Below are 72089 nucleotides of genomic sequence, written 5' to 3' on the forward strand. Positions count from 1 at the left end.
CACTCTTCTTTTGTTTATAGCGCAAAAAATAAAAAACGCAGAGATGATCAAATACCACCAAAGTGATTTTTTTTTTGGGGTACAGTGTTGCATGACTGCGCAATTGTCATTCAAAATGTGACAGCGCTGAAAACTGAAAAATGGCTTGGTCAGGAAGGGGGTGAAAGTGCCTGGTATTAAAGTGGTTAAAGTGTATTTCCTTTTTTATAGTCAAATTTCAGAAAACCTCACTATAGGTTTATTATGTGTTCCTACTCACACAGCATACTTTCGATGCTTATGCAGTGGTTGGTAAGGATGTGGCTGTGTTGCCATGTATAGATGTAGAGGCAATGATGTAATCTCTCCAATGCTCACCTATTTCCTTATGTAGCCCGGACTATAGCCCAAACTTCTTCCATAACTTCTTCCGTAACAACCATTGTAAGCAGGAAGTCTGTCCGATTGCACACCGATTGCCCTAAATGTTTGGTGAACGTACATTCAGACTTAACATTGACCTCATCCCTTCTTACTACCTTATAAACTGTTCTGCCAGGTTGACTTTTCCAATATCCCTGTTCATTTAAGAATGAATACAGATAGATGTTAAAAATGTGAACATTATTCATTTGAAAGTGGGAAGCAACTAATGTAATTTTGAATTAAAATCCCAAATCATCAGCAAAAATGTTCAGAATCACCATTCTGGATCCCCAGGGGTGGGCAAGGTATGGCATTACTACCCTGGGCCAAGTTATGCCCCAGGGTACCTTGCTAACCTTTGCAGACCTGAAGGCTACATATGACCTACATCACTGGATGCAATTATGGTACATGCAATTGCGCCATGCCATCAGAGCTCAATTCCTGAGTTTGCCTCTCCTCCAGGCTAATCCCATTGAAGAGCTAATCCAGGCTAATCCCATTGAAGAGCTCCTAGCGCCCGGTGAACTGCTAAAACCTCTCTCAACACTTTACGGCGCAATCCTGGGCACTGACTCCCCCAAACTAGATAAGCTATGGGACGCATGGCACAGGGACATACCTTCACTGGATAGGGAGGGATGGGATGACTATCTTGACCATGGCCCCAAACTGGTCATCTCCTCCCTCCTCCAAAGACAAACTCATTCAGGTTAAGTTTCTGCACAGGGTATACTTTACGCCCCAGAGGCTGCACCAAATGCACCAAATTTTCCCTGATAGGAACCCTGGGTGTCCCAGATGTACGGTACAAGTTGGCACGTTCCTGCATATGTTCTGGGAGTGTCCGGTGATTTCGGCCTTTTGGGCGAAAGTGTTCACAGTCCTTGGGGCAGATTCAGAAACAATTGTGTATCTTTCTGCGGGCGTAACGTATCTCAGATACGTTACGCCGCCATAAATTTGGGCGCAAGTTCCGTATTCAGAAAGAACTTGCGCCCTAAATTACGGCGGCGTAACCCCGCCTAAGTCAAATGGGGATGTTGTGGGCGTGTTTTTTTTAATTTCAGTTGACCCAGCGTATTTTACATTTTTTGTGAACGGCGCATGCTTGAAATTACGCCGCAAGTCGTCATTGCTTTAGACGTGAAAGTAACTTACGTACAGCCCTATTCGCGAATGACTTACGCAAACGACGTAAAATTTTCAAAACTCGGCACGGGAACGACGTCCATACTTAACATTAGCTACGCCTCATATAGTAGGGGTAACTTTACGCCGGAAAAAGCCTAACGTAAACAACGTAAAAAAATGCGCCGGCCGGACGTACGTTTCTGAATCGGCGTAAATACCTAATTAGCATATTCCTTGCGTAACTATACGGAAGAGCCACCTATCGGCCAGCGTAAATATGCAGCCTAAGATACGACGGTGTAAGACACTTAGGCCCCGTACACACGACCAGTTTCCTCGGCAGAATTCAGCTTCCGACCGAGTTTCTGGCTGAATTCTGCCGAGAAACCCGGCCGTGTGTACACTTTCGGCCGAGGAAGCCGACGAGGAGCTCGGCGAGGAAATAGAGAACATGTTCTCTATTTCCTCGTTGTTCTATGGGAGCTCTCGCCCCGCCGAGCTCCTCGGCGGCTTCAGTGCTGAACTGGCCGAGGAACTCGATGTGTTTGGCACGTCGAGTTCCTCGGCCGTGTGTACGAGGCCTCACACCGGTCGGATCTTAGGGAAATCTATGCGTAACTGATTCTCTGAATCAGGCGCATAGATACGACGGCCCGCACTCAGAGATACGACGGCGTATCCGGAGATACACCGTCGTATCTCGTATCTAAATCCGGGCCATTAACTCCAAATTACAACTATCTCTTTCAATGAAACCTGAATTGGCCCTGTTGGGGATGCATGAGAACAAGCAGCGTTCCCATCACTCCAAATTGTTGATCTCTTACCTGTTATTCTATGCAAAAAAAGAGATACTTCTTAAATGGATTTGAATATCCAAACTATCACGTGGATTTGCCAAAAGCGATTTCTGACCTTCCATGCATATGAAGCCTTTTTCAATAAAGAGTTGAGTAAATCTCACATGGATACAGGTGGATGTATAACCCCTGGACAGTCCACGCCCAGGAGTGTACATGCATACACATGCTTGTGCTCAGAGCTGCGTATACCCACTTACAGCTCTATTCTGTTATTCATTTGTACAGGCATCTATATGCAATAGCTGTGGCTCCTGGCCATCTATCTATGCCTGCATTTTACATGCTAGAAAAATTGAAAAATGATGGCAGAAAAAAGACCAAGTGGTCCATGAAGTCTGCCCCTTTTTTTATTTTATTTTTTTATACATTTTGCATTTTTTTTGCGCTTTTTTTTTTGTCCCATGTTGTTGTGCTATGTTTGTCCAATGCATGTTTGAAACCACTTACTGATGACTAACTCACTACCGCTGCTAGAAGTCTGATCCAAGCATCCACTACACTTTCAATAAATGAATACTTTCTAAAATTAGTTTTGAACCTTTCTCTTGCTAGTTTTAGCTCCTGTATTTTAGTTCATAACTTCATATTAAAAATACTGCACTCTGTACCATCCAAAACACCCATGTGCATGAGCCCCTAGAGTTATTTCTACAGTTTTTTTGTTAATACGGATATGTGACCCTGTAAAGACAGGATAATAGGGAAGTGGAACACCCTAGGATGAAAACTGGGGGTTAAATTGTTGAAGGTATGCAGCATATAAAATGTATAAAAATCCAATCAAGTGCCAGCAAAAATCAAAATTTTCCTTGCACATCACTGGGTCTTCTTTGCAAAGTAAAAATTCTATTTTCGTAAATCAGGGTCTTTGTCTTCCAAAAGTCACTGGGAATGAGAGCAGTTTTATACACATGTACAGTATATACTGTCATTATTTTTCTCCTTTGAATCTTTTTATTGTTGCCTGGAAATGATTATCACCACTTCAGCACCAAATTATTTCAACTTTATTGTTTAGAGATTTTTTCTTTTTTTTTTACCCGAGGCAATGGAGGAACCCTGCTGTATCATGCACAGATTTGAAAAACCGAACTATGTCTGTGGAAGAATGGCCTGCATTTAAATTTGTTGAAAACCCTTATGAAAATAACAAAGGCGCCAAGAGATAGCTTCCTGAAAATCGTTAACCTTGGATGTTGGCTCTGTGTGAATCTCATCCTCTGCGTAAGTACAACTACTTGACTTGATACCTTTTCTCTTAAGGCAACCAACAGACATCAACATGCTTAGACTGAATGAAAATATGCAGGGAGGTAAGTGAAGTGAGCATTTCTGTACAGGAACTAAGCAAAAATAAAAAAATTGGGTGAAAGGAAACCCTCAAAGGGTTGTCTGGTATTACATCCTAAATATATGTGCCTCAAAAACCTATTACCTACTAGAATCAGGACTTTAACGGTACCATAAAACAAGAGAAAATATACCAAATGTTGATTTTTTTTTATATATAATATTTAAATACTTAAAAGGGTTGTAAAGGTTTGTTTTTTACTTTAAGCTAGCTCATTGTTGGTTTACTTACCTTTTCCTTCGATTTCCCTTCTAAATGTTTTTTTTCTTTGTCTGAATTTCTCACTTCCTGTTCCTCCTCAATAAGCTTGCCCCCATCATCCGAGCTGTTCTGGCTGGGGGTTGGTCAGCCAGAACAGCTTACTGAGGAGGAACAGGAAGTGAAAAATTCAGACAAAGAAAACAAAGGAAACAAAATTAGGAGGGAAATCGAAGGAAAAGGTAAGTGAACCAACAATGCACTAGCTTAAAGGAACCTATTTAGAAAATAAAAAAATAACCTTTACAACCCCTTTAATATATAAAATCATTCATGCATGTAATACATATGATAATCAATTACAACAGTCATTATCATCTCCTACAATAGTTATGCCATTTTATCCCCATCAGTCATTATAAGAGTGTGGTGATGGGTTGCTTGTTTTGCTTGTTAATACTTCGACTCGGTTCATGGATCTTTAGGCCTCTTTATCAGGAAGCCAAACTATATCAATCATTTTCTGAAATTATACCAGATTTGTATCAAAAATATGTGCAAAAACAAAAAAAAAAGAGGAAGCCGCTTAAGGAATTTATATTAGCATTGATATACATGTATCTTGCCTATTGTAGATGAATAGATTGTTTTACAAAAACAGAATAATCACAGCATCCTGGGAAGAAAGGAGCCAAGAAGGTTGGAATATATCTCATCGGATCGCTAAAAGAAATTAGCCTCAGATTTGAGAAGGTATTGCTGCACAGTATACTGCAAAGTAAAGGAGGATTTGATAAGTATTGTGGCATAATATAATATTATAACTACAAAGAGGGGCTTGGTATCACCAATAAAATTATATATATGTTATTTTATGATAGATCATTGTAGACAGTAATGTTTTTCTGTTAGGCAACGCTGCTTAACGTTAACTCTGTGAGACCAGGACAAGAAATGAGTGGAGCAGGGATCACCTGGAAAAAAAGACACATACAGCAATGAAAACCAGACTAGGGCTATTATGTCTAGGGTGCCTTCCCCAATTGCTTCAGAGGATGTGGCAAGAGTGGTCAGATTATCTTATTTGGTGGACATGCCTGATGGTTATAAGGTGTTAGGATTAAGTTCACCTGCTGGTGGCACTATCCTGCTCTGGGCTGTTTGCTGCAGTTCCAGGGTCCACCAGCAGGTGTCTCCCGGAAGCCAAGCCGGTTCTGATCAGCCACACCTGGCTCCAGCTGCCAGGTGGATATTTAAGGCTGCTCCTCCCTTCCCCCAGCACGTCACTATCATGTCTGCTTGCCTCCTTGCTACCAGCTTGTGCCTGATAACTTTCCTGAACCTTCCAGTGTCCTGATCTGTTCTGCACCCCACTGCCTTGTTCCATGCTCTTGTTCCCAGTTGTGTTCCTCTTCCTTGCATCCCTGTTACTTTTGTCCCTTATCTTGTAGATATTGTATATAGATAGCAGTTAGGTTCATTAGTTATCTTGTTCTTGTTTGCTGGAGTGGTTTATGCTTTCACTGGTTGTTGCGTATGTTTATTGGTGTGTGTTCACTGTAAATAAATATAACTTTAATGATAAATACTTTGTTAGGTCTCAGTTCCCTTGTGTAGCTACATGTCTGGTGGTCTTAGCTGCTGATCCTGACATAAGGTTTTGGATCTGGGTATATAGCCTTATATATTCTTTATCCCAGATCAACCTTAAAAAATAACCATGGCAGGCTTTATTGAATCAACTTATGGAGGAAGCACCAAAACACACAAAAAATGTATACTGTTTCTTTTTTTAGCAGCCAAGGTAGCAATAGCAAGAACTTGGAAATCTTTGACCATCTTGTTCCCTTTATTAAAGTGGTTCTAAATTCAGAGCATGATGGGACTGTGACGTCATAAGAGGCCTATATAAATCGGTGCGAGCCGCGCACACGGCATTACAGCGGGAGGAAGCGATGTGTCAACATAGAAGAATAGAAGAGAAGAAGAAGGCGACAGAAGCCCGGGCACCCCCCTCATAAAAGAGCTAAAGAAAAGAGCTAGGCCCCCGGCGGAAGTGAACCAGACGGTGGTGAAGACCGGGACACCCCCCCCCGCGCAGAAGACGTCGAAGAAGCCCCGGGAGGGGGTCGCTGTAAAAGAGCTAAAGAAGAAAGCGCCCCCCCCCGGTGGAAGAGAATCAGACGGCGGTGAAGGCCGGGACCCCCGGCAGAAGACATCGAAGAAGCAGGGCCCCCCCTCGTCTGCAAGTTGTTCAAAATACAGCCGCTCGACTTGTGACTGGTAAAAAAACATGGGAATCAATCTCACCTTCACTGAGATCCCTTCATTGGTTGCCAGTAAAAGACAGAATCACTTTCAAGGCATTCTGCCTAATACATAAGTGTATTCAATGAAACGCCCCCCAATATCTATGCGAAAAAATAAAAGCCCATAACCCCAATCGCATTCTGCGATCCACCAAGAAAAAACCTACTCCAAATACCCAAAGCCAGATACAAGTCCAAAGGAGATCGAAGATTTGCAGTCCAGGGACCTCGGCTGTGGAATGCACTATCAACCACCATCCGACTGGAGTCGGACCACTTGGCCTTCAGGAGAAAGATTAAAACCCATCTCTTCTGAGGTCAAGGGGTTCCTTACCCATGAAATGGATACAGCGCCCAGAGGCGATTCAGTTCGCATGTGCTGCGCTCTACAAGTTTCTCACTCACTCACTCAAAGAAGAGAGGGGGGGGGGCCCCGGAGCTGACTAATAAATTACTTTACTAACCCTGTGTAGTGTGTTTTTTAACATTTTTTTTCTGCCAGGTGAATGGGTAGGGGTACGATGTACCCCATACTCATTCACCTAGGGTGGGGGAAAGGCATCAGGGGGCCCCCTTATTAAAGGAGGCTCCGGATTCCAATAAGCTCCCCTCCCGCAGACCCCGACAACCAATGGCCAGGGTTGTCGGGAAGAGGCCCTGTCCTCATTAACATGGGGACAGGTGCTTTGGGGTGGGGGGCCATAGGGCGCTCACTCGTCCCCACCCCCTTTCCTGACCGGCCGGGCTGCTGCTTGGATAGGGGTCTGGTATGGATTTTGGGGGGAAACCCACACTGAATTTTTGGCATATGGGGGTTCCCCTTAAAATACATAGCAGACCCAAAGGTCCTGGTATGCCTCTGTAGGGGGAACCAATGCCGGTTTTTTATTTGATATTTGGCGTGGAGTTCCCCCTCAAGATTCATACCAAACACAGTGCTTGGTATTGGCAGGGATCCAAGTCAGATCCCAGTTCAATATCGTGCCGCTGCTAAAAGCAACCGCAGCTAAAAGCACTGTACAAATGCAGCTGATCGCTGTGCCTGGAGTCTTGAATTCCAGCAAAACATAAACATGCTTTTATCTGCGGCAAAACAGCCGCCCGTGTGAAAGGCGCCTAAAGAAACATATGTCATTATAATAATAATACATATAGCAAAAATAAAGAAAAATAGAAGCCCAGTAACGGGCAAAATAGATCACGTACCACAAAGTATCAGTAACCCATATAAAAATATAGGATCTATAGGAGTCCCATGTAACAGAGAGAAGCTGGACGAATAATGACTAATCACAGGGGTGTCCTCAAAGCAAACATGAATGTCTCAGCGAAGGTCCAATAAGGTCCCCAGCAAAAAGAAATCAGATCAGAGTGATCTGAAATAAAAACAAAGTATAACACTAAGCTGTTGTGTGTAGAGATACTACAAAAGATACTAAAGTCTATAACAAGGCAACGCCAGCATACATACCTACGTGGGACGCATAGGAAGAAAAGATCATCCAGGACAGTAAAAAATCTGATTTAGAGCAAATCACAAAAAAGACTGCAGGGTTCCTATGACTCACTCCCCAATCCAGGGAGTATACCTGTAGAAATGCATATAGATGACAGTGTAAGGGGCAAGCTCACGATCATAGCAACTTGAAAAGTACTAGAAAGTATGTACTGTACTTTTGGTATTAAGGCTTACCTTCACTAATCCATATGCTAAGCATGCCAATGATCAAAACCGTTGCAGCTGTGTTTGCAAGCCGCAAACGGCTCTGATAAAGACCTAGATGATGCCTGCGCATGCACAATGGTAGTGCGGCATCATGACCAACACCTAGTGACGAGGAAAGGTCACCACGCATGTGCAGCCAGGGGGAGACCCAGACCAACTGTTCATCGAGCAAAGGATGCCACCCCAAGTGGACATTATGGCGCCCTGTGTTCGGCGAACACTGATGCACAGTCACAGCCAAGAGATTATCAGTGGCACTTAAGAAAAAACCATGATGAGGAGGAGGCCCTGATACAATCTTAGGATTACCCATTCTGCCGTTTGATTCAAATTAATAAGGTGAAATATGTGGACCAGACAAAGATTCACATCTCACCTCTTCCAGCTTCTCAGCCAACAGGAAGTGACTGGGCTTGCCCAGTTCTTTTTATTGGTAAAATGACATCACAAACATATGCATGCTGATTGGTTCACATTATACATTCACACCCACTGACCCATTTTACCCTCCCACCTGTGACGTCTGTACTATAGCACATGGCACATTCCAAAGTCCAGGAGCCATCTTTAGTTCAGACCGTGATATGAGCTAGGGGAGGAGCTTGTCTAGGAGCAAGGGGACAAGGAATGAAAGTCCTTATTTGGAAGAAATCCATGTTTGGGCATGCTGCCCACATCATCCACGTGTAAGTCTTTTGTGCACTGTTCAGATAGAGGCATAAAAAGTTCATTCAGCTCTGCTGGTTTCCTTCCAAGAGTCTCACAAGCTTTCTCGGAAATCCGAGTGAGAAGGAGGGGGAGGGGCGGCTTTCCTGTTACAACTGAGGAATTTAAGAGGGAGGGGTGGTTTGGGAGTGAGAGCGAAGAGTGGGGGGGATGACATCTGCTCTTAAAAATAGTCCTTTGTATCTCCATTTCAAATCGTAACTTTTACAACATAATATCTGTTTCTTCATATTTTCAATGCTGGGTTCATAACTTTCTTTAAAACATAATATCTGCATTGCAACACATACCCATACATACATATGCATAATGCGTATAAAAACAAATAAACAGTATAAGGAATATAGGAAAGAGAAAACATTTCAGTGATTCTAATAATAAAAAGAATTAGCTTAACTCATAAAAATAGGAATTTTACATTGATCTATCACAACCACATCATGTTTTTTCATATAACTCAAGGATGTGGTGACCTAAAACTTTTTTCTGTAGACCTTGGGGTTCTTTTTCAATGATATCAATCAAAGTCAGTGAGCCAATGAGGAGAGAGAGGGGGCGTGGCCAATCCACGGCTCCGTGTCTGAATGGACACACAAAGCAGTGGCTCATTTTCGGGTGCCCCCATAGCAAGCTGCTTGCTGTTGGGCACTTGGCAGGAGGGAGGGGCAAGGATCCACAGTACATAGCTGGAGTCAATGAGTTCTGTATGTAATAACGAATGATGAAATGTTGCTCTTTAGCCACTTGAGTCCCCAAACACTTTTTTTTGGTGATGTATCAGTTTCGCACATTATACCTTTTAGCCTTTGTAGTCTAACCTACTGTTTTATACATCTTTTCTTTGGGACAGATGGGGCTTTATTTTATTAGCACATTTGGATACATATAGCTTTTCTTGGCTTTTATTGAGATTATAGTGAACATTAAAAAAAAAAAAAAAAGCATTTCCTTGTAATTTTTCTCAAAGCAACATTTATGTAGATTGAACACCCCCATATGTTAACCAAAGAATATAATTAACAAAGTCTGGAGATTAGAATATTATTCTATTAGTGTGACTTTTATGTAAGATAGCAGAATGGTAAAGCTTAAAGTGATTGTATGTGAGTTGAGTTGACTGTAACACAAATTGTCATGACGGTGACTTTTTCTCAGGTTTGTGCTCACTAACAGAGTCAGGCCACGTACACACGACCGAGTTTCTCGGCAAAAACCAGCAAGAAGCTTGCTGGGAGATATTTTTTTGCAGAGGAAACCGGTCGTGTGTACAATTTCGTTGAGGAAACTGTCGAGAACCTCGACGAGCCAAAAAGAGAGCAAGTTCTCTATTTTCTCGACGGGAGTCTGATTTGGCTCGTCGAGACCCTCGACGGGCTGGTTTTCAATGAGAAACTCGGACGTCTGTATGCTAAGAAACCCGCGCTTGCTCAGATTAAAGTATGAGACGGGAGTAAAAGAAGCATTTGTAATGGAGATAACACATTTTTAAAGCTGTAACAGACTGAAAAGTGCAAATGTCTCTTACCAAACTTTTATTTAACACGCAAACACATGAAATTAGCAAAAGCAGCCCCAAGAGTTTAGCCAGTGGAATCGAACATCCCCTGCCGTTGTATGTGTTGTATGTCACTGCGTTTGAGAACGAGGAGATTTTGGCTTGACTGTGTGTACGCAAAGCAAGCTTGTCGAGTTCCTCGACAAGCCTAACAAGGAACTCGACGAGGCCTGAATCGGCTTCATCATTATGAGAGAGGGAATACATGCATTTTTTTTTTTTTTTTGTATATATCAATCTTTAGGTCACTGTAAGTGGAAAAACGGGGGTCCCTCTGTTGTGTTCAACTATGTGTAAAGGAGAAAAGAAGATTTTTTTGTTCCTTAAATGAACACATCATAATAGTATACCTTAACCACTTAAGCCCCGGACCATTTTGCAGCTAAATGCCCAGGCCAGGTTTTGCAATTCGGCACTGCGTCGCTTTAACAGACAATTGCGCGGTCGTGAGACATGGCTCCCAAACAAAATTGGCGTCCTTTTTTCCCCATAAATAGAGCTTTCTTTTGGTGGTATTTGATCACCTCTGCGGTTTTTATTTTTTGCGATATAAACAAAAATAGAGCGACAATTTTGAAAAAAATGCAATATTTTTTACTTTAATAAATATCCCCCAAAAACATATATACAATTTTTTTTCCCTCAGTTTAGGCCGATACGTATTCTTCTACCTATTTTTGGTAAAAAAAAAAATCACAATAAGTGTTTATCGGTTGGTTTGCGCAAAATTTATAGCGTTTACAAAATAGGGGATAGTTTTATTGCATTTTTATTATTTTTTTTTTTACTACTAATGGCGGCGATCAGTGATTTTTTTCGTGACTGCGACATTATGGCGGACACTTCGGACAATTTTGACACATTTTTGGGACATTGTCATTTTCACAGCAAAAAATGCATTTAAATTGCATTGTTTATTGTGAAAATGACAGTTGCCGTTTTGGGAGTTAACCACAGGGGGCGCTGTAGGAGTTAGGGTTCACCTAGTGTGTGTTTACAACTGTAGGGGGGTGTGGCTGTAGGTCTGACATCATCGATCGAGTCTCCCTATAAAAGGGATCACCCGATCGATGCAGCCGCCACAGTGAAGCACGGGGAAGCCGTGTTTACATACGGCTCTCCCCATTCTTCAGCTCCGGGGAGCGATCGCGAGGGGGCGGCTAGAAACGAATAGCCACGCCCTCGTCCCGGATCGCTCCCCGCGGGTTACCGACCGCCGCATGTACCGGGGGGGTCCCGATCGGACCCCCGACCCGCGGAAAGGCGGGGACGTACATGTACGCCCATATGCCTGTACGTGCCATTTTGTGGACGTATATTTACATGCGGCGGGCGTTAACCGGTTAAAGTGGTTCTAAAACCAAAAGGTTTTTTTTTTTTTAACTTAAAGCATTTCCTTCATTCAGGTAAAAAAACTTTTCACTAGTTGTTCCCTTCACCTCCTCCCAAAATACTTAACTGAGTCCTGTATCAATCCAATGCTGTGACTGTCTGCAGTAGGGCTGATTCTCTCTCACCCCTCTCACAGACTCAGAGACAGCAACTGGAGCCATTGGCTCCTTAAAATGAATATATAGGCATGTGCACTGCCAATTTTTTTTTTTTTTTTCGTTTCATTTGTTTTTTTCGGGTCATTCGTTATGTTCGAAATCCACTATTTTTGATAAATTTGTAACTTCGGAAAAATTCAATGTAGTATTTGTAAATACAAAAATTCTGAAATTCTGAAATATGAAAATTCAAAAATACAAAAATGAGAAAATACAAAAATTCAAAACTCTGAAAATAACTAACTATTCAATTATAGGTATTGGAATTTCCTTTCAAATTTGGCTGTGTATAAACGTAACAAATGCAATTTTATCTTATCTTATTTAACCAATGCCGCATCTAAATTAAACAAATTAATAATAATAAATAATAATAATTGTAATAAAAAGTTTTTATTATCTTTGGAATCTGTTTATACATTCAGATGAGGCACAATCCCTCTATGGGACCTGAGACATTCCATATGAACAAATATCTGGAAGCTCGGCAGGCATGCCTTGGGTCATGCCTATATTTACTGCCCCCCCTCCCCCCTTTTGTTTTTCTTCTATTCTAGTTCTTCCCCATCTGTATATTTTTTCATTAGTTTCAATTATTATGTTAAGGTTGTAAGGAATGAAGATGGTTCTTCTGACACTCAAATGGTTACAGTGTGAGAATCATACACCGTTATAAATCGATAGTATGGAGATGATGGGAAAGGTCGCTTGGGATATTCACTGGCTCATTTCCTGATTGCTGTACTGTACATTATTAGTGTTGCTCACGAATATTCGTATTGCGAATATTCGGCTCGAATATGGCATATTCGAGTATTCGCGATATATTTCGAATTTCGCGGTGAATATTCGCAATTCCGAATATTCGCATTTTTTCAATTTTATTTTTAAAACAGATCACATCCTATCGACGTCTAAAAGCATTGCTGGTATGATTAGAGACCCTGGGCCGAGTAGCTAAGCTGAGGCGATCCTTTTATGTTGCCGAATATAAAAAAAAAAAAAAAAATTGCGAATTTTCGCTAATGCGAATGCGAAAATGATTGCGAATTTTCGATAACTGTGGTAGGAGAACTCTGATTGTCTCTGATGCAAAAATGAATATTTGTATGTTTGATATTATTTTTTTTTGTAAGAAGGAAAAAATTGCGCATACCTTAAAAAAAGGGGAGAATACAGCAGCAACTCAAAAATGTTATACAACATAAATTAATACAAGACAGAAAATGGAGTGGCTTTACAAGAATAAAAAATATGTCTAGTGACAAGACATGTGGGCAAATTATAAAATAAGCAAGCGCAAATAACTTGTGAAATACACAGTGAAACAAATATATAAAGAAATATAGTCCCAATAATAGAAAAATAATCTTTCATAAAAATGTCTTTGATATGTGAAGTGAAAAAAAGTCCAAAGCATGCAGCATGAACGTGTTCAATCTTCAAGGTGTTTGATTGACAAACGGCTGTGACAGATGGATAGAGTAAAGAATCACCACCAATGCAAAACACTTTTTATTTTCTATTGTAAAATATCAAGAATATTCTGAGCCAATCAGAGTGCTCCTTCCGCATTTGCCGAATATTCGCAATTATTTTGTATTGTAAAATATCAAGAATATTCTGAGCCAATCAGAGTGCTCCTTCCGCATTTGCCGAATATTCGCAATTATTTTGTATTGTAAAATATCAAGAATATTCTGAGCCAATCAGAGTGCTCCTTCCGCATTTGCCGAATATTCGCAATTATTTTGTATTGTAAAATATCAAGAATATTCTGAGCCAATCAGAGTGCTCCTTCCGCATTTGCCGAATATTCGCAATTATTTTGTATTGTAAAATATCAAGAATATTCTGAGCCAATCAGAGTGCTCCTTTCGCATTTGCCGAATATTCGCAATTATTTTGTATTGTAAAATATCACGAATATTCTGAGCCAATCAGAGTGCTCCTAGCGCTGTTGTCGAAATTTCGCCATCAATATCGCATTCGCATTTTGCGAAATTTCGATAAAATATCACGAATATTCTGAGCCAGAGTGCTCCTACCGCAGTTATCGAAAATTCGCAATTATTTTCGCATTCGCAATAGCGAAAATTCGCAATCATTTCATTTCGATAAAATATCACGAATATTCGAATTTAGCGAATATATCTCGAATATTCGACTATATATTCGAGATATATCGCAAAATCGAATATGGCGTATTCTGCTCAACACTATACGTTACTACTTACTGTATCTTACTTTTGGGAGGCTGCGTGCTCCTCTATTGAAAGCTATTGTTTCCATTACTGGTCCTTGTTCGTTCCTGAAAAATTCAATAAAAATGTATACGGTATTTGAAAAAAATATATATTTATTATTATTATTTATTATTATTAATTAGTTACATTCCATTCATTTAGATACAGAATTCTGATCATTCGGAACTTCGGATCAATTCATATTCGTTCACTAACAGCCAAATTTGAAAGGAAATTCCAATACCTATAATTTAATAGTTAGTACAGTAATAGTTATTATTATTAGTTACTTAGTTATTATTTTGGATTTCCGTTCTTATTTTCGGATATTCGTTCTTTCGAATTTTCGTATTTTTATTCTTTTTCAAATTTTCGTATTTTCAAATTTTCGTATTTCCAGATTTCCGAATATTTGAATTTACGAATTTTCGAATTTATGAATTTTCAGAAAAATTTGTTAAATGGGTTTTTGTTAATTTGAATATTTCAGAATGAACAAATTTGTTGAATTTCATCGAAAAACGAATTAGAACTAAAACCATTTGCACATGTCTAATGAGTAACAATGATAGTAATACACTTAAGATACGGGATAATTATGAGTAACTGGGCCTAGGTTTTACCAATCAGCTTAAACTGTAACAGAGTCACCTAAAGCAAACATAAGGGCCACCAGAAACGGATGGTAGAATCCCCTGGAGGCTACGCTACCTTAGGTCCTGGTTTAACTTTGCTAGTTCCAAGTCTACCTGCAGGACTTCAGTGTTCAAGGAAGGTAAAAAATATGTAAATACTATGAAACAGGAAGAAAATGTATCCAAAAAAGAAAACATTTATGTTTTCTGCCGATGTGGTTGGAGTTCAAGAAGGCGGGAACTTGAGGAATAGGAATAACTTGAACAAGGTTTAAAATATTGAAAAGCCCAAGCAACAAGTGGGGTTAAGTAGATCTGAGCTAATAGGGTAATCCAGAAAAGGTGTTCAGTAGAATGCTGCATAAGTATAGTAGTGTCTACAGAGACGGATGGCAACTGTGTTAGCTGGAGTCTTGTTTGTATTTGGTGGGTTTCACCAATTCTGTGTTTCAGCTGTAGGTACCAACGGTGAAGAGGCCCCTCATGGATTGATGGCTTGAACCCGGCGAACCTGCTCTGTATGGATATAGATGCAGATGAAGACTGAAAAACCCATTCTGTGTTGCTGAAGATGCTACTGCTCCCGCCATGCTGGAAGGCGAGTGCCTGTGGACTCAGCACTCTAGTCTAGATGTCCGCTTCCTTCCCCTGTCTGGTGTTTTCCTCTCTAACTGGCTCCTGGGTGAAAAGTGCAGACTGGCTCCTCAGGATTCTAGGTGCCAAAAGCCACAAACTTTCCCAGACGGTACAGTAAAAAGATCCACTCTCTTCCTCCTGGTGTCTCCCAGTCTATTGCTATCTGTTGTTTTGCAGATATTCTCCAGAGTGCAGCAGTCTCTCCAATGGACTGCATGTTTCAATGTGCAATGCAACAGCCCAATGTCCTCCTGCAGCTCCTAATGAGTCTCCGAGTATATCTGAATTTGTAGTTCAAAAAGTAAATTCCTGCATTATAGAGATACCGCTTTGGACTATATCTCCCATGATCCCAAGTGCTCTGCATTTGCTCATAGGCTGCTCCTTGATTGATCCTATGCTCTGCTGCCAGGAAGGGAGGGGTGAGCGGGGGAAGAAGTCTCTCACACACAGCCAGCATGAGAAGAGGATTTTACACAGGCTGCTCTGGCTCTAGGGTGACCACGTGTCCCGGATTGCCCGGGACAATCCCACATTTTGCAAGTCTGTCCTGGGCACCTTCATTTCAGGACAATACAGTGTCCTAGAATGAAACTGACACAGCCACCCCCCCGGGCCAATCTGATGCCCCCAAAAAAGGCTGCCACATTACCTCTTTACTCACTGACAGTACTTGTCCTGGCCGGGAATGCCTGGAGAAGCACAATCCCCACCCCCCTGCTTTTGATTAGAGAAATCATAAATCTCACACCTCTTGTGTCCAATCACTGTGCTGTCATTCGTTACAGCACAAGCTGATTTTTGGGAAGGGGGTGTCCCTGAATGACAGTTTGGAAATGTGATCACCCTATCTGGCTCCCAGCATAACAGTGAAGGTGGGAGAGGGGGAGGTGGGAGAATCGGCAGCTACATGGAACAGCCTGCAATCGGCTGTTACTTTAAAAAAAAGTTAAAGAACATAATAAGTTGAAGTATAAAATGATGCCGGCTGTAATGCCGCATACACACCATCACTTTATGTGATGAAAAAAAAAATCATTTTCTGTGAAGTAAAAAACAACGTTTTTGAAACTTCAATTTTCAAAGACGAAGTTGCCTACACACCATCGTTTTTCTCACAATGCTCTAGCAAAGCGAGGTTACGTTCACCACTTTTTTCCATTGAAGCTCGCTTCATGACTAGCTTCTGGGCATGCGCGGGTGTAAAAACGTCGTTTTAAACGTCGTTTTTTGCTACACACGGTCAATTTCTGTGAAGTAAAAAACGTCGTTTTGAAAAACGACACATAAAATTGAAGCATGCTTCAATTTTTTTTTGTCGTTTTTCACAAGACATAAAACAACGTTTTCCCACACACACTGTCATTTAAAGTAACGTTTTTAAAAACGTCGTTTTTTTTTCATCACATAAAGTGATGGTGTGTACGCGGCATAAGGCTCTTAGAATCTTACAAATAAGCTCATAAGAGTTCAATACTCTGTTGTAAGATAGCCCCTCAAAGAAAAAAAAATCTCCCCCATGTATGTGCCACACTATTGATGCTTAAACAAGTGCTTCTCCACTAAAACTAACAGTAACTGTAAAAAATTACTATTGTAAAAATATAGCATTTTATAGTGTTTGTATTAATTCCTTCTCTGTATATGAGAAAAATGTAAGCCACCTGTCTCATGTTCTGATTTCTAATAATTTTTACGGGCAGCTGCAGCAGGAAGCACTATGTTCACATCCAGCCATATAGACCTAATGTGACTTATTAGTACTTTCTTTGTCTTTGGTCATGCATTCGTCAATTAGCTAGCCTATCCAAAATAGAGCATGTCATAGGTGGCTAACAGACCAAGCAATTAGCTGTAAAAGAACATTTGTAATGACCTTTATGTAAAAATACTTTTTATATTAAGAATTTTAAAATCTAGACTAGCAGGTGATTGCAGCATGCTCAAGGAATTTATTGCTCTGGCTTTGATAGCAGCAGTTCGTTGGTGGCATGTATAGGGCACCTGTGTTGAGATTATAGATAATAAATGTGCTGTAGACTGTGACCCCCACTGCCTTAGTGCAAGTGGTCCCCTATGATCTATGAATTTAACTGGGTGAATTCATGATGGAGGATCTGGGTGTCCTAGTTAAAGGGGTTGTAAAGGTAAATGTTTTTTCACCTTATTGCATCCTATGCATTAAGGTGAAAAAACATCCAACAGTACCGCCCCCCGAACCCCCGTTTTACTTACCTGACCCCTCGAAAGTCCTGCGCGCGTCCACGTGATCCTCTTCGGTTCCCAGCCTGGTCGTTGATTGACTAGGCTGGACGGATTGATAGCAGCGCAGCCATTGGCTGGCGCTGCTGTCAATCACATCGGATGACGCGGCGCACCGGGGGGCGGGGCCGAGTGTTAGAGTCGGTGGCTGTGCCCGCTGCTGTATCATGGGAGCGCACTCGCAAAAGCTTTCCACCATGCGAGCTCGCTCGCATGAAGGTGGAAAGCTTTTGCGAGGAGGAGCCAAGACAGCCCCCCGAGGGACCCCAGAAGACAGGGTTAGGGGACATGTTTGTATAACATGTTTGTTATTTAAAAAAAAAAAAAAGTTTGCCTTTAGTGTTCCTTTAATTACAGTATGATAATAGGCAAGATGATTTCATGTATGAAAAGAGGTACAGACTGAAAAAAAGACATAGGGCCGGATTCACAAAGAGTTACGCCGGCGTATCAGTAGATACGCCGACGTAACCTCGAATCTAAGCCCGTCGTATGTTTAAGTGTATGCTCAAACTGAGATACACTTAAACATGCCTAAGATACGACGGCCTGCGCCATCGTATCTTAGGGTGCAATATTTACGCTGGCCGCTAGGTGGCGCTTCCATTGAGTTTGGCGTAGAATATGCAAATGATTCACGAACGTACGCTTGCCCTTTTGCAGTAAAGATACACCGTTTCCATAAGAGATACGCCGCGTAAAGATAAACATGCCCCCTAGGTGGCTTATCCAATGTTAAGTATGGCCGTCTTTCCCGCGTCGCAATTTGAAAATTCTACGTCGTTTGCGTAACTCGTCCGTGAATGGGGCTGGACGCCATTTACGTCCACGTCAAAACCAATGCCGTCCTTGCGACGTCATTTAAAGCAATGCACGCCGGGATATTTTAGGGACGGCGCATGCGCAGTTCGTTCGGCACGGGGACGCCCTTCATTTAAATGAAACACGCCCCCTACCCGCCGAATTTGAATTCCGCCAGGTGATTTACGCTACGCCACCGTAACTTTACAGGCAAGTGCTTTGTGAATAAAGCACTTGCCTGATAAACTTGCGGCAGCGTAACGTAAATCAAAATACGTTACGCCCGCCCACAAATACGCCCGTCTACGTGAATCTGGCCCCATAAATCTTGCCCCAGTGCAAAGCATTGGTAAGGCATAATCTTTAAACTGTATTAATCCCAAAAACTATTTACCAAACCATTACCAAAAATGATTATATTGCAGTTCACTAATTCTTATGCCGCGTACACACGGTCGTTTTTCGGCATGAAAAAAAAATTACATTTTTCAGCATGTCCAAAAAACTACGTTTTTCCAACTTCATCATTAAAAACAATGTTGCCCACACACCATCGTTTTTGAAAAATGATGAACAAATCGCGGTGACGTACAACACGTACGACGGCACTCTGAAGGGGAAGTTCTATTCACCTTTGGGCTGCTTTTAGCTGATTCCGTGTTAGTAAAAGACGATTTGCGCTTTTTTGTCTGTTACAGCGTGATGAATGTGCTTACTCCATTATGAATGGTAGTTTTACCAGAACAAGCGCTCCCGTTTCATAACTCGCTTCTGGGCATGCGCGGGTTTAAAACGTCGTTTTAGCCCACACACGATCATTTTTTACAACCCGAAAAACGACATTTTAAAAAACGACATTAAAAAATGCAGCATGTTCGAATTCTTTTTCAGAAGCCGAAAAACGATGTAAAGCCCACACACAATTAGCTAGATTCAGAGAGAGTTAGGCCAGCGTATCAGTAGATACGCCGACCTAACTCGGAATCTGCGCCGTCCTAAGTTTAAGTGTATTCTCAAACTGAGATACACTTAAACCTAGCTAAGATACAACAGCCTGCGCCGTCGTATCTTAGGGTGCAATATTTAGGCTGGCCGCTAGGTGGCGCTTCCGTTGAGTTCGGCGTAGAATATGTAAATGACTAGATACGCCTATTCACGAACGTACTTGCGCCCGTCGCAGTAAAGATACGCCGTTTACGTAAGGCGTTTTCAGGCGTAAAGTTATTCCATCAAATAGCTGGACTAGTCAATGTTAAGTATGGCCGTCGTTCCCGCATCGAAATGTGAAAATTTTACGTTGTTTGCGTAAGCCGTCCGTGAATAGGGCTGGACGTAATTTACGTTCACGTCGAAACCAATACATCCTTGCGGCGTACTTTGGTACAATGCACACTGGGATATGTACACGGACGGCGCATGCCGTCAATAACGTCAGGTCACCCCCCATTAACATAAAACACGCCCCCTCATCCTAATTTGAATTAGGCGCGCTTACGCCAGCCCTATTTACGCTACGCCGCCGTAAGTTAGGAGGCAAGTACTTTGTGAATACAGTACTTGCCTCTCTGACTTAAGGTGGTGTAGCGTAAATACGATACGCTACGCCGCCTTAAAGTTGCAGCGCTCTCTGTGAATCTACCTAAATGATTTTAAATTACGTTTTTAAAAATGTCATTTTTTTTCATGCCGAAAAACGACCGTGTGTACGCAGCATTAGATGTTATGGCTGTATTTGTTTCCTTTTTTAAGGCTTTCTTTCTTCTATTCGGCCATAGCATCTGAACATCAGTAAGAATGGAATATGACATGTAACCCTATGTACAGTGTTGTTGTCGGTCCATACCACGGCCCCCACATGCGTGTTCCACATGCTTGTTCTTGGTGGCCCCGTCCATAATATTGCCAGCAGGGTACGGTTGAAGCGCTTACAGACCCCATTACCACATGGGTTTAAAGGTGTGATGTGCAACTTCCAGATACTACTCAGGCGACATAGCCCAAAGAGTATCTGTGACTCAAAATTTGGGCCATGGATGGAGAGGATGCATTTGGGGCAGCCATATGGCCAGAGCCGTCTTTAACGTGGGGCAAATGGAGAAGCTGCCCTGGGCCCTGTCTTTGCTGTGGGGCCCAAAGCAGCTGCTCCTTGAGCCCATGCTACCCGCAAAGTGGATCCACAATGATGGCACTGCAGAGTGCACCAGAGATGCAGCAATCCTGAGTCAGCAGAGAAGAGGCAGGATGGGAGCTCCACTTGCGCTCAGACCCCGCTCCATGCAGTCTGTATACTCGGGAGGGGGGCAGCGCTGTATTCCCCAGCCAGCAGAGAAGGGGCGGGAGCGCCACTGACGCTCTGAGCCCACCCCATGCAGCCTGTATGCTCAGGAGGGAATGGCTGTAGTAGGAGCAGAGCTCTGAGTGGGAGCCCCGCCCCCAGACTTCTGAAAGTGCATGGTGAGCCCGGCTGGCCAGGTATGTCCTTCCCCCCATAGACTGCCTGACTGCCTCTCCTAAACCCTGAGCCCCTGTAGTATGTGCGCAGTCTCTGACCATCAACTGTAGTTATGTGCACAGTCTGACCGTCTCCTGTAGTATGTGCGCAGTCTCTGACCATCAACTGTAGTATGTGCGCAGTCTCTGACTGTGTCCTGTAGTCATGTGCGCAGCCTCTGACCGTCTCCTGTAATATGTGCGCAGTCTCTGACCATCACCTGTAGTTATGTGCGCAGTCTCTGACCGTCTGCTGTAGTTATGTGCACAGTCTCTAACCATCTCCTGTAGTATGTGGGCAGTCCCTTACCATCTCCTCTAGTTATGTGCGCAGTCTCTGACTGTCTCCTGTAGTCATGTGCGCAGTCTCTGACTGTCTCCTGTAGTATGTACGCAATCTCTGACCATCTTCTCCTGTAGTTAAGTGTTTAGTCTCTGACCATCTTCTGTAGTATGTACGCAATCTCTGACCGTCTCTTGTAGTTATGTGCGCAGCCTCTGAGCATCTCCTGTAGTATGTGTACAGTCCCTGACAATTTCCTTCCACTGTGCCCTTTAGTCTTCCACAATGCTTGTGGAGGGACCCCAGCCCCCTCCCAGAAAACCTATCCCCCACAGCTACCCAGAGTAAGGTGACCAGATTTTTAAAATGAAATCCGGAGACATATTTTTTCTTTACTAGTATTGGCAACAATCAGCGACTCTCTGCCCATCACCGCCCGCCTCACAGCCTCTCAAGTGGATGGGGAGCGGAGGAAGATCACTCCGCCAGGGAAGGCAAGGAGATAGGCAGGTGGCAGGCCAGGATTTGAGCCAAGGCAGAAGAACATGCGAGCGGAGCTGAATGGGCATGCACCCGAAACTGAAGAAATATTCCCTCCGCTCCGACCAGCACATGATCATCAGAAAGGGGCACAGATAATGGGAAAAATACACCCCTCTATGCTAGTAGGCACGGCGGAGCGGGGGGTGTAATTCACATTTTTTTTATTTTAATTCTGCACTGACTGTCTTTGAAATTGCCCTGGCCCCCTATTAAATCCAATCTGGGGACAAAACCAGGGACAGACTTGGTCCGGGGACAGTGTCCTCAATCAGGGGACTGTCCCCTGAAACTGGGGATGTCTGGTCACCCTAACCCAGAGCCCCCTCCAGACCCTCGCCCCCCACAGAACCACCTAGTCTGCTGTAGAATCCCCCTCAAGAACCCCAAACCCCCACAGTATCACCCAGCTCCATCCTTCTAGTGCCATCCAGAGCACCTAGAGCATTTCAAGGCTCCTATATTTTTCCTCTCACTGACATCAATATCAGAGCATTTTTTCTTCTGCCTGGTACACACTATTTGTTTTTTTCCATTCAATACAACCGGTTGGAGCAACTGTGTTCACTATGCGAAGACATTCGGCCCATGTGTACCCGGCTTTACTTATGCCAGAGCATTCTTCCTCCTACTGACCACCAAACACCCTATTTTCATCCCCATATTTTTACTGCATGCGTATAAATCTTTTTACTGTTGGTAAATGGAAGGCTTCAAAGGAATTTACCCAGCCCTGGTCTCAGTAAGGCTGAGATAACTACTACTCTAGGAGACAGAAGGTCTGGTCCCTAAACTGCTAGGCCTGAAACACAAAAAATAACTTTTTTTGCATTTGCAAGTACTGTGGTTGTCACTGATTTGCAGTAAGTTACTTGTATGTGTCCCAAGTACATTTCTCTTCCACTTTTCATTTTACAATATTTTTCTGAATAGTTAAAGCGGAGGTTCACCCTAATAACATGTATATCTGACCAACTTCCTTATATTAGTAACAATTAATATTCGTAACAACTATAGTCCGCAATTTTTTTTTTTTATGCTTTACGTACCTTGTAATCCATCTTTTCAATCTACTTCTCCCCGCGGGTGTAGGCGTTTCTATGCGTAGGGGGATTGTCATCTGGGAGGTCGCCCAGATGACTGACGTCTGTTCCCTCCGGCGGTTAAGGCCCCGCCCCCCATATTGCGTAGGCACGCACGAGTTGCGGGGTTTCCGAAAGAAGCCGAACATGCAGAGATGTGAGTCGGCTCTATACGGCGCCTGCGCTCTCCATGTTCGGCTTCTTTCGGGAACCCCGTAACTCGTGCGCGCCTACGCAATACGGGGGTGTAACGGAATGACCCGGGACATCCAGAGACTTTGTGAGGATGGGAGATACTCCTGTGTCAGCGTCCCTGATAACTCTTGGGTCTGAGTCCACTCTGTGCCCTTTGGGCATGGAGTGGCAAGTGAATTATAATTCATGTATTACATGAGATGGGACATCACTGACAGTACGTATTGCAGGATTTTGAGACACTGCATGATGTTGGATGGTTTTGGCATGGATAGTGTTTCACAGTATATTCCTTAAAATGCCTGCAGAGAATATTCTATGACTCAGTCTAGTGACATGCTAATTGAATCAGGGCCTGGGAGGCAGTCCATTGTCCTTGTGTAAAGGTGTTGTAACGGACAGGTGTTAATCCCAGGTCTGCTCCCAGACCTATAATTATGCATGCTAAAAACTGTTATGTGTGATAACACTGTCTCTGTATGCGGAGACGAAACGTCTGCCTAGGAGACGGAGTGGGTGAAGGTTTTGTTGTTATTAATTAAAGAATGTTTAGTCATTAGCCTTAGTGTGTGATGAGGGGGGGGGACAGTTTGATTGTTCCTGTAAATTCTGTGACCTGTTGTACTATATAAAAAGCTGAGAAGAAATCATTAAAGAATCATTACATTTGGAACAAGTACAGAGCTGCGTGTCTCGTCTTGATTCTGGGAAAATGGGATGCCTGCTGGTCTGTCTGTGTGTCAGATGAGCTGTTGTCGTGGATGGAAGGTCGTAAACGGTGGTGACCGTTACAGTGGTGGCAGCAGTGGGATAATTCCATCCCTTAAAGGACGGCTACAAGGACACAGGACGATGGAGACGCTGTATGAACGGCTGAAGCTCTCTTCCCTCAAGGACTTACTGGAGAGCCGGGGCAGATCGGCCAGCAACCGTAAGACAAGGGACATTATCGCACAACTTGTCGAAATGGATAGAGCTGAGAGGCCCAGCGTAACGGACAGGACACCCGATGAAGAGTTTTGGGACCGGGCTGTTAGACGTGGACTGGCACAGTATGGACCTAATCCTCCACCGGAGATCATAGACCGGGTTATAGCGGCTGTGGATGCCACTTGGCTAGAGCAAAGAGGTGCTGCAGCAGCAGAAGTCACAGCAGCACCAACTGAAGAGAGGGGAGAGGTACAGATGCCAGTCACCATGGAAGTGGAGTTCCAGGGAGCCGGGGCAATCGGCCCCTCTCCCCAGCAACAAGCTGTGGTGGTAAAGCATTTACTCCCAGCTGAATCTCTGGCGGCAGGGCAGGATGCTACTGGCTGCCGCACACGACTGCAGCTTGAGCTGACATCGGGGGATGGGACTGTGGTCTCCCCCCAAAGCGACCCAGCAGAAGAGCTGGCAACAGAGCAGAGTGCCACAAGCCTCTGCTCTCTACTAACGGAAGAGGGAGTTCCTGGGGCAGTGGATGGGACTGTGGTCTCCACTGACACAACCCCAGAAAATGGTGCGTCACCGAGACAGGAGGATGTCGGCTTGGCTTTGCAAGCATCGGGGGATTTTCACCTACCAGTGGATGGGACTTCAGTCTCCACTGGTATACCCCAGGAATGGTGGCCAGTTGGCCCAGATCCCCAACCACATGATGGACTGAGCCCAGTCACCCTGTCTTCTCTCCAGCGGCTGAAAGGACTCCAGGGAGAAGGGCCAGTCCAGGCCTCTCCCCAGCGGCAGGCAGATTCTCTGAGAGAGACAGAGGTTGGCTGGGTGAGTAATGCTCTGTTTGGAGCAATTTATTTGGGGTACGGTACGGATACCAGCATTGGAGGACTGGATCTACTGACTGACTTCGGAGTTAACCCGTTCGGGGTCTCCTCCTGTGTCAGTCTCCCACCGAAAGGGGAGAGATGTAACGGAATGACCCGGGACATCCAGAGACTTTGTGAGGATGGGAGATACTCCTGTGTCAGCGTCCCTGATAACTCTTGGGTCTGAGTCCACTCTGTGCCCTTTGGGCATGGAGTGGCAAGTGAATCATAATTCATGTATTACATGAGATGGGACATCACTGACAGTACGTATTGCAGGATTTTGAGACACTGCAAGATGTTGGATGGTTTTGGCATGGATAGTGTTTCACAGTATATTCCTTAAAATGCCTGCAGAGAATATTCTATGACTCAGTCTAGTGACATGCTAATTGAATCAGGGCCTGGGAGGCAGTCCATTGTCCTTGTGTAAAGGTGTTGTAACGGACAGGTGTTAATCCCAGGTCTGCTCCCAGACCTATAATTATGCATGCTAAAAACTGTTATGTGTGATAACACTGTCTCTGTATGCGGAGACGAAACGTCTGCCTAGGAGACGGAGTGGGTGAAGGTTTTGTTGTTATTAATTAAAGAATGTTTAGTCATTAGCCTTAGTGTGTGATGAGGGGGGGGGGACAGTTTGATTGTTCCTGTAAATTCTGTGACCTGTTGTACTATATAAAAAGCTGAGAAGAAATCATTAAAGAATCATTACATTTGGAACAAGTACAGAGCTGCGTGTCTCGTCTTGATTCTGGGAAAATGGGATGCCTGCTGGTCTGTCTGTGTGTCAGATGAGCTGTTGTCGTGGATGGAAGGTCGTAAACGGTGGTGACCGTTACAGGGGGGTGGGGTCTTAACCGCCGGGGGGAACAGACGTCAGTCATCTGGGCGACCTCCCAGATGACAATCCCCCTAGGCATAGAAACGCCTACTCCCGCGGGGAGAAGTAGATTGAAAAGATGGATTACAAGGTACGTAAAGCATAAAAAAAAATAAAAAATTGCGGACTATACTTGTTACGAATGTAAGGAAGTTGGTCAGATATACATGTTATTAGGGTGAACCTCCACTTTAAAGGTAATCGTACTTCAGTCATAACACAGAGGAGACCTTCAGGTCCACATAGAGACCTTGGCAATGGTTTGTTTATTCCGATTATTTCAAAACGCTCAATCAACCTGAGTGATCCCCTGAACCCTACTACCTCCTCCCTGGGAGAGCCCCCCTCACACACACACAAACTTTCCTGAGCTTCATTCTCCCCCATATCCATCCCTATTCTCCCTGCCCTTTTTCCTTCCCCACCCCTCTTCATATTTGCACTTACGCTGCGTATCTGGAGATACGTCGGCGCAAGTGCTTTATGAATCCGGGCCTACATGTATATACACACACATTGTTAGCCAGATTCACGTAGTTTGGCGTATGTTTAAGCCGGCGTATCACAGCTCATTTGCACTACGCCAACGTAAAATAGAGAGGCAAGTACAGTATTCAAGAAGCACTTGCTCCGTAAGTTACGTTGGCGTAGCGCAAATGGGCCGGCGTAACCCCCGCCTAATTCAAAGTACTGTAGGCATGTAGTGGGCGGGCTACATTTAAATTAACCGTGACCCCATGTAAATAATGGCCGTTCGTACGGTGCATGCGCGCGCATGCTCAGAATCACGTCGCAAATACTCAATGCTTTCGACGTGAACGTAACCTACGCCAGCCCCATTCACGTACGCTTACGCAAACGACGTAAAATACGACAGCTGTTCCGTCGTCTATACCTTGCATGGACTGCGCCATCTTTTTGGTGGTTTATCTTTACGCCGGCATATGTCTTACGTAAAAGGTGTATCTTACTGCGACGGGTGTACGTACGTTCGTGAATCGGCGTATCTTGCTCATTTACATATTTGACGCGTAAATCCACGTACACGCCCCTAGCGGCCAGCGTAAATATGCACATAAGATACGACGGCGTAGGAGACTTACGTCGGTCGTATCTTGGCCAAATTGAAGCGTATCTGGTTTCCAGAATACGCTTAAATATATGACGGCGCTCATTCGGACTTACGACGGCGTATCTACTGATACGCCGTCGTAAGTCTACCCGAATCCAGCTATATATATATATATATATATATATATATATATATACACACACACACACACTGTATATATATATATATATATATATATATATATATATATATATATATATATATGTAGCGCCTGTGTACTTTCAGTACAGGTGCTATGTCAAATTTAGAGGGGGATGAGAGAGTTACTTTACTCTCATCCATGTTGATTTATGTAAATTGGGTTTCTGCCAGGCTGGACTGTCCTGTGGTCTCATTTTGTGTTCCAGAGATACAGTTCCATCTCTGGATAGCAGGTGGCGCCAGAGAGGTCCAGACGGTAGCGCCGTCCTGCCAGCAGCCAATCAGAGGAGTTTCTCCCTCGCGGGGCATGCTGGGGGAGGGTACTTCTGGGGCGGACGCCATGTTTTGGGGTTCTTCGCCCATTCCTGGTTCCAGGTGCGGCACCCACCTTTAGGGTGTGCGCATTTCACGGGCCCCGGCGAGATGGCCTACCAGGAAGGGGCGCACGTGCTACGCGGAGTTCCTGACTCCGGGCCCTCATGGCCAGGAGCAACTAAAGCTACAGAGGGGCCCCAGGGACTTACTGGGTCCCCACACTTCATGAGGAAGATCCCAAGCGAGTTATGCTGTTCGGTGGGGAGTTGGTCTGAGGTGAGCCCGGAGGCAGGTGATCCAACAGGGCTTAGACGATCCATCTGGGATCTGGGTGACCGGACACTGGGAAGTTGTATGCTGCAACTTGTCAGTCGGTGACTCCAACCTAAGAAGTCTACCTGAGGGAGGTTCAGGCAAATTGCATTCAAGTGGGAGGATTCGCTCTACTGTTCAGGTTCCTGAGTAAAGGGCCTGTGGCAGAGGTCTCTAAGTTCTACTAGAGCCAAGTCGGTGGCAGAGACTTGTTCCTTTCCCAGAAATTCTAAGTGATACTCTGGCTGCCATGTCGGTGTGAAAGGCCTGTCCAGGTACACTTCACCCACTCCGGCTGGAGTGGCGACGAGAGTTAAGTCCCATTGGAGGCAGGACTGCTTCCGTTTATCCATAGGCCTGAATCTGCAAAATTCTCCTTTCACCAACCTATTTCTATCTACCTTGAGTTAACAGTTTGCCATGTTGGGCAAGAAATAAAAGCACAGAAAATGACACTCTGCTGTTTGGACATTCCGTTATTGCATCTCATCATCATCATCATCCCTAGACACATCACAGAGGTAACATAATCATGCCGTCCCAATCTAACCAGCGGCTCCTGAGGGGGTAGCGCTACACGTGGGGGCTCATCCGGGATTCTACTTCTCAAATCTAAATTCCCCTCATCTTGAACCTAAACCCTCGCAAAGACCAGCCATGGACGCTGCTGCCGCCTACAAGTGGTGCAAAGAAGACAATGTTACCCTGAAGAATGGCCTAGTGGTCGAAATCAAGGGGAAAGTCTGGACAGAGGAAAGGTTACTCCCAGTCCTGAGAACTCTATCTGCAGACAGAAAATTATGGATAATAGACATGCGCACAGATAGCACAAGCCCTCACACATATGCCTTATGTGAATGGAAAACAGAACTTCCAGATAATTTCAAAGGTACCAGTGTAAAGATACCAGGCAGTGTTGAGCTCTTTTTGACACACCCCGCAGAGGAACAGGGCGGTCCCACTTCTTCTAGTGCACCAGCCCCCGGAGGGGTTAAAGAAAGAAAAAAAGAGGAGTCTGACCCCACACCACTAAAAACTCTTGGTCCAGACTTACGTGCCGTTTTTGTGGCTCAGTGTAAGAAGGATTCCCCAGATTACCTGATAACAGGATACAGGAAGCTCAGGACCTTCTCAGGGAGACAACCAGTACCATCCTCGAAGGACGAATTTGAAGAATGCCTGGACCATGCCACTCAGGCTCTGGAAGAGTGGGAAATTCCCGAGAAGCATAAAAAACAAAGGATTATGGAGAGCCTCAAAGGACCAGCGTTAGAGGCCATACATAGCCTTAAACTCAGCAAAAAGGACTGTGTTGCACAGGACTACCTAGATGTTTTGCAGAGTGTATTTGGAAGGACTGAAAACGCCAGTGAGCTCCATTATCAATTAGATAACCTCTAGGCCAAGTTACCTCTTGGCCTAGGCCAACCAATGTGACAGAGTTACGGTCATTTTTGGGATTCTGCTCCTATTACAGAAGGTTTGTGGAAGGGTTCGCAAAGATCGCAAGGCCTTTAAATGAATTGTTAAAGACAGAAGATGAAGATGACGCTTCTGAATCAGAAAGGCCGGTGAAGATCAATCTGGGGCCTCGGAAGTCCAAAGAGTCCATCCGTGACCAATGGGATCCCAAATGTGAAGAGACGTTTGTTCAGCTCAAAAATAACTTAACCACTGCCTCTGTTCTGGCCTACGCGGATACTTCCAAACCTTATGAGCTGCACGTGGACGCCAGTAGAGAGGGGCTAGGAGGAGTATTGTACCAAGAACACAGTGGTTACCTACGCCCAGTAGCCTATGTGAGCAGAATCCTAACTTCATCCGAAAATAATTATCCCACTTACAAACTTGAATTCTTAGCGCTGAAATGGGCTGTTGTAGATAAACTTAAAGATTACTTATACGGGGGCCGAGTGTGTGGTAAGTACTGACAACAACCCGCTCACTTACCTGCTAACCACAGCCAAACTGGATGCAACAGGGCACAGATGGTTGGCAGCCCTTTCAGGATTCAATTTTAGCCTGAAGTACTGACCAGGAGTGGGAAACAGAGATGCAGATGCTCTTTCCAGAAGGCTCCATGGATTAATTGTCTCTGAGAAAGAGTGGACTTAAATAACCTCTGAAGGGCTGCGGGCTCTGTGCCAAGGAACAGAGTTACAGATAAAAGGAGGACCTAGAGCCAAAGAAATAGAAGTTTTGGCGGTGGGAGTACCCAAGTTCTACTGTAACATGACTAAAATGGGAAGCGAGGACCTACCCAAATTGTCAAAGAAAGATCTGAGGAAAGATCAAGAAGAAGATCCCCTTGGAAAGTTGGTTCTCGAGGCCTTGGAAGACCAAGACCCAGGTGTGCTGCTCACCAGTCCCTCAAGAGAAGCACGGCTGGTGCATAAGGAGTGGGACAGGCTGCAGCTCCATCGAGGGGTCATCTACCCAAGGGGCCCCTCTGATGGTCCCGAAGAGAAATGGCAGATGTTCCTGCCCAGTAAACACAGAGAGACTGTCCTAGCTGCACTTCATGACCAGCATGGCCATCTGGGCCCCGAGAGAACTTTCCAGTTAGTCAGAGACAGGTTTTACTGGCCTGGCATGAGGGCTGAAGTTGAAGGATATTGCCATTCTTGCAACCGGTGTATCCAAAGAAAGACTTTACCCCGTCAAGCTGCCCCAATGGGCTATCCTCAAAGTCAGGGTCCATTGGAGTTGGTGTGCATAGATTTTCTCTGCCTAGAACCTGATTTAAGTGGAGTAGGAAATGTCCTAGTAGTGACCGACCATTTCACCAGGTTTGCTCAAGCATATCCAACTAAGGATCAGAAGTCCTCGACAGTAGCCAAAGTATTGGTGGAGAAATTATTCGTGCATTATGGATTACCACAACGCATCCATTCTGACCAGGGGAGAGACTTTGAAAGTAGGCTAATAAAGAAGCTATTGGATTTGCTGAACATAGACAAAACCAGAACTACTCCCTATCATCCTCAAGTCTTCCCGTATACCAGATCAGACCGGAAGGAAGTGTTGGTCCCTTAAAAACTTGGCACAGGAATCACCTGTTGCCTCTCACTGAAGCTGTTCGAATACCTGTCACATCTGATTCTCTGGAGCTACCCTCAACTTCCAAATCATCTGGGCCAGTTACTAGATCCCAAACGACACATCCAGATTCAGAAGATGAAGAGTCCATGGATGAAGAGTCCACAGATGAATGGATAGGGTCAGAGTGGTTATGGTCCTCTCAACAACCTGAGCCTAGTACTTCGTTCCTGCCCTCATCTGAAGTGACAAATAGTGGGACACCTAGGCCAGAGGCTCCTGAATTTGTACCTCACAACATGCTTACTGAGGAGTTGGAGGAGGATGCTGATTCATCATCCATAGAAGATTTCATAGAGGCCTCAAGCCTGCCTGATGGAGAACTAAGTGATTCAGGAGATGAGGAATCTACTATGCCTGACACTGAGAACAGTGAGATTGATCCTACCCTTCCTGAGCCCGTTATGCCTAAAGGACAGATGGAAAGAGGGATCATTCACCCACCAAAGAGACTGACCTATGACCAAATGGGGGAATGCTCTGAAGAGGCCATCATTACCTCTAAACGGTCCAATATTTTACCTAGTTCTCTCACCACAAATTTGGTAGAGGACAACCCCAGATCACCCCCTGGCACATCTGAACAAAACACCTCAGTGTTAGTAAGCAGTGGACAGAGTAGCTTGCCCTTATCTCATAATTGGTGGGAGGATCCCCTGTCTATTCTATGCCAGAAGATGAGTTGTTTAGCTCAGTAATGTTAGGAATAATGCACAGTGTTTATTGCCTTGCATAATCTAACAAACTTTTCTCCGCTTGTATTTGCAAAGCATGTATCAGGATACATATTGTTGTCCTCTTTGGGGACCAAAGACTTTGAGTGAGGGGAGTGTGTAGCGGGGTCACACTGTCATGGACTACTGACTGCCTGAATCCCTACCGGAGCTCCAGCCACACTTGTACATATATGTTGATATTTCTTTAAAAGCAATGCATTGTGGGATCAGAAGTACCGGGAGATATGGACTCCATTGACATTGAGTAGGAACAGACTACACTTTCCACAATGCCCTGCCTTATTGGAGCACATGACACCTCTGCACAGACTTATGGGGGAGGTTACTTAAAGACAGAGAGGAGCTGACTTCGCTCTCTCGGGACCTGCATCTTCTCCTCTGCGGAGCTGTGGAGAGCACCACAGCCGAGCTGTTAGGCCTGAAGCCTGGGCCTGGATCCACCGGAAGACTAACCATCTGGAGAGAAGCAAGACCAAGGGTGTCCGGCTCGTGTTCCAGGGGAAAAGAGAAACTCGCCAGCTGACGATCGTAGCAGTGGAGAGTCTGATACCGGAGACCGTGTGTTGCGGGGCAGTGACTGATCAGCGCGTCTTTGTGAAGGACTCGGGCCTGCTCAGGTGAGAGGGCACATGACCAAACTTCAAATCCCATTTCAGCGTATAACTTAGTGCCACTCCATAAACCGGAGTCACGTGTTTGATCTCTAACTGAATCAGAGAGGCCTAACAAGTTGAGAGTTATACCAGCAGAGTTGACTGACGCTGACTGGAGATCAGTTCATCAGCATTGGTATTCATCATACCCCTTTTTGATTGAGTTTATTCCCTCTTTTACCCTTTTGGATTACAATTTAAAAGTGCACCAATGGCTGCAACATAAACTTTGTCCTTAGGAGATATTTGGGAGCTGCTTGAGCCAGGCCTGGCAAAGAGTTCTACATTAGCTGTTTTGCAGGACTGCCCGCCAGGGGGAGCTCCCCAGCATAGACTGCCTAGACTAACTGAGACTTAGCAATATTACCCTTGTAGTCTAGATTTTCTTGTCTTTATTTGCTGACTCTTGCAAGGGCCCTTGCAGAGTCATTGTATGTTAATAGCTGTGTATGATTAACTTGTTATTCAAACCCCTTTATCCCCTTTACCATACGCAAAGTAAAAGTTATTCCTTTGGTTTGAATATATCAACTGTGTGACGTGTGTTTACTCTTGGGAGCCACCAACTGGAGAAGGTAACAATATTATTGTATTACCATTGCATGTTTTATGTATGCTATTGTGGCCCCAGCCAAGTAGGGGTCACAATACTATTTTTTTTTATAACCTAACCCTGCTTTAAACTTCTCCACAACTTTATCCCTGACCTGTCTGGTGTGTTCCTTGGCCCTCATGATGCTGATTGTTTACTATGGTTCCCTAACAAACCTCTGAGGACTTTACAGAATGACAGTATTCATACTGAGAATAAATTACACAAGGTGGACTCTATATACTAATTAGGTGGTTTATGAAGGCAATTGGTTCCACAAGATTTTATTTAGGGGTATCAGAGTAAAGGGGGCTGGATACAAATGCATTCCACACTTTTCAGATATTTATTTGTAAAAAAAAAAAAAATCATTTATCATTTCCATCTCATTTTCCTTCCACTTCACAATTATGTGCCACTTTGTGTTGGTCTATCACTTAAAATCCCAATAAAATACATGTACATTTTTAATTAAAACATGTCAAAATGTGGAAAATTTCAAGGGGTATGAATACTTTTTCAAGACACTATAGATACAGAGGACAAATACAGACAATTGCTGTGCATTAGGCCCCGTACACACGGTCGGACAAAACCGATGAGAATGGTCCGACGCACCGTTTTCATCGGTTCACCTCTGAAGTGGCCATACGGCCTGATGTGTGTACACACCATCAGTTCAAAATCCGATCGGGTCAGAATGCGGTGACGTAAAACACACGACGTGCTGAATAAAACAAAGTTCAATGCTTCCAAGCATGCGTCGACTTGATTCTGAGCATGCGCAGGTTTTGAACCGATGCTTTTCTGTACTAACCATCGGTTTGGTCCGATGGGGCAGCGGTCCATCGGTTCAGTTTTGAAGCATGTTTAGAAATTTTGGACCGAAGTTAAACAGACCGATAGCCTATACACGCGGTCGGTTTGGTCCGATGAAAATGAACTTCGGTTCATTCTCATCGGACCAAACTGACTGTGTGTACGGGGCCTTAGTGTTTTCTGTATAATGTAAGCATGAGCTGTCTGGTGGACCATCTTTAAGGGACCCCATACCAGTTGTTTCTTTTAGTGTGTGGTATCCTAAAGAAACAGTACATTGGTTCCTTTTGTTGCCTTGTTCACGTGTACAGCAAGCTTTACTATTATACCATCCATGGACAAGAGAAGGTTATTTGGCTATCTTACTTCTCTTTTGTTCTAGTGCAGGACACATTTATTTATGCATTGTGGTTATTGGTCTTGCTGGCTGTCTGTGAGTTCCTTATTGGTAAGCAGCCTAACTTGATTTGGTTATATAATAGGGACATAGTGCCATCTAGTGGAGAGAGTAATTCATGTTGGTTTCTGTTTTACATATCGTCTGGAATGTATTTACAGCGCTTCACTTTTTCCACATTTTGTTATGTTACAAATTGCAAATATTTCAAACAAACCGCTTTAACGTTGTCATTATGGGGTATTGTTTATAGAATTTTGAGGAAAATAATGAATTTAATCCATTTTGGTATAAGGCTGTAACATAACAAAATGTTGAAAAAGTAAAGCGATATAAATACTTTCTGGATGTACTAATTATCTGGAGGACTGATAAAAAGAAAGATTGTTGGGAACATAAAAAATACTCTCTATGGAGTAAGCAATATTAATATTGTTTTTAAAACTAAACACACAGGGCCAGATCCACGTACATCGGCGCATATATAGGCCGGCGTAGCGCATCTCATTTCCGCTACGCCGGCTCAACTCAGAGAGGCAAGCACCGTATCCTCAGAGCATTTTCTTCCAACGTTGCGCCGGCGCAAAGTAATTTCATAGGCGCAAGCCGGCGTTATTCAAAGTAGGAAGGAAGTGGGCGTGTTCCATTTAAATGAACCGTGACACCATGCAAATGAAGGGCCGAACGAACGGCGCATGCGCTGTGACATTGACGTCTGTCCCGCACCCCTCTGTGCATGCTCACAACTCGGCCCGGCGTAGCCCCTGAGATACGCCCAAGGCTTAAATACGCCTAGACATGCGCCCGTCGAGCGCAAAAGTACATCCGCTTGTTTCCCCCCCTATAGCAAGGTACTTTTTGCTGTTTGGTTTTAAGCCATGTCTTCTCCAGCTTCTGGGAAGAAGAGGAGAAAGCCTAATTTTTTGGACCAAGAGAAGGATGTGATCATCAGGGCCATGTCCAGGTATGATGTGTACCTCCATGGTGCAGGGAGTGGCAACACCACTAAGGCCAGGAAGGCGGAGATCCTGATGCAGATTGCGGCAGATGTCAATGCCCTGGGATACGAGGTCAGGTCCTCCAACAACATCCTGAAAAAAATAAATGACCTGCGTCGTCTGGTCCGAGGTAAGCTGGCCAAGATGAGGACTCATGCCAGTGGCACTGGAGGGGGACCAGCCACTACTCTGATGCTCACTCCTGATGAGCAGGTGGTTGCCCAGTGTCTCCAAAGGCATCAAGTGGAGGGAGTGGAGGGCTTTGACTCCGTTGAGGATGCCTTGAGGACAGGTAAGTGTGTTTTATCTCCTATCTGGTGTGTAGCATGTGTGGGGGTGGAAGGGAACATGTGACAAGTGTGTGGCTCCACCAACATGTGAATGTTTTGTGTCATCCACAGATGTGCAGGAGGGAGCTGGGCCATCTGCTGCCGGTGGCCATTCCACACCATCCCCCGAACATCAGTCTGAGTCTGACCCCCTGGGAAGCCGTGAGTCATCGGTGGAGGGGAGTGGCCACACCTCTCCTCAGGAGGTTGTTGAGGAGGAGACGGTGACCAGTGACAATGAGGTTTGCCTCTACTTGGAGGAGTCTCCCCCTTTGGACCACTCAGACCTCCACCTCCATCAGGGGTAGCCCCTCAGGGTCCTCCCCCAACAGGTCTACCCCCTTTAAGGGGCTCCCCTTCTAGACGGCCCCAAGCCTCTCCTGGCCCCATGAAGGCTCACAGGAAGACTAGGGGGTGCCTGAGTTCCTCCCGCAACATCTCAAGAGGAAACAGGCCCACCAGACCCGACATCTGGGTAAGGTTGCCGTCCAGATGCGGCGAGTGGCAGACAGCATGGCCTCCTCTGCCAACATCAATGAGAGTGTCCAGGATGTCAACGCCAACTGTGCTGCTGTGGTCACCTGCCTGGGGGATCTGCAGGCCACCACAGCCGGCCTGGTGGCAGGGGTTCAGACCCTGGCAGAGGCCGTACGGGACAATACTGCTGCCATCCAGGTGGAGGGGAGGCAATCAAGGCTGCTGCAGGCCGAGACCAATGCAGTCCTCACCCGCATCGCCCTGGCGTTGGAGGGCAGGCAGCCAGCCAGGGAGAGACCAGGGGATGATCCTCCTCCTCCTGGTTCACCCCCCCACCTGATGCTCCTAACATGCAGTTAAGGAGCCGGGGCCGTGGCACCAGACGTGGGCCACGACAGGGCCGATGAGCTTTTTTTTTTTGTTGGATGCTCAGGTTATGAGTTTTTTTGGTTTGTAGACCCAGCACACGGTCAGTAGTGCAGGCTACAGTGTGACTGGTGTGTGAATGTGGGGGTGACACTCCTGCCGGCAAAGGGGTGTCACCCTCGGTCGTCGGGAAGAAGTTATCCCCACGACCGTGTGAATGTGGTATGAATGGTCAGCGACATAATTGGAGCCTTGGCGTGGCGTTGCTGCTCCCAAGTCCTGCATGGTGGACTTGGGTTAATCCAATGTAATGAGGATGTGGGGACAACCTGGTGCACACATCTGCTCATGGAGGATTGTGCCATCCCAGACACGACTCCACTTGTACGCTGAAAAGATCCACTGGCGAGGAAATGCAGTGTTGCCAGTACCTTGACCAGTGGCTGCACTGCATGTGAGCGATCTGTCTGGCTGGTGAGGTCATCATGCAGGGCTGTGGCTAATTCCAGGATGGCATCAGGGCTGAATCTGAAGATGCGATACACCTTGAATTTACCCATGCCAAAGACGTTCATGCGCGTTCGGTATATCCTCTCCCGTGCCCTCCTCCTACGCGCCTGTGAAGCCAGTAGTATAGCTATGATCATGGCTGCCCCTGGCATGTTGGCATACAGATGTGTTGTCCTGCAAGTGTGGATGCTCAGCTCGTCTGTTTTTTGTCCTGCATCCTTCCCAGCTGCCAGCAGTCACCCAATGCGCAGTGAAAGATAGGTAATGTCCCTGTCAATGCCTGCTGGACCATGAGTTAGTGGTAATATGCACCTTACCACTGACCACCCTGTCCAGCGAGGCATGGACATTGCCTTCCACATGCCGGTAGAGAGCCGGAATCGCCTTATGTGAGAAAAAGTGGCGTTTGGGAACCTGCCACTGAGGTACCGCTCTTTCCACAAACTCACGGAAGGGGGCAGAATCTACCAACTGAAAAGGCAGCAGTTGAAGTGCTAGCAATTTAGCTAAGCTAGCATTCAACCGCTGGGCATGTGGATGGCTGGGAGAGAACTTCTTTCGGCGCTGCAGCAGCTGGGGCAGGGAAATTTGCCTGGTACAATCTGGCATCGGTGTACCGATAGTAGATTGCCCGCAAGTACTTGGCTGTGACACACCTAATTCTACACCTTCAGTCCTATCAGTGCAGGCTTCAGAGAAGACTGAAGGTATAGTGGGGCTGGAGATCCCAGCAGATGAGGAATAAGGAGAGGTACGCTTTGTTCTTTGGTGTGAGTCTTTGAGGTACTCTTGCCAACGAACTGCATGGCAGGTCGACATATGTCTGGTCAAGCATGTGGTGCCCAAGCGGGTGATGTTTTGGCCACGCCAGATACGCTTCGACATATGTTGCAAATAGCAGCGGTGCGATCTGATGCACTCTCTCAAAAAAGGCCCACATCAAAGAACTTTTGGAATAATGCTGAGAGACAGCAGCGCCCTGCACATGCGGAGCTCTGCGTTGTGATGCAGTCGGTGTGCTACCCTTAAGCTGGCCCCTGCCTCGTTGGAGATGTGCCTCCTCCTCCTCTCTCCTATCAGGCACCCACGTGGCGTCAGCGACCTCATCATCCCCTCCCTCCCCATTACTGTAGAAAACCTGACAGTATGCTGCAGCTGGGGGAACATGACTGCCAGTTTGCTGTCCTTCTTGGGCACCCTCTCTCTCTGGGCTCACGTTACTGCCTTCCTCTAGCTGTGTACCATCATCGGAGCCTTCAAAACGGTGCACATCCTTCTGCAGCATGTACCCAACACTGTGGTCAGAGAGTTCGGGAGACTCCTCAGGAGGACATGGTGGGGCTAGGGAAGGAGTGACTGATGCCATTGAGCAGAGGGAAGAGGCCGCATTGGCAGCTGCTTTGCCAGACAAAGTACCCTGAGCCTGGGTGAGAGAGGATGAGGAGGATGAGGACGGCTTGGTCATCCACTATACTAAGTGTTCGGCATGTTGCGGCTCAACACGGCCAGCTGCCGAAAAAAGGTCGAGCGTGTCCCACGGCCACGTGCTGATGAGGATGCACCGTGTCCACGACCAACAGCACTGTTGCCTCTAGACGCAGAGCCTACTTGCCCTCTTTTTTTGGCTTGTGACTCTCTGCCTCTCCTTGTTGTCCTTCCAGACATACTGATGGCCTAGAGGGAGATGTAGCTGCACAAATACTGACAATACTTGCTGATCAGTCACTGCCTGTGGTATTAATATGACAACAGCAATTGTATTCACGTGGATTTAGGTGCACACTGTATAGAGGACACAGTACACCAAGTGAAAATACTTGCATCTCCCTGCCTGTGGTATTAATATGAGAACACCAGCAAATGTATTGACGTAGCATTAGGTGCACACTGTGCAGAGGACACAGTACACCAAGTGAAAATACTTGCTGATCAGCCACTGCCTGTGGTATTACATCGTTACATAGTTAGTCAGGTTGAAAAGACACAAGTCCATCCAGTCCAACCACAAAAAAAAAAATAAACAAACAAAATAAAAAACATAGTACAATCCCATACACCCAACTCCATACCCACAGTTTATTCAGAGGAAGGCAAAAAACCCCAGCAGAGCATGATCCAATTTGCTACAGCAGGGGAAAAAAATCCTTCCTGATCCCCCAAGAGGCAATCGGATTTACCCTGAATTAACTTTACCTACAAATCTTAATACTCAGTTATATTCTGTACATTTAGGAAAGTATCCAGACCTTTCTTAAAGCAATCTACTGAGCTGGCCAGAACCACCTCTGGAGGGAGTCTGTTCCACATTTTCACAGCTCTTACTGTGAAGAAACCTTTCCATATTTGGAGATAATGGGCCAGATTCAGATACAATGGCGTATCTTTAGTTGGGCGTAGCGTATCCTATTTACGCTACGCCGCCGCAACTTAGGCAGGCAAGTGCAGTATTCACAAAGCACTTGCTTCGTAAGTTGCGGCGGCGTAGCGTAAATGGGCCGGCGTAAGCCCGTGTAATTCAAAGTAGGCTGGTAGGGGGCGTGTTGTATGGAAATGAATTGTGACCCCAAGTAAATTACGCGCCTAACGAACGGCGCATGCGCGTGCATGCTCAGTATCACGTTGAATTTTCTCCGTAAATTACGCCGGCTCAATGCTTTGTCGACGTGCACATAACCTACGCCCATCCCCATTCACGTACGACTTACGCAAACAACGTAAAATACGACGCTGTTCTGACGTTTCCGACGTCCATACCTTAACATGACTTACCCCTGCTTTATGAGGGGTAAAGTTACGCCGGTCGTATGCCTTACGGAAACAGCGTATTTTAATACGCCGGGCGCAAGTACGTTCGTGAATCGGCGTATCTAGCTCATTTGCATATTTGACGCAGAAATATACGGAAGCGCCCCTAGCGGCCAGCGTAAATATGCACCTAAGATACGACGACGTAAGAGACTTACGTCAGTCGTATCTTAGACAAATTATGGCGTATCTGATTCTTTGAAGATACGGAGATATCTGGAGATACGCCGCTGTAAATCCTTTGTGAATCTGGCCCGAAATCTCTTTTCCTCTAGACGTAAAGAGTGCCCCCTTGTCCTCAGTCTTGATCGTAAAGTCAATAACTCAACACCAAGTTCACTATATGGACCCATTATATATTTGTATATGTGGATCATATCCCCCCTAATTCTCCTCATCTCAAGAGTGAATACATTTAGTTCTTCTAATCTTTCCTCATAGCTGAGCTCCTCCATGCCTCTTATCAGTTTGGTTGCCCTTCTCTGCACTTTCTCCAGTTCCCCGATATCCTTTTTGAGAACTGGTGCCCAAAATTGGACTGCATATTCCAGATGAGGTCTTACTAATGATTTGTACAGGGGCAAAATTATATCTCTGTCTCTGGAGTCCATACCTCTCTTAATACAAGAAAGGACTTTGCTCGCTTTGGAAACCGCAGTGTCAGGGACGTTACTTACCGAGGCCGAGATGCCAAGGGCGGCTCACCTTTGCGACTCGATGCGATCCACCCGCTGGGGTTTGAGACAGAAGGAAGGACGCACCAAGAGGCACCGGGTCCAGTGGCAGGAGGGAATCCAAGGTGGACCGGGAACTGGATAGCCGAAGCTCACTGGAGGCTGTTCAGAAGCACACAGGAAATAGTCCAAACAGAAGGTGCTCAAACAGGGACAAGGCTGAAGAATAATCCAGAGAACAAGCCGAGGTCAAGGGGTTGAGAAGTCAGATAGTCCAAAGTTCAAGCTGGGGTCACAGGGTTGAGGAGAGCAGCAATCCAGAGAGCAAGCCAAAGGTCAGGTAAAACAGGATATCCACAGATAAGGTTTCCAGTAGCAAATACTCCAAACACTGACAACGAACCAGCCATTTGCAAGGAGGAAGGGGCTGGCTTAAATAGGCCGCTCAGGCCACTGATTGGTCCAAAGTAGCACAAGTTCAGAACCAGGCTCCGACGGACAGCAAGAAGAATATCACTGAGCAGTGGCTCAGAGGCAAAGACCTGGACCAGCAACGGAGAGGCCCTGGGTTCAATTCCACCCAGAGCCAACTGGGGCGCGACCACGCCTCGCTGTCTGTTTGGCACAGTAGCGACCATGACACGCAGCTTGGCATTGCATACCATTATTGAGCTTATGATCAACTAAAACCCCCAGATCCCCCCAGTTGTACTCCCCCTAGTATGTATGATGCATGCATATTCTTAGCCCCCAAGTGCATAACTTTACATTTATCAACATTAAACCTCATCTGCCACTTAGTCGCCCAATTAGACAGAGCATTGAGGACGGCTTGTAAATTGGCGACATCCTGTAAAAACGTTATTCCACTGCATAGCTTGGTGTCATCTGCAAAGACAGAAATGTTACTTTTGATCTCAGACCCAATATCATTTATAAAGATATTAAAAAGTAATGGTCCCAGCACTGAACCTTGGGGTACACCACTGATAACCTTTGACCATTCAGAGTATGAATCATTAACCACTACTCTCTGAATTCTGTCTTTTAGCCAGTTTTCTATCCATTTACAAACTGATATATCCAATCCTGTAGACTTTACCTTACACATGAGCCATGTGTGGGGAACTGTATCGAACGCTTTTGCAAAATCCAAGTATACCACGTCCACAGCCACGCCTCTGTCCAAGGTTTTACCTACCTCTTCATAAAAGGAAATCAGGTTTGTCTGACAACCTCTGTCTTTCATGAATCCATGCTGTCTGTTGCTTAAATAGTTTTTTTCCAGCAAGAACTCATCCATGTGGTCTTTTATTATACGTTCCAGTATCTTCCCAACTATAGAAGTTAAACTAACAGGTCTATAGTTACTTGGTAAAGACTTTGTTCCCTTTTTAAATATAGGCACCACATTGGCTCTACGCCAATCAAGTGGTACTATTCCTGTCATTAATGAGTCCCTAAAAACTAGATACAATGGCTTTGAAATTACAGAGCTCAATTCTTTTAGGATCCGTGGGTGGATGCCATCTGGTCCACGTGCTTTATCCACCTTTATTCTGTCTAAATATTTCTGGACCATATCACTTTTGAGCAATTGTGGATTTGGGGCTGTGTCACTACAACCCCCATTTTGGACATGAGCTCCCCCATGCTCCATTGTATAAATAGAGCTGAAGAAAGCATTTAATAAATTAGCCTTCTCTTTGTCCCCAGTCACCCACTCTAGATTATTTTGTAAAGGGCCTACAGTATATGCTCAGACTTGACCTTTTTACTATTAATATATTTATATTTTTATATTTATTTATATATTTTATATTAATATGACAACAGCAGCAATTGTATTCACGTGGCTTTAGGTGCACACTGTGCAGAGGACACAGTACACCAAGTGAAAATACTTGCTGATCAGCCACTGCCTGTGTTATTAATATGACAACAACATCAATTGTTTTCACGTGGCTTTAGGTGCACACTGTGCAGAGGACACAGTACACCAAGTGAAAATACTTGCTGATCAGCCACTGCCTGTGGTATTAATACGAGAACAGCAATTGTATTCACATGGATTTAGGTGCTGACCCTACCATCTGAATGTCGCAGCTGAAATCGAGACTCATCAGACCAAGCAACTTTTTTCTGATCCTATATTGTCCAATTTTGGTGACCCTGTGCAAATTGTAGCCTCAGTTTCCCGATCTTAGCTGACAGGAGTGGCACCTGGTGTGGTCTTCTACTGCAGTAGCCCAAATTATTCAAGGTCTGATGTGTTGTGCATTCAGAGATGGTATTCTGCATACCTTGGTTGAAACAAGGGGTTATTTTTTACTATTCTCTGTAAACCCTAGACATGGTCGTGTGTGAAAATTTCTGTAGATCAGCAGTTTTTGAAATACTCAGACTAGCCCGACAGGCACCAACAACAATGCCACATTTTGCCTAGGTTCACACTGCTGCGAATTAAAAATCGCGGTAAAATGATTTTACCGCGATTTTGCCGCGATTTCGGCCGCAATTTAATGTAAATCGCAGCCCGAAATCGCAAAAAGTAGTACAGGAACTACTTTTTGAAATCGCAGATGCGGTGTCGCACTGATTAGGACAGTGCCATTGCCGACAATTGCCGGCAAATGCCGCCGATTTGAGATGCGATTTGACATGTCAAATCGCATCTCAAATCGTTCCAAATCGTACCCAGTGTGAACCAGGGCTCAGAGTCAATTAAATCCCCTTTCTTCCCAATTCTGATGCTCAGTCGTCTTCACCACGTCTGGTTGCCTAAATGTATTGAGTTATGCCATGATTAGCAACTTGTCTTACCAAGCAGTTAAACAGAGAAGAAGGGGAAGCTACACCGACCGGAGGAGAACACCAATCAGCACCGTGTGCTACCTGTACACCCTTCTACCGGGAGTTATGACCCACGGATCGGTCGCCTGATACGGATCTGAGTCTTCACATTTTGAGGATAACCCCACTGTGGTTCTGTTCACCCTGGTTCCATCTTGCCGTTGGATCATTATACACTGCTGTTGTTTATCTGCAATCTGGTAAGCTGCTTTCCATGTGGTGGTGGTTTCCACAGATGTCAAGTGCACCTGGGTGTTGTTCGTCCTGATTCCAATATCTGAGGCGTCCGTTCAATATTCTACTTCTATTTGGACTTTTGTTCATTCTGTTATATTTATACCTGCCTTGCTTGCTGAGTATATTTATTAGTTGGCGCAGTTCTCTTTTTCCATCCGTACCTAATACAGTGTCCTGTGAGTGTATATGTATATATATTTAAATTATATATTGATGTGAAATTGTTTTTATTTTTATTTTATTGTTCAGTTACCACTGCTTTTTCCTGTGTCCTAATAAAGCAGAAATGAGAAACTATCCTTTGACGATGTCAGATGTGATGAAATGCGTAGGAGCTGTAGCTTGTGACGACATCACTTGGATACCAGGAAGTGGTCCATCTGACCCCCAGGACTATTTTTTATCCGAAGAGCGCTTGTCTATTGCAACATTGCGAGTGTTTAGTACATTTTAATAAATTTTATAAAATAATTTAATGTAGAGTAATACAAGTTTAAGATGACTGCCATGTTGGTGTAATTGGACTTGGAGGAGGAGGTGCACTTCATTCCAGACGGGGACAATTTGGATATATGAGTGCATTTTGACTATTTTTTCCTTATTAGAAAGAGTCTATGTGCTCTGGCAAGCGTGTCTATTTGGCACATGGTAGTGTATCACAGTGATGTCATAATTCATAAAGAATCATAAGGAGGAGTGTACTTTACAAAATATTTTCAGACTGTCAATTTGCTGCACTTACTTATTTGGACTTATTTACAGGGCCAGTGCCAGCACAAGGCAACATGGGCACTTGCCTTACGCCGCCGTGGAACAGGGCGGAAAATTCAGTGGGTGTGCGGGCACCGCTAACACCGCCCGCTGCCACACACTGATCATCGCCTCGCTCTGTGGAGCGGACTGAAGCCGCCAGCGCCTCATCCTCTCTGTTTACATCCAGTGAGGAGGAGGAGCCCAAGGGACACACACTTCTGTGTGTACATGTCCGCGGTCGTACTGTTCTGAGGTCTGCACGTGTACTGTGCTGTGCACGCTACTATTTTAAGTAGATGGACATGTGCGGGGGGGGGGGGCTGCCTATGCTGATGGGGGTGGTGTATACTGTGGGGGTCTCTTTACTAAGGGGGGATTCTGTACTGATGGGGGGTCTGCACTGAGGGGGGTGTGTATACTGCGGAGGTCTCTGTACTAAGGGGGGATTCTGTACTGATGGGGGGGTCTAAACTAATGGGGTCTCTGTACTAAGGGGGGATTCTGTACTGATGGGGGGTCTGCACTTAGGGGGGTGTGTATACTGTGGGGGTCTGTACTAGGGGGGGATTCTGTACTGATGGGGGGTCTGCACTAAGGGGGGTCTATACTGATAGGGGGGTCTGCACTAAGGGGGTGTCTATACTGCGGGGGTCTGCACTAAGGGGGATTCTATACGGCGGAGCAACGAACGGAGCGGACCAGCAGGCAGTGCGGCGTCATACTGAAGGCGACAGTGACCTGTTGAGGGACTCGGGAGCCGCCCAGTGCTCAGATTTGGAAGTTGGAACCGAGCGAGGAGGCGTTTTCAGTTCACCCTCTCATGGTGACCCACCCCAGACCAGACACATCGGACTCGTTTCGGGATCGGGAGTTGGCTGAAGTGGGAGCAGTATGTAATATAACAAAGACAAAGTGCACGTGGTATGCTGCATTGTATTGTATTATTTTGTATTGTGTTGTGTTGTGTACTGTATTGTATTGTTCATTGTATAATACAGTGGCACAATGCTGAACACCAGCAGCTATAGAGGAACAACAAATCCCAGCAATAATACATTATACAGGCTGGTTAATATATTATTGCTGGGATTTGTTGTTCCTCTATAGCTGCTGGTATTCTCCATTGCGCTGTATAATGTATTATTGCTGGGATTTGTAGTTTCTCTATAACTAGTCAGTGGTAATCTGCATTACGCAGTATAATCATTATACAGCGCAATGGAGAATACCACCAGCTATAGAGGACTTCAAATACCAGCAATAGTATATTATATACAACGCAATGCACAATACCAGCAGTTACAGAGGACTACAAATCCCAGCAATAGTACATTTATGGAACAACTGTTGATAAAATGCACTTTATAAAACCACAAATAGTTTGCACCTTCGCCTGAGTTGGCAAAAATCCTTGCACCGGCCCTGCTTATTTACATTGGGCCGGATTTAGATAGCAATTACGCCGGCGTATCTCGAGATGCGTAACGAAAGTGTAAATTTGCGCCGTCGCATCTATGCGCCGTACCCAGAAAGCTAGATACGCCGTAAAATAGGCTTCCTCCGACCGACGCAACTTTTTTACGCCGGCGTATCGTAGGCGCATATTTACGCTGGGCGCATCTTCCGCTTCCATTGTTTTCGTATTTAAATATGCAAATTAGGGAGATCCGCCGATTCAGAAACGTACGTTTGGCCGGCGCAGGCTACGCACGGTGCGCGTAAGAGGAATATCTGGCGTAAAGTTACCCCTCATAAAGCAGGGGTAACTTTGCACCAGACTTGCTCAAGTCAGCTGGAGAGCAGCTATAGCAGCACCATTTCAGACGAGCTGAGCAACCACACTTGCAGGACAACACATCTGTATGCCAACATGCCAGGGGCAGCCGTGGTCATCATAGCACTACTGCATCTACGGGCACATAGGAGGGCACGGGAGAGGATATACCGAACGCGCATAGATGTCTTGGCATGGGGGAATTGGAGGTGTATCGCATCTTCAGATTCAGATTCAGCCCTGATGCCATCCAGGAATTAGCCAGAACCCTACATGATGACATCACCAGCAAGACACACTGCGTACATGCAGTGCAGCCACTGGTCAAGGTACTGGCAACACTCCATTTCCTTGCCAGTGGATCTTTTCGAAGAACAAGTGGAGTTGTGGCTGGGATGTCACAATCCAGCATGAGCAGGTGTGTGCACCAGGTTGTCCCCGCAATCCTCAGGCGCATGTCCCACCACTTCATCAGACCCACCCAGGAGCATCTGCGGAATAAGGCAAGGGCGGATTTTGTCAGAATTGCAGGATTCCCGTGGGGGCCATTGATTGCACACATGTGGCACTACGACCCCCCCCCCCGTGACACAGAGCACATATACTGCAATCGTAAGCATTGGCATTCCATCAACGTACAGGTGATAGCCAATGCCCAATGCCTCATATGGCAGGTCCGTAGCAAACACCCAGGGGCCAGCCATGACAGCTACATATACCGTCAAAGCACCATCCCAACAGAATTTGAACAGAACGTGTATGGGGACAGCTGGCTGATTGGTGAGTGACATGGGTGTCAGGCATGACTTTCCGCCCCCATGATGCAGACATCACGAGGGGCACATGCACAACTAACATCCTCCTGTCTTTTCCCTTCCAGGTGACTTGGGCCCCATCTCATGACTCCATTCCGGAATCCCGAAAACCCAGGGGAGAGAAGATATAATGAAGCACACGCAAGTACCGGTGCAGTGGTGGAACGCACCTTTGGCCTTCTGAAGTCCCGTTTCCGATGCCTGGATAAGTCCGGGGCGACCCTGTTGTATTTCCCAAACTTTGTGTGCCAGATCATCGGTGCATGCTGCATTCTGCACAACTTTGCCATGAGAAAGGGCCTGGAGATTGACCTACGTGAAGACCTGACCCCCGAACCACACATTCCCCCCCTGCCCGAGGATACCCCATCTGCTGAGGGAACAGCAGTCAGGAGATGCCTCGTGGAACGCTTCTTTGCACGTTAAACACACACATTCATCATGGCACAAGGAGAATGCACGCATGCACACCACTGTGGTCCCTAGCACACACACCCCACATCCCCATTAAATTGGATTAGCCCAAGTCCACCAATCAGGACTTGGGAGCAGCCATGCCACGCCAAGGCTCCAATTATGTTGCTGTATATTCCTACACCATTCAAACGGCCGTGGGGATAAAATCTCCCCAACAAGCCAGGGTGCGGGGATTATAACTTTAATAAAACTCATTACCAGAGTGCAAATAATAACACAACTCATCACCTGAGTATACCCCAAAAAATAAATAACTCAACATTTGAGACAAGCAGAAAAAAAAACAATCAAAAATCATTTGCCCTGGCATGGGCTGCGCCTAGTGCCCAGGCTCCTGGTCTGCAGTCGCCTGGGGGGAGCCTCAGGTGGGGGGGGGTTATCTGGTTGAGGGACATCCCCCGGTCTGTCCCTGGCTGCCTGGCTGCCCTCCAATGCCAGGGCAATGCGACGGAGTTAGGTGTTAGTCACCGCCTGCATCCGCAGCTGGTGGGTGGTGTTATTGCACTGGTGGCGCCGTGCCTGCCTCCCCTCCTCATGTACTGCAGCTGCCAGGCTCCTCCCCTCCACCTGCATGGCAGCCGTATTGCCTAGACTGCCTCTGCCAGGCTCCGCACCTCTGTCACTAGGCCAGATGTGGTGGCCTGCAGCTCCCCCATAAATGTCATAATGCCAGCGCAATTGGCACTCACGTCCTGCAGGCTAGAAAGGGATTCTACATTATGTCCCTCCTGCTGGGTGAGTGCCTGCTGCACTGAAAGCGCACAGGCAGCCTGGGTCTGAGCCGAGGAGGCCAGACTCTCTGCCACCTTGTGCAGGTCCCCCACTAATGCAGACATGTGGTGGGTTTGGCGGGCCTGGTCCCTCACCAAATTCTCCTCCAAATGCTCAGGGACACCCCTTGTTTTCTGGGTTGCCTTCCTTGGGGCAGAGGAGGCTTGGGGCAGGCTGGATGGGGTGGCCCTTGAGGGGCTATCCCTGATGGGGGATAAGGCCCTTGAGAGGCTATCCCTGATGGGGGAGGAGGTTGGGGAGGTAACAGGTCTGGGGGTCTCCTCCACTATATAAAACCCGTCCTCCAGAGTGACCTGCTCCTCTTCCACTTCCTCAACAGGTGAGGATGGGTCACTCTCCTCCAGGGATGGGTCGGTCGCCCAGCAGCCGACGACGGCCCAGCAACCTCCTGCACATCTGTGGATGACACAAAACATTCACATGTTGGTGGACCCACACACTTGTCACATGTTCCCTTGCCCCCCCACACGTGATACACACCAGAGAGAAGATAAAACACACTTACCTGTCCTCAAGGGCTGATCGACAGAATCAAAGCCCTCCAGGCCCTCCACCAGCTCCCTATCCAGGCACCTGGAAATAATGATCTCATCGGCATTGAGGGTCAGGCTGGTGGCTGGTCCTCCTCCTGTGCCACTGGCATGTCTACGCATCTTGCCCAGCTTCTCCTTCACAAGACGCCGTAAATCATTAAATTTTTTACTGATATCCCTGGTGCTACGAGCCGTAACACCAAGGGCATTAACCTGGGTTGTGATTTCCAGGACAATCCGATCCCTCTCCACCTTGCTGGTAGTGCCAGCCTGTGCCCCATAGAGGCAAGCCCCATATTTATCCAGGCCCTCTATAATCACAGCCTTCTCAGCAGGGGAGAAATTCAGCTTCCTCCTTCTCTTAGCACCTGGTGCAGACATGCCTCTACCAAAAAACAAAAGTCCTAGCAGTAAGAAAAAATGCTTGGGTACTTTTGCACTTGACGGGCGCATGTCTGGGCGTATTTATGCACTGGGCGTAGGCAGTTGGCCGGCGTATCTTAGGGGTTGCGCCGGGCGCAGTTGTGCGCATGCGCAGAGGGGGGCAGACATTCCGTCGTCGTCACAGCGCATGCACCGTTTAAGATACGCCCGACGTATCTCTCTGCGACACTGTCGGACCATCATTTGCATGGGGTGACGCCCACTTACACTTACGCTGCCTTACGCCGCCTTACGCTGTCAAAAATACGTTACGCTGGCGCATCTTGGTGAGCAATATCTTTATGAATACAGTACATGCCTCTCCGCGCTGGGCCGGCGTAGTGTAAAAAAGATGCGCTACGCCGGCATAAATATGCGCCAATGTATCTGAATCTGGCCCATTGAGTTTTGTTATTTTCTAGTATTGTCCAATTTGTATTCATTGAGAAATTTGTACCAATAGATGTGTCAGCTGCTATATTTATTTCTCCAAACGTGATTCTCGCTTTAGAAATGGGAAACACGTTGACCCATAAGGACATATTTCCGCAGAGTGCATATTGTTATATCAAGAGATGTGATACTGTCGTTCTATAGCCTATAATAGGCCTTTTTGCACTTTTAACAAACACATTTTGTAATAAAATCTATGTATACTTTTACATGATGCATTGTGTGTTCCTTTTTGTGCCAGCAAAGTCCAAGAAATAGAGTTTTGTTCTTTGAGGTTTTTGTTTCCTTGGAAAGGGATTTGTTTACTCTGCATTTATTCAATGTCTCAGAGACTGGAGTTTATTGTTAGCATAGACCAATAGGAGAAAGTGAACTGCTATATCACATTTGTTGATTTTCTTTTTTTGTTTACAAACTTCTTTTTATTTCTGGAAATATGGTGGTACAAGAAAATATTACACATCAAAAAAAAGATAATGCATTGTAATCGGGTAATAAAAAAGGTTATTGAGTTACATTCTGTTAACAAAAATGCAAAGAGAATTTATAAGAATAATAAATCTTTTGATACAAATTGTGGAAAATGGGACATGATTGAAAACTGTGTATTTTTTAACACATAAGTAACATTTGTGGATGTTATAATGCCAATATTGTGATTCCACTTTTAACGAATAAACTCATCGCCTTGTTTGCATTAATATTTTTTTCACATTTTCAGGATGCATATAATTTACCATTGTCTGTTTCAATGTGTCATGGGATTTCAAAGGTTTCACTAAATTATCAAAGCCAACACCTGTGCTTCATAAACTTATTAACAGGTATAGGCAACATAGCATTTCGATGTTTCAAGGGCACTATAATCTACTAAAATAAAAAAAAAAAATAAAAAAAAAATGTACCATTGGGTTTGAAGCACAGAAAATACAGAGTTATTTACAGCAGTTTTTTTTTCTGCAACACAATGCAGTGTTTCAGTTTATCGATAATGCTGAAAAAATTCTATTTTTTATACTCAACAAATGATGATTAATTAAACAGGGTTTCCCAACCTATACAATTTTACCCTAATCTCTCAAATGGCACTGTCAGCAGATAGCCATCCAGGGGTCTCCAAGATATGGCCCTCCAGTTATTCAGGAACTACAATTCCCATCATGCCTAGTCTTGTCTGTGAATGTCAGTTTTACAATACAGTGGCGGCTGGTGTTTTTTTTTTTTTTTTTGGGAGGGGGGCAACAAACAACCACCATCCTTCCGGCGGCACCTCAACCCCCCGCCTCCGCTCGCTGTCTGCTGGTTGGTCCGGCACTTACCCCGTCTAGACAGTGGGCAGCAGGCATCGGGCAGCGGCTCCTGTGTCCTTTCCTCCAACAGCCATGCATCTCCTCCCCTCACCCTAGGCGTCAAATAGGATCGCCTGACCTTAAAGCCAATCTGGTGACGGGTCTCAGACTCGTTTCCTGATTGGCCAGGAGGAGGATCAGTGTTAAAATAGTGAATATTAATTCACTATTGTAACACACCTGGGTGGGCTCCGAGTGCCTTCTCTGCACCCCGGGCTCATCCTATTTTGAAGCCTATTAGAGCCTCTGGCTTTAAAAAAAACACCCCACGTATTGGAATTCATGCATCTGGCATCCTGCAAGGGGCCGGACGCATGTATACTGGGGGTAGTGGCATGAAGGGGGCGGCGCCAGTGTGCCCCTAATGGAAGGGCTGCCCCTGCTTCATGGGACTTCTAGTTCTCATTGTTCCGCAACAGCTAGAGGGCCGTAGTTTGGAGATCCCATAGACACAAAGCTGTCTCATGATTCAGCTGGACCTGGCCATATGTCTGGGTGAATCTCTCACAGCTACTGACCAATTCTTCTTAAAGCTCCAGGCATATGAAAGATGCTTATCTATCATGCTGTCAGGGCACCAATCCTTCACGTACACATCCTTCCCAGCTTCACGGCAGACCAGCTCTGTTGCGCGCGCCGCTGATGCACGTGCGCATGTGCGGTGTGTCCGGACGTCGCGTGCACGGGTGCGCTCTCGGGCTCGCACAAGCTCGTTCCACCTCGGGCCAATCAGAGGCTTGAGTGGCCTATTTAAACCAGCCCTTTCCTCCCTGCAAATTGTTGGTTCGTAACAGCTCTTGGATTTACCTTGCTGCTAAACTTTACCTTGGATACCTTGTTTACCCGACCCTTGGCCTGCTTCTGGATTGTCGCTCTCTGTAAACCTTTTGACCCCGGCTTGAACTTGGACTACCTGATCTCTTTAATCCCTGACCCTTGGCTTTGGACTTTGGATACTCTGTTTGCTTCAGCCCCTGACTCCGGCTTGTTCCTGGTATTATCTTCAGCCTTGTTTCCTGTGTGCACCTTCTATTTTGGACTGTTTCCTGTGCTTTCCTGAACAGTCTCCAGTGAGCCTCTGCTATACAGTTCCCGGTCTACCTTGGATCTCCTCCTGCCACTGGACCCGGTGCCTCCTGGTGCGTCCTTCCCTCTGTCTCAAATCCAGGGGGCGGATCGCATCGGGTCACAAAGGTGAGCCGCCCTTGGCATCTTGGCCTCGGTAAGTTTGTTCCTGACAATACGAACCAGCCAGATGTCTGAGGCCGACAGGGCACGCTCACCCTTTGAAGCCCTGTGCCAACAGGTTTCTGCATTGACTGATGCCGTTCAAAAACAAAAAGCAAGAGGAATACCTGCAGATGGATGGCCGTCTTAAACAATTGGTCACACCTGGACCTTCAGCTTCTCCTTCAACCACAGCATCCACCTCCCAGTCGTCTGCAGCACCGGTTGCGGCTGCGATTCATCCGGAACCCCGGGTTCCTACACCTGAGCGGTTTTCAGGCGACCGCAAAAAATTCCGTGCTTTCAAAAACGCCTGTCTACTCTATTTGTCATTACAACCTAGAACTTTTTGCTCTGAAGCTGTCAAAGTTGGCTTTGTGATCTCGCTCCTTTCTGATGAACCCCAAGCATGGGCCCATAGCCTAATGGAGCAAAGAAACCCCATACTGGACACTATGGACTCTTTTCTTGAACATATGTCTAAATTGTATGACGATCCATTACGTTCAGCTACAGCAGAAGTTACGCTCCACAACTTAAGCCAAGGGAGCAGACCCGTGGAGGACTATATTGCCGAATTTCGCAAATGGTCAGCAGACACGGGGTGGAACGAGGTAGCTTTAAGATATCAATTTTGTCAAGGACTATCTGAGTCCCTCAAGGACGAATTGGCCAGAGTTGATCCTCCCACTTCATTGGAGGCTTTGATTCAATCAGCCACGCAGCTTGACAGGCGCTTACGGGAACGACGGGCGGAACGCTTCCAGGCGACCCGTCCCAACTGGACACCTTCAAGATCTTCCACGGTCCCTACACCTCCCCCGGCTCCGTCTGCGTCCTCTCTTCCTGACCCCGAGCCCATGCAACTAGGTCTAGTTCGGTCACCTCTTACTTCCGAAGAAAGACAGCGAAGACGCCAGTCCAATTTGTGCCTGTACTGTGGTGAATCAGGCCATTTTCTTCGTTCCTGCCCGGTGAAACCCTGTAAGTCCAACCTACCACCTACCTTCAGTTGTCACATTACTAACCTGCCACAGACTCATGTTGTCCTTTTTCTGTCATTACAGCTCCCAACAGGGGTAACCCGGCTTCCAGCCATAATTGACTCTGGAGCATGTAGTTGCTTCCTGGACTTTGCCATCGCTCAGAAGCTACATGTTCCACACCGTTCCAAAGACTCTCACTTACAGATCCATTTGGCGGACGGCTCCCTTCCACGTTCCGGATTAGTCACCCAAGAGACATTACCAATATTTGCTTCTTCCGACACCGGTCATCACGAACTCCTCTGTTTGGACCTCATACCGTCCCCAATGTTCCCCATCATCTTGGGACTTCCGTGGCTGCAGGTTCACCAACCCTGTATTGACTGGGGTAAACGAGAGGTTAAGTTTTCTTCTTCTTACTGCACTCAACACTGCTTTCAGCCTATCAAAGCTTCCTGCTCCACCATTACTGCTGCACCAGACGATCTTCTTCACGTTCCCTCAGTTTACCTTGATTTTAAAGATGTTTTTGACAAACAACAAGCCGACCGCCTTCCTCCACACAGACCATGACTGTCCTATTGACCTTCTGCCTGGCTCTAAAATTCCTTTTGGTCGCATCTTCCCCTTGTCGGAGACAGAGCTAGTAGCTCTCAAAGCGTATATTGAGGAAAATCTTGACAAAAAATGTATTCGCCCATCCTCTTCTCCAGCTGGTGCGGGAATCTTCTTTGTTGGGAAAAGGGATGGCTCACTCAGACCGTGCATCGATTACAGAGAATTGAACAAAATTACTATAAAGAACAGATATCCGCTACCTCTCATCCCGAAGCTATTCCAACGCTTCCGCGCAGCTCAGGTTTTCTCTAAACTAGATCTACGGGGAGCCTATAACCTTATCCGAATCAGAGAAGGGGATGAGTGGAAGACCGCCTTCAGATCAAGGTTTGGGCATTTCGAGTATTTGGTAATGCCCTTTGGCCTCTGCAATACCCCTGCCACCTTCCAGCATTTGGTTAATGACATTTTTCGCCAGTACTTGGATGATTTCCTGGTCGTTTATTTAGACGACATCCTCATTTTTTCAGCTTCCTTGGAGTTGCACCAAAGCCACGTTAAAAAGGTACTAGCCGTCCTCAGGGAGCATAAATTATATCTCGAAGGCCGAAAAATTTATTTTTGAGAAGACCTCAGTTCACTTCCTTGGATTCATCATTTCTACCAACGGAATAGCTATGGATCCACAAAAGGTAAAGGCAGTCCAGGACTGGCCCCCTCCGACTGATAAGAAGGGCATTCAACGATTTATTGGTTTCGCCAATTTTTATCGCAGATTCATTGCCGGGTTTTCTTCAATTGTGGCCCCTATCACGGAGTTGACCCATCAGTGTTGTCCTTTTCGTTGGTCTCAGAAAGCACAAGAAGCCTTTACAAAACTTAAAACAGCCTTTTCTTCCGCACCTATTTTACGGCACCCGGACCCAATCCAACCCTTCATCCTGGAGGTTGATGCCTCCTAGACAGCCACTGGCGCTATCCTGTCCCAAAGACAGGGTCCCAAAACCTTACTACACCCTGTGGCATACGCATCCCGGAAATTGACTCCTCCAGAAAGGAATTATGATGTGGGGGACCGAGAACTCCTTGCCATTAAATTTGCATTAGAAGAATGGAGGTATTTGTTGGAGGGAGCACTCCATCCTATTCTAATTTTTACTGACCATAAAAACTTGGAGTACCTCCGATCCGCTAAACGACTCAGATCTAGACAGGCCCGTTGGGCCCTCTTTTTCACACGTTTTAATTTCCATATCACTTACAGACCTGGTTCGAAGAACGGAAAAGCGGACGCCCTGTCCAGAATGTTTACAGATAATTCCATGCCTATTGAACCTAGCACTGTGTTAACCTCTCAGAATTTTCTTTTGGTTTCTCAAACAGATTTGCTCAACTCCATCAAACTTGCTTCAAGACAGTGTCCCAACCCAGCCATCTTTTCTCTGGAAGAACGGGACGACTTGCTGTGGTCAAGGGGTAAGATTTTTGTGCCAGCAGAGACCAGGCAATTAGTTTTGAATACCTTTCATGACCATAAATTTGCAGGCCATTTTGGAGTTCGGAAGACCCTGGAATTAATCAGTCGCTCTTTTTGGTGGCCAAGATGGAGACAAGATTGTAAGAAATATGTATCATCTTGTTCCCGTTGCCAACATTGTAAAGGCCCAAATACCAACTCCTGGGGCTTATTAGAAACTCTTCCCATTCCAGAGCGCCCCTGGTCAGGGGTTTCCATGGATTTTATCGTGGATCTACCGCCTTCGGAGGGCTTTACCACCATTCTAGTTGTTATTGACCGTCTATCGAAACTAGCTCATTTTCTGCCCATGATCGGCACACCCTCTGCGGCAGATACAGCTAAAATCTTTCTAAAAGAGATAGTGAGATTACATGGTGTACCTAAGAGTATTGTGTCCGATAGAGGGGTACAATTTACCTCAAAATTTTGGAGGGAACTCTGCAAATCATTAGAGATCAAAGTTTGTTTATCTTCTGCTCATCATCCACAGTCCAACGGTCAGACAGAAAGGACCAACCAAACCCTGGAGCAATATCTCCGCTGTTTCTGTTCTGTATCTCAAAATGATTGGGTATCCTTGCTACCATCGGCAGAGTTTGCCTACAACAACTCAGTACATGCCTCTACTAATCAAACTCCGTTCTGGGCCAACTTTGGCTATCATCCATCTTTTCTCCCAGATTCCATCCCTCTTCAGTTCCAGCAGTTCAGGAACACTTGAATTCCATCCAACAGAATTTTCGAAAGCTTCAGGAGGGCATGCAGCAAGCTCAAGAAAGTTTTAAAAGATTCTATGATAAGGGGAGAAGGGAATGTCCGACTTTTGAAGTCGGAGAAGAAGTCTGGCTATCGGCCGTTAATCTCAAACTACCAATCCCATCACGTAAATTGGGCCCCAAGTTTATTGGTCCGTTTAAGATCAAGCGAAAAATTAATCCTGTGGCTTTTGAGCTAGCCCTGCCCGAATCTTACAGGATTCATCCGGTTTTTCATGCTTCATTGCTTAAACCAGTTTCGCCAAATCCATATCCTGGGAGGGAGGAGCTTCCGCCTCCGCCAGTAGAAATTCTGGGAGAAGAAGAATTTGAAGTAGAGACTATTCTGGGCTGCAGAAAAAGGGGGAGGCAGCTTCAGTACTTAGTTCAATGGAAAGGATACCCTCCGGAAGATAACTCCTGGGAGCCTTCTAGGAATCTACACGCTCCCCGTTTGATCCGGGCTTTTCATCAGGAGCATCCAGAACTGATGGACAGTTTGGGCGTCCGGAGTCCGCCCCTAGGGGGGGGGCACTGTCAGGGCACCAATCCTTCACGGACACATCCTTCCCAGCTTCACGGCAGACCAGCTCTGTTGCTGATGCACGCGCGCATGCGCGGTGTGTCCGGACGTCACATGCACGGGCGCGTGCCCGTGCGCGGGCGCGCGCACGGGCACGCTCTCGGGCGCGCACAAGCTCGTTCCACCTCGGGCCAATCAGAGGCTTGAGCGGCCTATTTAAACCAGCCCTTTCCTCCCTGCAAATTTCTGGTTCGTAACAGCTCTTGGATTTACCTTGCTGCTAAACTTTACCTTGGATACCTTGTTTACCCGACCCTTGGCCTGCTTCTGGATTGTCGTTCTCTGTAAACCTTTTGACCCCGGCTTGAACTTGGACTACCTGATCTCTTTAATCCCTGACCCTTGGCTTTGGATACTCTGTTTGCTTCAGCCCCTGACTCCGGCTTGTTCCTGGTATTATCTTCAGCCTTGTTTCCTGTGTGCACCTTCTATTTTGGACTGTTTCCTGTGCTTTCCTGAACAGTCTCCAGTGAGCCTCTGCTATCCAGTTCCCGGTCTACCTTGGATCTCCTCCTGCCACTGGACCCGGTGCCTCCTGGTGCGTCCTTCCCTCTGTCTCAAATCCAGGGGGCGGATCGAATCGGGTCACAAAGGTGAGCCGCCCTTGGCATCTTGGCCTCGGTAAGTTTGTTCCTGACACATGCCATGCCATCAGGGAGACGTGTGACTGGCCCCAAATCTATTCTGTAACCTCAAATGGCCCAAAAAATATAGCCCAAGTCATTAAGAACTAAGTGCAAAGAAAACACTATCAAAATATGTAAGTGTAGTATGTACTTCTCCAGAGAGATTTAATCTATTAGGGGACAGCTGTCTGCTGCAGCAGCAGCATGGGCTTTTTCACCCTCCCCCAATTTCTCTCTTCACACAGACACTCAGAACTGCTTGTTTGGAAACTCCCTATTGGAGGTTGTCTGTAAACTACCTATTGGACGAGCCTGAGCCAATCATGAGACAGTAGCAAAGGACTGTGGGGAAAGGAGATAAAAAGGAGATAAAAAGCCATCAGGAGAGCATCTGCATTCTATGTGTGTGTGGAATCGCGGCTTACCAAGGGACACACAGTCTGCAACTACAGCCCAGAGGAACAGATTGTTCATGCAGCTCCAGCCCAGAGGAACAGATTGTTCATGCAGCTCCAGTCCAGAGGAACAGATTGTTCATGCAGCTCCAGCCCAGAGGAACAGACTGTCCATGCTAAAGGACACCCTGCAACAGCTCAAGGACTGAATGCAACTGTGACACACCTGCATCTAAGATCGATCGATCGCTCAGGGGAGGACCGCTGACTGTATACAGGATTTGGTGAGGGGGCTTTGCCCAGAAACCTTTAATGCTTTTCATAGAATACCACATCCAAATATTGTCCACAGAGCTCCTGCATTGCCGGTAAAGATAATAAAACTTAAAGCTTTGCTCCAGGACATTACCGCGGTTGCTCTTAAAGAGGCACACCGGGTCGTGGCCAGGCAGCGGATGTAGCTGGATACGACTGAAGTGAGCTCCGCCGATAATCCGATCTTTCATTCTTTGGAATATAACTTTTATCCCCTTAACAGACCCTGGAGGGTGTCGGAAGGTCCCGAGAACAACTACCTACCTTCCCCAGCTCAATCGTCCCGTGATGTCATCCGCTAAGCGCCAACTTGTGAATAAGCCTGCAGACCTCATGTCTCAAAATTGCGCCTATATAGGCCGCACGGCCAAGGAGAAGCACAGGGAGGCAGCAGAAAAACTGTTCTCCAAACCGCTCACAAAGGAATCTGATAGGCCTCAAGCCCCAGTGAGTCCTAGTGTAGAAGGGGAACCCACGCTGCGAGATATATTTGCAGTGGTGACTTCCTGTAATGTGTCCATTGCAGTCCTCACCACGGAAATAAAGGGGATGAAGTCTGAAATTTCATTTCTAAGGCAAGATGCCCAAAAGATGAGGGAAAGGACTTCTGCGCTGGAGGAAAGGGTGAGCACCATTGAAGATGATATGGGGCCTATGCAGAGGGATCTCACCTACAACAATCACCTAATCGATCAGCATTCATCCCGTTTGGAAGATTTGGAAAATAGGATGAGAAGAAATAATGTGAGAGCGATAGGTTTGCCGGAAAAAATGGAGGGGAAGAACCCTGTGGAGTTCATTGAGAAATGGCTGATTGCTTTGTTTGGGAAGGAGGTGTTCTCCCCCATGTTTTCTGTGGAACACGCACATAGGGTGCCTGCTAGGCCGCCACTGCCGGGAGCACTTGTCCATTTTTGTTTAAGCTTCTACACTATAAGGACAGGGATGCTATCCTTCATAATGCTAGAATTAAGCCGGCTGCTCTGAAGATTGATAACGCTAAAGTGTCCCTGTTCCCAGATTTTTCTGCTGAGTTACAGAATAAAAGAGGCAAGTTTTTGGATGTTAAACGTCGTCTGCGGGATCTTGAATTGAAATACGCCATGCTGTATCCTGCCCGCCTTCGGGTGGAGGTGTTTGGTTCTGTGCAATTTTTTGATTCTCCTGCTACTGCTGCGCAGTGGCTGGATCGAGAAGAACAGTCGATCAGGGAGGCCCGCATCAGGCGTCCAGCTGATCCGTGATACATATAGCAGCACTTTTGTCTACCAAGTTTGTTTTTGACACGCTACCTATGATAAGGCGGGTTATGTTCGCTTTGGTTACTCTGGCCTCTATTTTTGCTGTTGAGAAGTTTCTAAGACACTGTTGTGGGATTCCACTGTTGCCCCCAGAAAGGTCTGACGCAGGCCTTGAAGAACCCTTTGCACAGTTTCTCTGGCCATGTTGGCCGGTCTACATTTGTTTTTGCTGACTGGAGATTTCACCATGACCTGGAACTTTGTTTTTGTTTTTTACTTTTTGCTGACTTTTTTGTTCTCTCTGACCCATACCCTATATTACTGTAACTTTTTTTTGTCTCCCACAAGGATACCTGTCACACCAGTTTGCTCCTCTATTGTCCCATACTGAGATGACTTTGGTTGTTTTTCTTGTTTGTCATTCTGGCTACTATCTCCTTGACTTCCCCATGCAGGTGTCTTGGTATCCTACTCTCATTATACTGAATATAACATGTCTAAGTTAACTAGATGTCTTTCATGGAATGTCAGGGGTCTAAATAATCCAGTTAAACGTCTGGCCGTGCTGCGCACGATCAAGAGATTGGGTGCTGATGTGATTTGTTTACAGGAGACTTACCTCCCTCCAGGGACCACTCCAAAATTTGCGGCCCGACAATTTTGTCACCAATACCATGCTACTCATTCGGTGTACTCGAGGGGGGTGAGTGTTCTGATTCGTAGGGGTACTCCATACTCTTTTATAGATGCTAAGATTGATCCAGAAGGTAGATACATTTTTCTTTTTTGTACCCTTCTGGGGATGAAATGTGTATTGGCAGGATTTTATATCCCTCCTCCGTTCTCTTCTAGTGTCCTTAAAACACAGAATTTATGTCACGTCTTCCGGGTATCCCTGTATTGGTCTTGGGGGACTTTAATAATTTTCTGGACTATGAAAAGGACACATTTAGGCCTGGTGTGGGTACAGATGCACAGGGGGGATTGAGTCCCACACCATTTGCTCACCTAGTGGGGGAATTGGGTATCATGGATGTGTGGAGAATGCATAACCCTGATGCCAAAGTATTTTCGTGTCAATCAGCCTCTGTTGGGGGTTTATCGAGGATAGATCTGGGTTTGGGCAATGATCTTTTGCTGCCAGTAGTGGAATTGTCTCAATATCATCCGAGGCAATCCTCGGACCATTCCCCGTTAACGGTAGATTTGAGGTTGGGGGCGAGGGCAGGTAATAGCCTCTGGAAGCTTAACCCATTCTGGCTGTCTCTCATACCAGACCCTGACCCTATCCCATTACTCCTGACAGAGTTCTTTAGAGACAATGTAGGCTCGACTGATTTACAGATAGTGTGGGATACGGCTAAAGCCTATGTGCGAGGTCAATTCATTAAAGTTATATCCCGTATCAAATCTAATACTAAGGAATGGGAGATGCAGGTCTTAGATGAGGCCCACCGCTCAGAGACAGATTATGTGGCAGACCCTACAGATTTTAATAAAAGGAAGTGGTTGGCATCACAATCCATGCTCAAAGATCTATCCCTTCAATTAGCAGAAAACAAACGGTTCTTTTTGCAACAAAAGCACTTTGAGGAGGGGGAGAACACGGGTCATATGCTGGCACTCCTGGCTAAGTCGCAACAGCCCCCTTCACATATTGTGGCCATGACAGATGCTAGGGGGGAGGTATGTTACTCTACGCAGTCCATTATGGGCTGTTTTACCAACTTTTTTCAAGATGTTTATACATCCAAGGTCCGATCTTCTTCTGAGGAGCTTCACTCCTTCCTAGATAGATACCCTATACCGAGTCTACCCGCCTCTGACGTGGCATTGCTTAATGCTCCTTTGACTAAGGAGGAACTCCTGGAGGCACTGGCACACGCTCGGAATGGGAGGGTGCCAGGGGCAGATGGCCTTCCTTCCGAGGTTTATAGTCGCTACTCTGATCAACTTATTCCTATTTTTTTGAGTATCTACAACACAGCCTTTGCAACTGGCACGCTTCCCCCCTCTATGAATGAGGCGCTGATAGTGGTTCTGTTGGAGCCTGGGAAGGATCCTCTTTCCCCGCATTCGTACAGGCCTATCTCCCTACTGACATTTTAAGTGAAGCTCTTGGCCAGGGTTCTGGCCACAAGATTGTCCAAGTGCATCCATCATGTGGTGCACAGGGGTCAGTCTGGCTTTATACCAACCAGATCCACCTCTCAAAACCTACGTAGATTGTTTCTTAATATGCAGGTATCCATTGATAATCCAGGTAATAGGGCCATCTTCTCCTTGGATGCGGCTAAAGCATTCGATAGTGTTGAATGGCCCTATTTATGGGAAGTTTTGAGTAGATTTGGGGTGGGTCTGTCTTTTCTAAAATGGGTTCAACTACTTTACAGTTCACCACTAGCAAGAATGAGAATTAATGGAGAGGTTTCAGACCCCTTCCGGCTCTTTAGGGGTACACGGCAGGGGTGCTCGCTTTTACCCCTGTTGTTTGCCCTGGCTTTAGAGCCCCTAGCGATACACATTAGAGCCTCACCTTTATTACAGGTTTTAACAGGGGAGCCAGACAAGATGTCATTTCCCTATTTGCAGACGACACCTTGATCTATCTGGGGGACACTGATGTTTCTTTGAGGAACGCGATGACTTTGATTGCAGACTTCGGAGGCCTATCGGGTTTCAGCATTAACTGGAACAAGTCGGTGCTTATGCCATTGGATCCCCTGATGGGCCCCTTACCTGACTGTGCCAAGGACATATTAGTGGTAAACGAATTTAGATTCTTGGGGATTCAGGTGACTCCAGATCCGACCCAATATCTTTCTCTGAATTTGGCACCATTACTTCATAAGTTCAGAGCAAAATGTTTGGCTTGGACAAAACTCCCTCTTTCGGTAACAGGGAGAGCTAATCTTATTAAGATGGTGTGGGCCCCACAGCTCCTCTACATTTTTCACAACACCCCAATCTGGATACCGCATAAATGGTTTATCCAGATTGATGCGCAATTTAGGATCTGATTTGGGGCTACAAAGTGGCGCGGATAAGCCTCTCCACGTTACAGCTGGCTAAGGATCAAGGGGGTATGGCAGTTCCGCATGCCTGTTATTACTTTGTGGCCTCGCAGACCCAACATCTGGGTAACTGGGGGGGGTATAGACGATAGTGATCCAATTAGGGCACTGCTGGTGCCGCCTGGGTCTGAGCTTCTGGTTATATCCCATTTGGAAGCAGGATTTACGCATTTATCGCAGGCCCTCCCCACCATTGTCCTGTTGAACACTTTGTAGAAATACATTCGGTCTATCCTAAAAATTAAAGGTGTGTGTTTATTTACTCCTATTTGGAGAAATTCTTACTACAAGGAGCTTTTCAAGCTCAGGGACTTCCGCTCTTGGGAAGTGACTGGGGTTTATTATATATCCCAGCTGTTTGTGGGGCCAGTCCTTAAATCATTTGCGGACCTTGGGGATGAGTTCTCTCTTGACAGGAATCAATTCTACAAATACTTACAGTTGAGACATGCTATACAGAGTGAGGGCAGACTGTCCCCAATTTCGATGATAAAGCATCCCTTATTTAATGATGTTCTGATAGCGGAGGAAAAGAAAGGTATGATTTCAAGAATCTACGCCAGACTACTCAATGCCACACATGAGGCGTCCACCCTGGCATGTAGGAAGGGTTGGGAAAAAGATTTGGGTCCTATCGATGGTGAAACCTGGGAGCTGTGCTTATCCTCCGCCCCATTGGTGTCGGTTTCTGTGGCACATAGGCTTTCACACTTATTCCTGCTACATAGGGTCTATAGGACCCCCTCCCGGTTACACAAATGGGGTTTAAGGGATTCTTCGTTATGCCCAAAATCAGGTCCGTCAGAACAGGACAGGCAAAGCAAGCAACTGCTTGGGGCCCCGAGCTGGCCAGGGGCCCCCAGCAGCTGCTTGCTATAAGTGCTGCAGCCTGTAGCGTGGCCCGGGATTGTCCCGCAATTTTTATTTTGTGTCCCTCGTCCCGGGAGCCTTCAATCCGGGACAATAGAGTATCCCTGCCAGCCTGCCGCTGTAAAGAATTCTTAACTCACTGGTTGCTAGGGCCACCCCACTTGGTGTGTAGCAACCAGTGATGTCACATTTTGCCTGCACAGCGCCGCGCTCTCTCTCCGACTCCACCCACCTCCTCCTCCAGCCGCGGCAGAAGAAGCAGCAGAGAGAGCAGTTCAGCAGCATCATATTCAGACAGTGAGTCACTTACGGCAGACTGAGCCCTCCGACCTCCTCCACCGCTCCAGCCCACTACCCAGCAGCAGCCCAGTGACCTCGGCTCAGCTGGACCCGGTCTGTCCCGACCTCCGAGTCCCGCTGCATGCACTGCAGTGGACCTCCTCCAGGGCCCAGAGTTGTCTTGGCTCCAGTCCTGTGACCTCCTCAGGTAAAGGGGTGTAATGGGAGTGTGGAGAGTGTCTGCCAGGGAAGAGTATGCAATGTCAGCCCTGACTGTGTGCTTGGCTTCCTCTATACATACCGCACACACTGTCACATGCTGCTCTGCTAATATATTTTTTGGATTCACTTCTTTCCAAAAGAGAGAGTCATGTACGCTGCTATGAGCACACAAATGTGGTCTGACTGCACTAACAAGGGAGAATGGGCTGATTTGTAATGCCTGGATGGAAGAGAAAGGTGTGTGTTCTTGCTAAAAAGTCATTGCTGTGTTCCAGCCTGCAATAAAGATACAAAATAAACATTACTGATTGCTATGAGCAATGATGAAATCTCACAATTTCTATAGATTAGTAGGGAAGGGTTAAACCCCCTGCCAGTTTATCTATTTGCTGTCTGTGTACTGTTGGGAACATTTCCATTTACTTCCTGTCACAAGAATGCAACAGGAAGTGAAAGGAACTCATAAAGTGAGGGAAATTCCCCTCTAGGGGCTCATTTGCACGTGCAGTATCCCGTGAAAAGCAATCCACTTTGAATCATTCTTCATAGGGCATTTGGCAGGTGGCGAGGTGTTATGTCACTTTCTCACTGCTTGATTTAACCCTGTAAATGCTGCACTAGCAGGGCCGATCCTAGGCAGGGTGCATGGGGTACTCCGCACCGAGGTGCCGCAGAGGTGGGGGGCGCCAAAGCTCCAAGTGGCTCCCCTCCCTCCTACTTGTCTGTGTCCAGAGGCGGAGCGCATGTAGCGGGTGCAGCGGTTCCCCATCCCGCTTGCTCAGTTCGCTGGCAACTGACAAGAGCGCATACCTCCCGCTGTCCCCGGAATCCGGGCTGGGTACCACAGCGGAGCCTAATACCGGAACGCGTTCTGGCACTAGGCTCCACTAATTAATTCTGTCCGGTGTGCATGGAGCAGTCTCCTGTCTGCCCCGCCCCCTCTGCGTGTGTCAGCTCTTCTCCCATAGGCGGTGTGATGAGAGGCTTCTGGGTTGGCCGTAGCTGCTGCCAATCATCCCGTGCACTCCCAGAAATGATCTCCGGGTGCCACCCTCCAAGTAACCAAAGATGCCACGTATGCACCGCCCGCTGTAATATGCTTCTGCTCCCAGCGTGCCTGAGCTACAGGGATCTATTGGACAATTACTAATCTATGAGGACACCTGATGTGGGGGGCTCTGATGGGGACACCTGATGTGGGGAGCTCTGATGGGGACACCTGCTGTGGGGGGGCTCTGATGGGGGACACCTGCTGTGGGGGGCTCTGATGGGGGCAACTCCTGTGGGGGGACTCTGATGGGGGGCAACTGCTGGGAGGGACTCTGATGGGGGACACTAATGAAGATTTCTTAGGGGAGCATCTCTGTGTTTGAGTTGTAGCCATAGAAACATGTGTAAAGGGGAGGAGTTAGTAAGATGACCATGCCTATGTGGGGGCACCAGAAATATTTCTGCACCCAGGCGTCTGTGACCCTAAGATCGGCCCTGCGCACTAGTGTGCTGCAATCACATGCATTGCATTCGGTTGTGGGGCAGTTGCGGCACTCCCCCTTAGACTTGCATTGGTTGGTAACGCCCACCTAATGTGACATGCTATTTAATTTTTGCCATGGCATTGGTACAGCTCTGAGCAGACAGACTAGCAGGCTCAAGGGCCTGGTTTTACCATCCCCCAGCTGCACATGTGAATGAAGCCTTAAGCCCCTTTCACATGGGTCGAGAGAAGAGCAGGCAGATGACATATTTGTGACCGCTTAGTATCTATTCTGTGGTTCATGTAGGCTTTGCGTGCAGGGAGGGTTGGGGGGCCCCCATGTCCAATTTGCTTGGGGCCCCCAAATTCATTCAAACGGCCCTGCCCAAATGCAGTGCACATAATGGCGATTTGCTAAACATGATGTGGAAATGTCCAAAGCTTTTTAGGTACTGGCAGTTTGTTATTTCCACCATATCTCAGGCTTATGGCTTTCCGGTGCCGCATGAACCCGTAGTGTGCTTGCTGGGTGCCCTGGAGGTACCCTCTCTTTCGCCTAATGGCCATACGGCTGTTCTGCGCCTGTTGTATGTTGCCCGGAAGGCTATAGCGAGATTGTGGATTACTCCTAGGGTACCAAGGGAGGGTCAATGGGTGGAGATGGTGAATAGATTGTTGATACGGGAGAAACTCACATACAAACATAGAAATGCCCTTAAGAAGTTTTATTCCTTGTGGCAGCCCTGGCTTGATACACCTGGGTTGGGACCAGCTCAATTAGTTATGGACAGGTTATTGCAAATGTAATGTGCCAGTATCAGTGGTGGGATGGAGAACGTTATATTGTTTCTGTGTTTATTTTCCACAGAATAGCAATAGTAGGATCATGGTGGAATAGTTTAATAAGATGAGTGAATTGTATATGGTCTTTTGATGCATGCAAATAACAAGATTGTGTCAGTTTTATGGACTAGGTTATCTGTACTATGGTACCAATGCACTTTTCATATTTTGTCAATGTTTAAGGTTGTGTAGTCATGTTTGTAGCACCTGACTACCTTTATTTTATTTACGATATAATGCAGAAGGAATTCCTGGTGCTCAGCTACTTCCATACAGGTGGGAGATATTTTGAATTTTGCACTGTTTTTTGTTGAGCAATGTTATAGGCACTGTATCTATATTCCTTGCTACATGGCAACTGTGTCATTTGATATGTATGCTGTATTTTCCAATAAAACTTTATTCTTGTTTTAAAAAAAAATAGGCACACCACGGGTATTTATATCATTTCACTGGGTGTGCATTAGAGGTATTGTAGGCCGGCCTGGGGTTCCCCTTTAGCCACAGCATCCCACACACACCAAAAGTTATTGGGGAGTCTATTTAATCTGTACATATTGTTACCTATTGCTTTTGTTGTTTCCATAGTGTTCCTGGCTGTTTTCTTTAAACTGTTTCAACCAAGTCCTGGGTACTTACACAGGTCCTGGCTGACTAATGTTAACCTGAAATTTACTTTTCTTCAAGTAAACTACAAGAAGAACTGTGTTGTGTATTCCTGCTGAGTTATTCCATTAATCACATTGCTAGGTGTGCCAGAGGGGCTGGGGTTGAAAGGCAGAGTAACGGACTGAACAACAAAATCAGCTCCCTCAGGGGTTTGCTACATAAGTTTGACAGAATATTCCGCTTTCATTATAGATACAGGTTCCCCATTTTCACTCCACTCTCTATACACTGCTTGGTCTTAAAAATGTTCCTTCCTTCCCTTTTTTTTTTTTTTTTTATCTCTCCTCTCTCCCTTTCCCCGGACCCTCATATCCTGATAGAGTTTTCCTAAACCCAGGAACTCCCCACTACTAGGAGGATGACATTGGTCAGAGTTGATTTCATATTTTCACCACCCTATTGCAGAAGACCCCTCCAAGGACATCAATATGTACGTTTTCATACCTGGTAGGAGAGACTGTCAATCAAACAGTATATACCTTTTGTGACGGTATTAGAATGATACCCCCGTCAAACATTCCCTTCTTCCCATAACGAAGATCACCCAATATTCCACGAGGAGGAATATTCCTGGAATCGCCCAATAAGCCACACATGAGTCAGAGCTTACTGCTGGAACAAGACACTTTAATGGCAGCATGCTGCTCGGTATATATGCAGTTTACAAGCTAAATCCTCAATCAAAGAACAATGAAATCTCCACCCCCTTTCCACACACAGTGGGGGCTCTCATACAGATTATAGGCAGACACTTTGGCGCCGACTCTGAAGACACATTTCTTTAGATAATGACATCAGTGAAGGTAATTACTAGTTGTAACAGAATACGTTATCTAGACAGCTTGGCCCCGCATATAGAAGAGGTAATTACCACAATGAAGCAATCAGAATAATTAACATGAGCCCCTTCTAATCACAGTAAACAGTAAACACAGGGCTCCTTCACACAACACACTAGATCAATTACCCTTTAACATACACAGCATTTACTAGCAGGGAGAATTAACTGAAGCATATCCTTCACACCTTTCATACCCCCTTCTCCGATCCCTATTCTCTCCTATACTCAAGATGTTCTACAAGCTTATAAGCGTTCAATAACCTTTGTGTTGTGATGTTTTAAACTTCCTAAGTTAAAGACCTCCATACTACATCCCTGATATTTAACCTCATGTCTCAACATTATGTACATGCAAATATGCAACTCAAATGTAATGTTTGGCATCAGAAGTGGACACAAATTAGAGGCAAATACCCATTGTTCATCTGCCATAATAGTCTTTGATTATGAGATGTTTGTAACACTGTGTGCATCTTCAAAATTTTGATTTTAAAATGCTTCTAAACATTTTGAGACCAAAAAAAAAATACAAAAAAAAAATGTTGAATTGTTTGGTGATTTAGATTCTGCCTAAAACATCAATCATGTTCTTCATTTTTTGTTCAACACCATTGATCATTTGCTTGATCAGTTCTAAATCCTGATTGCACACCATTATGTCCTGGATGAGGATCTGTGCACTTGAACTGGTGAAACGAAAGTCTTCATACACATCACCTAAAATAAAAAAAACACACCATGTATTATAAATATGCAGGCATGCATCTAGGACCTGAAGCTGTGGTGTCAGACACTGACCTGATGTGGTAACTATTTCGCCCACTTCATACACCTCTACTCCCTCCACATCTTCAGGTTCTGGTGTGCTGAGTTCCCCTTTTTTAGGAGGTGTGGGGTTCCTGGTGTCCTCATATTTCCTTAGTCTTTTCTCCCTTATGAAAATGAAACAAAGGGTATACTTAGCACACAGATATTTGAGGTCAGAAATAGGAATATGAAACATTGCTTGGAAGTGTGGTACAATTGTCTGTTTTGGCAGAGTTCCAAGCTAAAGACATGATTTGTTTTCCTTACCAAAGCTGGAATACTTACCTTTTTTGGACAAGTTTCACACATGGAGACACCCCAAGTATCCACTGGAGCACCTGTGTGGGACACCCTAAAAAGGTTGTTCTGGTGTCCCACACTAGTGCTCCTGAGTCCAGATGTGTAAACAGCTGCTGAGTGTCCTCTCCTATACACTGAATCAAGTTTGCATTTCATTCTAGTTACAAACACATCTAGACAACAGTGTACTAAACTTATTTTAATACAAATAAGCATGACTAAATGTAGTTAACCTGTTTCTGCCAAAACCATTGTATTTAGTGGCCGAACGAACGATGTTTACTGCGACCGATTACTGTGCCCACGAACCTGAAAGATGCCATTTTGAACTGTACAACAATAAAGAAAAGCACATGGATTAATATTAATAGTACTGGGAAATCTCCTAACCCTATATAAAATATAACTGATCCTATATCCCTCATGTTCTTAGTCCTCTAGATAGGGAAGGCAAAGATAAGACAGAAGGCGGTAGAGATAAAAGAAAGAGGGACCGGACGGAGCTTGGGAAAAAGAAGAAAAGAGAAAAAAAAAAGTGATATATAATTTTACATTACTTTAAGAAGGCTTACATGTGGAAGAGAAAAAAAAATGTAAAATATTATGTAATTAATATTGTATTACTTTAACCACTTAAGACCCGGACCGTTAGGCAGCTAAAGGACCCAGACAGTTTTTGCGATTCGGCACTGCGTCGCTTTAACTGACAATTGCGCGGTCGTGCGACGTGGCTCCCACACACAGGCAATACCAGGGATCTTGTTTAACCTCCAATCCACTTATCTTCTTTATCATACCCAATATCGCTCCCCAGTATACCATTTTAGGGGACGGTACCACCATATATGAGTGTTCCCTCCATCCCACACTCTCTCCAACATAGGGATGATGTCTCATGTATTCGTTGGAACACAATACCATTTAGTAAGAAGCTTATAGTTCATCTCTTTTACTTTTGCATCTATTGATGTAGAGTGGACAAGGTCTAAAACTTGTCTCTTCCTATCCTCAGATATAGTTTGATTTAATTCTATTTCCCAACTTTCTAATATTTTCGATATCCCCCTGTTTTACCATTCCTCCCCGCACCATGAGTTTTTTCCATGGATTTCGTTAATTCACAGCTCGTAGGGGTTTCGGTAATGTACTTTCAAAGTGTTAGACCTGTCTATACCTCCAGTTATCCTCTGGGATTAATTCATATTTTTCTCGTAATTCTAACATAGAACACAGGGTATTACCTTTCATTAAATCCTTTAATTTTAATGTGTTCAAAGTTGTCCACTTCAGGTACACCCCTCCTCCCTTTCCTGGTGGGAAGTAGTCTGTACCAGTAAGGGGCATCAACGGACTGTTGTAGGGCCATTTTTTGTTTTACATACTCTGTCCTAAATTCTCAAGGTTTCTTTTGTTATTGATGATATCTCTTGAGATAAGCCTCTCTATTGCTTTGGGACCCATATTCTCTTTCCCAGATCCTTTTTACTTAGGCTTTCTTCTACTTCTACCCACTTTTTTTTCCCCTTCCTCCTGAAACCAGTCAGTTATCCTCTTTAATACTGCTGCCTCGTAGTATGTTTTAAAATCTGGTAAATATAGTCCCCCCTCCTGTCTAGGTCTAGTCAATATCTCAACTGATATACAGGTTATTTTCCCCTTCTATATGAACCTCCTTATAATCTTCCCTATTCATTTTAAAGTAAATATCTGGAATTTTTATCGGGAGTGTTTGAAAAATATATAAAGCTTTAGGTAAAGCTTTAGGTAAAATCATCATCTTAATAATATTTATTCTGCCCCACCAAGATATTTTATCTGTCAGATATCCCTTTAGTTCTAATTTTAATTTATTTAATAGGGGAATGTAATTGTCTTCATATAAATATCCTAGTGATTATTTATAATGATATTTTGTTAAGAGCAGATAATTTGGGGAGGAGAAAGTGCAGAGAAGACAGTCTTGCGGTTGATGCAGCTAGAGTTTTTAGAGTCGAGGGTCAGCAAAATAGAGATGATTTTGGGCCATGGAGAGGAAGATCTTATAACAATCCAGGTAGTTATAGAAGGCCAGAACACAGAGGAAAGCCTAGTAAACAGCCTTGGGTGCCGTTTAGTGAAATGAGAAGTGAGAGAGATCATTTGCAGTAGGAGCTCTATTTCCAAGATACAGGAAGAAATGGAAAAAATAAAAGCAGGAGGGGTCAAAGTAGCAGCAATAGGAATGGAAAGTGCTGTGTCACCGTCTACCAATCATTGTTAGGGGTTCCGAGCCCCCCACGCCCCTTCCTTTCAATTCTTAACTGATTTAACATTAGATTCCTGGGGGCGGCCCACTGTTGATTTAACATTAGGGGGAGCTCGTGTAAATGCACTGTTAGATAGTGGGGCAGCTGTTAGTTTTAGTAAATCTGTTGTCCCTGGAAATTAGAAAATTAGAATAACAGGTGTCACTGGACATTCCATTGAAGCTCCTTTTGTGCGTGGTGTTGAGATACAAATAGGGGGAGAGAAGTGGGAGTGTGACGTTGTTTGTCAAAATCAGGACATAATTGGTGCTGATGTCTGTGTACAGCAGGGTCTGGTGGTTGATCTTGCAAACATGAAGTTGTGGATGATGGCTGGAAATGATGGATTGGGTCATGTGTGGCATCCTCCCATGGAATTGGTAACAGCAGCAGTAAAGCCCGCCGGTGTGTTACATGGAGATTGGGATCCCTATTGGGATAGTCTGATGTGTGAATTTGATGACATAATGGCTAAGCATAAACAAGATTGTGGTAGGATGAATACAATGATTTTATTGGAAGGATTTGATCCAGCACCTCTCAAATAATACCTTGTTCCAAAAGACGCCATTAAACCTATAACAGAAGCTATAAAACAATTGGAGGTGCAAGGTACATTAAAAAGGGATGCATCAACTTGCAATACGCCAGCCTGGCCAGTCATCAAACCTGATGGGTCATTCAAGCTGACGATAGATTACCGTGCCTTAAACAAATATGCTAAAAGTATGGCACCCTGAAATGATTGCCAAATTAACGCCAGAAATGATATAGTTTACGGTCATTGATATCAGTAACAGTTATTGGAATTTACCCCTTGACCCAACATGTCAATACAAAACAGCCTTCAGCTGGGCGGGCTTTCAATATTATTGGACAGTTCTTCTGCAAGGGTACAAAGACAATGCAGCAATATTTCACTCACATATGAAAGAAGTGATTGATTCGTTTTCAAAACCTGAAAGAGTAATTTCATATTCTGTGTTAGACAGGAGTATCCCTAAGTACTTCATCCCCTTATGTTTCCATTAAAATGGGTAAAGGGCCCCAAGATCCCTACGTTCTGTTGGACTCAAATATATACTCAGTATTTCAGTTTTTTCTCTATTCATTTTTAGGTTTGAAATCTCACCGTATTTTTCATTTTCACCCATGATCTTTGGTAATGTCTTCCAGGGGTTGGATATATAGAGCATCATGTAGTCCGCAAACGCAGAGATCTTATGTTCCCTCCCAACTAGCCTCATCCCCTCTATCTCCAGGCTATTTAGTATTGTTGCTAATAATGGCTCTAAAGAGAGGACAAACAGAAGGGGCGAAAGCGGTCATCCCTGGCGGGTCACATACAAAAGTTCACTCGCACCTGAGCCAAGGGTTTTGAATACAATGCCCCTATCCACCTGAGCATATTGGGACCTAATCCTATTTGTCTCAGTGTTGATAACATAAATTCGCAGTCCAACCTATCAAAAGCCTTTTCGGCGTCTAATGACAGAAACACCACTGGTTCCTTACTCTTTTTAGCTTTTTGTATCAAAAATAGCGCTCTTAGGACGTTGTCTCTCGTTTCCCTCCCAGGTACGAACCCTGCCTGATCGTTTTCTATCAACCCTGACATGAAGGGTCTTATTCTCTCTGCCAAGATTTTCGAATAGATCTTTATATTGACGTTAATCAAGGATATAGGCCTATAACTAGCACATAATGAAGGATCTTTATCTTCCTTCCCTATA

General features: G+C 45.6%; 1 protein-coding gene across 1 annotated transcript; it reads left to right on the forward strand.

The window, feature by feature from the left end:
* Positions 1–28229: 28229 nt before the first annotated feature.
* LOC120941221 (paraneoplastic antigen Ma1 homolog) lies at positions 28230–28973 on the forward strand. The gene has a single exon (XM_040354524.1). It carries the CDS (start codon positions 28230–28232, stop codon positions 28971–28973), a length of 744 nt encoding a protein of 247 aa, XP_040210458.1.
* The last annotated feature ends 43116 nt before the right edge of the window (positions 28974–72089 follow it).

Source organism: Rana temporaria, chromosome 5 (genome assembly GCF_905171775.1).
Source record: "Rana temporaria chromosome 5, aRanTem1.1, whole genome shotgun sequence".
NCBI classification, from domain to species: Eukaryota; Metazoa; Chordata; class Amphibia; order Anura; family Ranidae; genus Rana; species Rana temporaria.

Coding starts and splice junctions, on each gene's coding strand:
- LOC120941221 (XM_040354524.1), top strand. CDS start 28,230: ATGGACGCTGCTGCCGCCTACAAGTGGTGCAAAGAAGACAATGTTACC.